We start from the raw sequence: 72,089 nt of genomic DNA on the forward strand, positions 1-72,089 counted from the left end.
AATCCCAAAGGGAGGAAAAACTCCTAGAGTTTTAACACAACAGATCTTAAATGTCACATAAGAGAGGTCCTCATGACAGACTTTATACACGTAATATGAAACGGCAGTAGCAGCTAGCATTAACCACTAGCATAAGGACTTATATTAAAATATTTCATTTTCTCTGTAACATACTTGTCCTAGTTTGAATTAAATAAAACTGTATATAATTGAAGAAGTCTAACAATGAAATATCTTTTCTAGTTCTTTTAATGTCAAATTTGTGACTAAGCTATGGCTGCCCCACCGACGTAAACATCAGCAATGAGCAATGAGTCTCACATTCACACACATTTTACCAGGTTGTCAGGTGGTTTTCACGCTGAAGAGACACAAACACTAAATTATTTAATCAAATTTAATATATTCACAGAGCATGCAGTTACCAGTTAATGCCTGTAATTCTATATGCACTTGGAGCACAGGTGGAACGATTCAGATGGTTGACTGAAAAAGAAGACATGCAGGTAAAAATGGAACAGGAGAGCAGGTTGCTTGACCACCACCCTCAGCTTTACACCTGTTTTCCTTGTTTTTTTTTTTTTTTTTCTTTTTCTTTTTCTTTTTTTCCTATGTGACAAGTTAGCATGGCACACTTGTGTTTCTGGGCTTTATAATCTCCTTAGGTTATAAAAAAAAAATACATTTTTGCTTTCTCTTCTCTCCTTCCTCATTCTCTTATTGTCTCCTGTTGTTCTTTTTCCTATTTTTAAAAATAATCTTACTTCCTTTTTCTGTTAGTTTCCTACCCCCTCCTTTCTTCTTGCTCCTTCTGGTTCCTTCTCCTCCTTCAGGACTGCTGTCATGCTGGCCAGGTGCAGTGATGCGTGTGCTTATGGTGGGCTTCTTAATGGACAGCATGTGTCTGACGGTAGACCCCTGTGTCTCACTGTGCTTCTGCTCTAAATCCTCCGTCCGTAAAACACAAAACTGCTCTTTCAGGAAACAAGGCTTTAACAGCATCCAGGGACATGATAGAACCTCTAGAGGAAGTGGAGAGAGAACATCGGGGGAGAAAAGACAGAGAGGGCAATGCCTGTTAGAGCTTTGTTTTTCTAAAGTAAACTCTAGAGAACTAGTCAGCAGAATACAGAATCTGAATGGGAGTTATTCCTCATGATATGCTCTAAACTGTTAAATATTCAAGTTTTGAGATGCTTTTAGAGGAACTATTGAAAATCAGTGTATTTTTTTTTATATTTGCTATCTGAGTAGATGAAAATGTTATATCCCATGGCACCAAGAAATGCAGGTCTCATATTTCTAATCTTAGAACATTATAACAAGAAGCTTTTTGGTTTACAAATTTATACAAAATAGGGACTAAACACTGTTTAAATTGAACGTATAGCAAGGCCATGGAGTCAATCGCTGCCATAATTGAGATCAGCTGATGTCCCGCAAGTCCTCAGCGGCAGACAGCCAGCTGATTTGCTGTAAGCAGGGTGTTGGCTAATCCACTCAGGCTGCCTTATTTAAACTGCTCTGCCTGGCTACGCTCTGCTGCTTCTCAACCCTCCACCCCAGCTTCTCTTTCTGACTTAAAGGTCACTTATTTTACAAATTTTAGGAGACAAATTTATATTTGGTCTCAGAGGTCCCCAAAACATGCCTGTGAAGTTTGTTGCTGGAAACAACACTCTAGTATTGGATTTTTGCATGTCTAAAAACCCCTGTGTTTCAGCCCTGCTCTGAACGAGCTGTTTTTGTGTCTGTTGCTTTAAATGTTAATGAGCTGTCTGACCCCACCCCTGACCACGCCCCTCTCAGGAAATGGATGTGGCTCTCCAGGAGAAGAGGGCAGAAATTTCTTCCAAGCGTGGAGGGCCTACCAAACCTGGGGGCAGTGCTAACTCCCCACATGAGGGGAAATCTGAGAACGGCTTGTTTCAGCACACAGGCTTTCTTTACCGGCATAGGCATAGAAGGAATGTGTGCTGTTCTCCTTGATGCTTTCCACATAGGCTCATGGAAAGGCAGGGGGATCCAGAATAGCCACATCACCAAACAAATATCAGCATAAGCGCTAATTAATAACTGTTAATAAAGACGTATTTATAGCTGCAAATCTTATCGTGTGTTTCTTGACAAAGTGGCCATGACTGAACTGTATTAATTTTTTAATGTGCATATTACATTTGCATGTTGCGGAAGAGGATTAGGGCCATTTTCAGAGAAGAAAATAATTTTGGACAAGTCGAGACTAAAGTCGAAATGACAAGAATAAACTTAAAATTTTGAGAATAATGTCAAAATTTCGAGAATAAAATCAAAATACACAATCTTGAGATTGAAGTCGAAATGACAAGAAAAAAGTGGAAACTTATTATTAACAGTGGGTCATAGACGCTGTGTGTTTATGTGGCAAAGAGAGAATCTCTTTGTTGTTAAATCCAATAATGAGGTATAATTTCACATTTTCATTGATTGAGTCTTAAGGTATTTTGTAGAGACAGTCATGGTTCTCTGTTATTGTCTTAAATACTCATACATTAACAGGAGCACAGCAGCACTCGTGTCTCTTCCTCTTCCATCTGATCACCTGTAGAGATGCATATAGGTGAGAGACTTAACCTTGTTACGTAATGGGAGAGCGAAGGGAGATTGATCGCTGGTTTATTGATCATAGACAAGTTGCTGTTAATGACAAAATGTTAAAAAGGCAATAAAAGGAACACGTTGTCACGTGTTGTCAATTGAAAAGTAGTTAACAGTACTGTGTATGATACATAAAGAAAATGTTACCTGCAAAACGCCATGTACTCAATACATTACATTTTTGTATGGAATTTAGAAATAAAAATCCCCATGTGTTTTCATTGCTGTTTTAATGCAGCTCCTCCATGCTTCCCTTATGCCTCATATCAATGAAAATGTGAAATTATACCTCATTATTGGATTTAACAACAGAGATTCTCTCTCTTTGCCACATAAACACATAGTGTCTATGATCCGCTGTTAGTAAACAAGTTTCAACATTTTTCTCATCATTGGACTTTAATCTCGAAATTGTGTTTCAACATTATTCTTGAAATTTCGACTTTATTCTCATCATTTCGACATTCGACTTGCCCAAAACTATTTTCTCCATCAAAAATGGCCCTAATCTGCATGTTCGGGCTAAAAGCTTTTTTTTTTTTTTTTAATTACAGTTGATGGTTTATTATCTGGACCATATAGAGAGGCTGTGTTCCAAATAAGATTGAACAGTATATTGTTTACAATTATAAGTACAGCTGACCCTTCACTCAGCCCCTCCCAAAAATAGCCACTGCCCAGTCCTATGGTAGCAACCATCACTATGCATGAGTGGCCTGACAAGCTTTCAGCAGAGGCTAGTAGGCCTATGCCAAAGTGGTGTGCTCAACCTCAGTGATATGGGAGGGCCTTATTGGCCTAGGCCCACACACTTGTCCGTTTGGCCCACCCTAAAAGTTCAAGAGATAACAGACTTTTACTTATATATCACATAGCTATATTAATGCTTATTCAAACCTAAAATACAGTTTTCCCTTTAAAACATGCAAAGTCATGATCATGCAGCTATCAGGTAGGAAGTCATAACCAATGATATCAGGCCAGATAAGCCTGCTGATGCTTGTAGAACTAGCGCAGGTGCACTCGTGCATGCACATGTTTCTCAGATGATCCATGACAGACAGAAAGCGCTACATGTGAAGAGGAGAGACTCAAGTCTCAAAAGGTCTCAGTGTTTTATCACCACCTCTCTTTCATCAGTCTCATCCACAACGACCAATGACTGACACTGCACCTGCTGAGAGTCACATGTGATTTTTCATGACTGGATTCCCACTCTCTCTCTCTTTCTCTCTTTCTACGATTGATAACCAATTAATAGTTTATCTTCATCATCACTTAGACAGAATTTTCCTATATAGGAGTAAAAGAACAGACTTCTGATGATTGATTTATGGGTCTTTCTCATAGCAGAAAATTAACAGAATTATATTTTTGAATTGGGAGATAAAAACTGCATGCTTTACTAACACCATTAAATTAATAAGACTCAGTAGCTGTCACATAAACTAAAGGCTGTCTCGATCATAGACTGAAATGTTATAAACATCTCCAGAATTTTATTAAAAACAGTAGGCTACAGAACATTTTTGTCTCTATGGAAGGGGAACAGAACAAGTTTTTGATATTAATAGGCCCATCCAGAATTACGGCGGTCCATCCCAAGTAAGGATTACAAGTTGTAAATTGAAACAGACCCATCATTTGTTATCTGTATTTAAGTTCACCTTTTTTTGTACACCATGGTCCCAAAACTCTTCATATGTATAGTAATAAATGATATAATGTAACTGTTAGGATCTATCACATTCAGGGGGCCAGTAGTAGTTATGTCCATGCACCCCATGCACAGCAGTTGTTGAGTGGTCAGGCCTGTGGCTCCTTTCCTGCATGCTAATAGGCCAACTCTAAATCCTAAAAAATTAGAATAAAAGAAAAATATTTTAAGTTCAATCAAGAGAATCTAAGTGAACTCCGTAAGTTCACATCAAGGTAACGTACACACTGTAGCACTATATAGATAGGTGTTCAGCTCTAAAACTCCCCTCATTTTAATAAAGAATTAGTACAGTTCATCAAATATGGCTAACCTTGTAAAACTGTTCATCCGTGTTGGGGGAAAAAAAAGATTCAGATTTATGCAAGGGTGGCATGTTCTCTATCCAGGTTAAGAGAGGGAGGGGGGGAGATTATATTTTAAGTGCTACCCTCAGCTCGCTGTGGCAGGTCCTTCACATGCCGCTGGCTGTTGCCGTTCCCTGAACTCGTTCCTGCAGTGTTCTTAAAATGCCTCCATCCTCCTGTGCCGTGTTTTCAGTCGTCTTGATGTCACTGCTCTTGTAAATCCTTGCTGCCTTTTGGCGTCAGAAGTGAAGGAAGTGTTAGAGGGATGAGTGTGACAAGGAGAATGACAGAAACAGCTGAGGCACAAGGGGGAAATTTCTATGGTGTAATATGTGATGGAAGGACAGGAGGAGGAGAGGCTGGGACTTTGTGCAACAATTCTAAAGGGAAGAGAGAAGGTGGAGGAGCTCAAAGGGAGACAAAGTGGAAGTTCTGTTCCTATAGGTTAAGATGTCAGGTTAAAGAGGACAGACTTGGAAAACTGTTGACTGTAGTCTTAAATGGTTTTTGGAAATGTGGGGGTGCACGAATTGTTATTGAAAAAAAAACAAGTTGACTGTATATATTAATCAGCCTGTAAAAGTACAACTGACCTAATTTTATGCATCACATTTGCTTATCTTTAAGTGGTGTTGTATTGCTGTTTTAGGTGTTATACTTGTCAAGCAAATGATAACATTCAATTCAGTAGTAACTGCAACCTCCTTTGACTTTAGAGGCCCAGTGCACACTTTAAAAACATCCATAAAAATCTTTGATTTGAAAAGCAAATTTTATGGAGCCTGTAAAGGGATATGGGAGAATAATGAAAACCTGTTATAGCCAAGAGGAAGCATTGCATGCACATGTAAACTCATCAAGTGACAAAAGACCATAAAACTCATCCAAGAGACAGAATAAATGAAGTTATAGTACACTTCTAATACTTTCTGATAGTGAAACTTTCTCATGCACAGGCACAGTTTTTGAGAGCACACTAGAAACTATCCCGTGAGTGTGAAGGTTTTGCTATCAGAGCAAGTTTTATGTGTGCACCAGAGTTTCTGCCATTCTGTCTCACAGGATGAGCTTAATGGTCTTTTGCTATCTCAGTAAGCCTCAGATATCTCAGAGTTTCACGTGTGCACGCTATACTTACTCGTGCATGAAAAATTTTCTCAAGAGCACATGGAATTTTCTTGTGAGTATGCACGCATTCGTTCCTGGTGCACAACAGAACCTCAAGGAGTTCTGTAATTTTTGGACATCCATAGTTGATGAATTTTCAACTTGCTCAGAGGAAGCTATGCTATGAGCAACAATCTGGTTCTTAGATGGAACATAATTAAACGTTTATGTTAAAATTCTCAGTATACCCACCGAAATGTCTTTAATTTATAAAGGATAAGTCATCAAGACCTGATAAGCACCCTTTACTTATTCTTGATAAGCACTCTTTTATCGCCTCTCAGGAATCAGTGGAAGACCCATTTCCTCTGACACTTGTGGCAAATAGCAGAAAAATGTGGAAAGAAGAGGGGGATGATTTAAAATGTCATGATGCTTTAAATAATTGAAACAGTTTTATGTCACTAAATGATGAAAAGTAAGTGGGGTAATACGTGTTAATCTGACAGGTATATTTGGACGATGATAAAAGGCAGGCTTAAGAAAAATATGACATTTTAAGAAAGTTGGATGTCTCTCTTCAGTATTCACACAGTTTAACATGCAGCATCAGTCTCTGTGGCAGCTCCTGACTTCAACAGTCTAAATACAACCTTTCTTCTTTACTGGCTCTTATTTCTGTTTTCCTCTTCATAGCCTACTGTTGAGTTCTTCCTCTAAAGCAGGTCATCTTTTCTGTTAACAGCAGCTCCATTCTGATGAGAGGTCAAGACAGAAATAAGGGAACAGTACCATTATTGTTATGTGATTATTAGTAGAAAATGATGAGAGTGGTAAAAAGAGAGCAGGGTGATGTGAGATGATTGTCAGTGTAAAAAAGCAACAACAACAACAACAACAACAAAAACTGGTTTAACCCAATAAAAATCCAAGGGTTATTTACAAAATAAGTATAACATATTTTACTGGAGCAGAAAGCTCTGATTCTCAGGTTTTTGATTCCATAAATCCTATCAGGATAAAACAACCACAGCAGCCACAATTATTGCATGTGTCAGGCAATAAACAAACAATAACAAAAGCGTCCACTGTATTTACTGTATAAATGCCCTTTCTCCAGGCTATTATAAGCAATGCTATTTAGAAAAATTTCTGCCAACCTTGATCTTTCTGTCTACAGTTTGAGAAACATGGACTTTTCCTTATTAAAACAGGTGTAAAATCCTCATTTTCTGTTCTATTGTTATCATCTTTGAATCTAAACTAACTACAGCTTCATGTTTTGGTCCAGTTGAGTTTTCCAGCTAACACCTGAAGCTATAGTCTTTTACAGGCTCTGTTTCACAATACAAATTAACGACTATTTTGTTTTATGTCATTTTACTTAGTACCAGAAGCAGCTACATTAAATTGGACAGTTTGGGAAGAAACTTTAGAGTGTTACCTTTCTAAAGTCACCTTGTTTGTACCTGTACTCCAAATGGTCTGAGCACAGCATTCAGTTTAATTTGGGTATTCCTAGGTAGGAGTTTTGACTCATTTCACACAGAATTCTCAGTGATTATTGAAACAGCAGGAAGATCTGTATGGTTAGTTTTGGCTTTGAGGAAACATATTTGTGTCGTAGGTCCCAGTCTGTGCTGTTTTTATTGGAAAAGAACTGTCAGAAACGTCTTTACTGTGGAAAAAGCTACCATGGAGATAATAAAAACACATGCAATTTCACAAAACAGAGTCAATAAGTTTAGGAAATATTTGGTAAAATGAATATCCATGATAAAGATATTTAAAATATGCAGAGAAACAACATGTTCCCAGTGATATTTCTCATATATTATAGCAGCATCTGTGTGAAATCAAATCACAGATGAGCCTAACACATTTTACAGTGTACTATAGCATAGCAGGAAGCCCTGTTCTGCAAACATTTCTCATTGAAATGTTTCTTTTATTGATGCTTTCCTGCATTAAAAGACATAAGCAAAGCTGAGATAGATGCTTTTGATATAGAGCTACAAAATCACAGCACCACTGATGCACAAGAAAAAGCACGAGCGACTTATGTAAAGTCAGGAGCAACATTTGTCATCCTGTGAAAGCTGCAGGAATGCACCCTGGTTTGTGGAATGTTTCTGCTTTATAAGGTCATGTTGCTTTTCCTCAGTGTCCTACCACTGTGCGGTCTTCAAAGAAAAAGCCAGGATGATGAATCTCTAACCTCACTGTGCAGATTAGCCTGTTAAAGTTCAACAATATACACTTTGACCTGCTGTATGTGGAAGCCTGAGGCAAAATCAACTGCAACTGTCCTGAATTTGAAGTTCTTTCATGGTTTGTAGAAAAAATTAAGTATTCTGCTAGCTTTGAAGCTTTGTTGTGAATTACTGTTGTTATTTCAGTTAAGCAACCATGAGCATGAGTCAGAGCCAGCCACAATACTCTGTGTAAATGCAGAGGAGTACTATGCTATCAAACAGGAAAACAAGGGAATGCTTCATGAGTCACCAAAATCAAACACCCCCTCTTCCCAAAAGAAACCTGTCAACAAGCCCCTTTCAGGTGTGTGTGTAATGTTATATTTCAAACATGTACACACACATTCAGAATTTACACTGAGGTACAAACTGCTGCTTTAAATTTCAGTCTAACTTTTGTTCAAGAAGTGTACCAATATGGCTCAGAAGAGTGATCTTTACAGAAACTTTTTATTTTTTATTTTTAGAACAATATAAACCTGATTCCTAGTTTTTACTTCACCATGACAACAGAGGATAGTGTAAAAGCACATTCAAAACATATCAAAGCTGGTAAATCAAGGCTGATAACGCTGCTCTGGTGCTTGAACGTCACAAGTTTTCTGTTTGAACACAACATGAAGGTCCTCAAATCAAAGTTATTCAAGACTGATGTTCTATTCTTTCTTTGAATTTATGAATTCGTCATATAATTTACTACATAATCTAAATGAATCGTTGTGAGAGATTATATTGTAGGTTGATGCCAATACTGCATGACACAGCATCTCGTAAACTGCTACACTCACTGAGGGGCAGTTAGAGATTTGAACCCTTTCCAAAAAAATCTAAGATGACTGATGACCAGAGGAAAGTAATCAGATTTACTGTAAAGACAAAGCAGGGGGAATGTTTTTTGTCTAATCCAGTAAGTTACTGTACCAAGCCTTACAGTCACATGTGTAATTTTTTGGTTGTCGACATCCTTTTGTTTACACGGACATTCATAATAGTTTGAAACATATTAAAAATCTTACTTTTTCAAAGATATGTTGGTTGATGATGAAAAGCATAATTAAAATCAATAATCGTGCACATGATCTTATAACACACATCCATGTTTTCTACACACATGCACACACACACCCACCGCCCGCACACACACAAATTATAAATACACTCACAGCTCAACTGTAGTAGATTTCGGTGTTGGCAGCATGAAAACTGCTCCCCCTTTCTCTCTTTACTTCCCACCTCCCTCACCTCCCTCCTTTCCTCTTGTTCTCTCTCTCTCACTCTCCCTGCTTTCAGTCTCTTGCTGCCTTCCCAAGCAGTTCTTTGCTTTGGGTCTTGTGCTGCCACGAAGCCCTCTTTTATTCTATTTTGTTCTTTTTCATTTGTTAAAGAGGGCGCCTCCTCTTGTAGATTTCCCTTTTTTCTTCCCCCTCCCTCTCCTCTCGCTCTAGGATCAAAACCTCTCACTTTAAGCCACTCTTGCTCCATCTTTCCTATGCATGTCTCTGTGGCTGAGGGGAACAGGGACCGGACTCTCCCCTCTTCCTCTCTTCTTCTTCTTCCTCCTCCTCCTCTTCCACCTCCTCTGCCTCTCCATCCTCCACTTCACCTCTTGTCTGCTCACTTCCTAACGGAGGGATCATGTTCTATTTCCAGCTGGTGATCATGGCTGGGACTGTGCTGCTGGCTTACTACTTTGAGTACACGGACACGTTTCCTGTGCACATCCAAGGCTTCTTCTGCTACGACAAGACCTTCTCTAAGCCGTACCCAGGTCCGGACAACACCAGCAAGATCCCACCTGTGCTCATCTACTCACTTGTCACAGCTGTACCCACCCTCACGGTAAGAGCTTGGTGTGTTTAAAAGTGTGTAAGCCAAAGTCAAGTTCAGACTGGGGTATATGAGGTGCATGAGAGAAGTGTGTAAGTGGATGTGCACTCATTAGATGCTTAAAAGTGAGAATGAAGAACTAAAGCAGTCAAAGTTGAGGTTGTACATTTGGAATGTTTCTTGCATCACAAGAGAGTGCAAGAGAATTTTCCTTTTCTATTTCTATTTATTTTGAGTTTGCTTGTGATGAATCATCTTTGGTGTGTGTGTGCTGCTCCACTGAAAAAGAGAGCAGATTGGCTAGCTGCATGGAGGTAACCTTCTCCTTTGTGACAGGCAGGCACACGCGTGTCCATGTGGATGTGTGTGCCAAGAGAAAAACACAGATTAAATTTAACTCAAGCACACTGAGATGTGATCTGAATGGGCAGACAGGTCATCAGGAGACCACTCATGGATAGGCTGGAAGAAAGCAACACAATGTGACACACCGTGTTTACTGCGAAAGGAGCTAAAGTTGGAGTACAGACAAAACAATAGGTGCAGGAAAATTCTCTTAAAAAACAAAAAAAACTTGAGAGATGATAAGTGTGAAAAAGTCTCTCCAAAAAGGTAATTATGAGAGTGGATTGTATTATTTTTTATCATGTTTTTGCACAAACAAGACTCAGTACAAGACATATAAACATTAAGAGACTAATAAAACTGTACTAAACAAAAACATGACACTACGATAACATAGGATCAAAACAAAAAGCTACAACAAAAAGTCTGACTTGGCAGCAAAATATGCAGCAAAGCTTCAGCCTCCTCAAAGTGTATGGCAAAGGATATCCCAAAATTCATATCACCCAGCTGGAACTACAGTTAAGAAGTGAAAACGTTAAGAGATCTAATAACTGGGCCCCAGACCCTTTCCAAATGTATACCTGACTAATTCTTTAATCCATATAGACAAACAAGGAGCACTGACAGTTTTCCATTCCTTCAGTATGATTCTCTTAGCTACTAACATGCCAAACATAAAAGCCTGTTGCACAGTATATGGGAGTTTCAGAAGAGCTTTGGAGCACCCAAACAAGGCAATCAGTGCATCTGGTTGAACATTTAAATTATAAATTTAGCAAAACCATCTAAAGATGTCCTGCCAAAAGGAGGCAATCTTTGGGCATGACCAGAAAGTGTGACCTAGTGTACCCTTCCCAACATTACATCTGTCACAAGTGTCAAAGATATTAGGAAACATTTTGCTCAGCTTTTCTTTTAAATTGTGTATTCTGTGCATAACTTTAAACTGAATCAGTTGCAGCCTTGCATTGATTGAGCCTTGATGGATTCTTTCCATCCTCTCCCTCCAAACGTCCTCAGAAAATTCAACACCAAGATCAGCCTCCCAGACGGCTTTGATATGCTCATCTGAAACTGGGTTTTGTTTAGAAAATAATAAAAAAAAAATTTGACATGAGATGTTTTGTATCAGCTGGTAACTTCATTAATTCATAAAAGGGATGTTCGTTAGGTAAGCTCTCAAAATTATTAAAACTACCCTTAACAAAATGTTTAACTTGTAAATATCGGAAAAAAATGGGCTTGTGGGAGGGAATAGTTTTCCTTAAGCTCCACAAAGGATGCAAAATGATTTTTCATATACAAGTCTGATTCCTTTTGTGCCCTAGTGAATAAAAACTTGGCCACACTTGGATGAGGCAAACTTGTGATTAAAGCAAATAGGTGAATATATAGAGAATTCAGGTGCATGAACCACACTTTTCATCTGTTTTAAGATTTTGATTGAGTTATACAGGACAAAGTTTTCTTTAAAACTATTTACTGGGTAATCATTTGTTGCAAACATGAGAGCTGCAAGAGAACTGTTTTCCACTGCTTGAGATTCCAGTTATAGCCACTTAGGTGTAGGCTTGTCATTGAAGCCACTTGTTGAGGGGTCATGCCAGTATACTAAGGCCCTGGCATTAGCTGCCCAATAGTAATGTTGGAATACTGGGAGGGATAATCCCCTCATTTTCTTAGATTTTTGTAAATGGGCCTTGGATATTCGATGGTTTTTATACCCCCAAACAAATGGCAATTTTATTGAGTCCAGAGTTTTAAAAAATGACAAGGGGAGCTTAACTGGAATATTCTGAAACAAATACATTAACCTGGGGATAGAAACTATTTTAATAGCATTAACACACCCTATGATCTCCAGAATTCAATATCTTTTTTAAGTTTGTCTAGCTGACTACAGAAGTTGTTGTTAAATAAGAGCTCTGGATTAACAGTAATAGGCAGGCCTAAATATTATAAGATTGTATTATTTTTTTGTGTATATGTAATTGACTATGTGTGTACATAAGGTAGCTGTTGATCCCAAAGTGGGCCAGAAGGCAGTGAGCGTAAAGGAGCACAACACCTGGCACTAGCTTTGAGCACACACACAATCCTCAGCAGCTAAAATCCCCAAAAGACTTTTAAAAGAAAAGCAGAAACACAACAAAAAGACTGAGCCTACAACCACAATACAAAACACACAATAATCCTAACTGGATTACATGCACAGACAAAGCCACAGCCTGCTAAAACAGTAACAACAAGAATATCTCACAATGGCAGCACAAAACAGAGATCCATTTATCTGTTTGGCTGTGTACACTGTCTACCAGCCACAGTAAATGACAGACATTCAAAGAAAAGTTACGTGATGTGCATAGAAAACAAGTGTATGATCAGCATTCAAATTAAGTCGCATTAACGCTAAGGTTGGTTCAAGTTCAAGTTGTGGTTCAAATAAGAGCCCCATCCGCTACACAGCGAAACATGCGCTGAACATTTCAGAGTGGATTTTAAGTCCCAAAGTGTAATTTTAACTCCATTCTGAGTGAAATGGTCTTCAGTGGTGGAGAGTTGACAGTGTAAATGCATTCAGTGTTAATCCAACTCTATAGACAGTCAGTTGATCTAAGCACTGCACACTGCCATTTTAAATCTAGGGGAAGAGTTTTCCCATCATGCCCTTGTGCACAGCGTTATGTTTGATGTGTTCGTCGCCTGTTGTTCAGTGATCACAGTTGAGATTTCTGCTTATTTTTCTGGTGGGTTATTATTGTTTTTGATGTTAGACACTTCTGCACCATGAGTGAAGTTATCAACTGATGTACTGACTTCTCACCTGTGGCATGGAGTGGCCTTCAGGAAATGGCAGAGTGCTGATACTCATCAAAGGTTGTTGCCCAACTCTGTATTTGTTTCTTTGCTCCATGTTCCCATTTTTTTCTAATAACTCCATGAATACAGTATGTGAACCTTACTGTGTTAATATGAGAAAAACACTTTAATAGTCGAAATTAATGATCCCGTCAACTCGTCTGGTTGAGTCTTGTCTGCTCGAAATTGCTGCCCTTTTAAGATAAGTTTTTTCCTCGCCACTCTAACAAGGCTAAACACTTCTAGTGCAGAGCTCATGGTAATAAGTGCTGGTCTTTAAAATAATGGCTTCATCAGAGAGTATGGTCTAAAACCTACCCTCTTTATAAAGTGTCTTGAGATAACTTTGGTTATGAATTGCAGTATACAAACAAAGACTGATGCTTAACTGTTTGACTGATTGACTAGTTGGTAGATATCTTTAAAGAGTATGTTCAAGGCAAGGCAAGTTTATTTTTATAGCACCATTCATACACAATGCAGTTCATAGTGCTTTACAGAGATTAAAAGGAAAAAGCATTTAAAATACAACAAATGGACATTACAATGAAACAATGAACAGAATTAAAATTTGAGTTCATTTAATTAAATATTCAATAAAATGCATAAATGTGTACACTTTTGTGAGTCATGGGGTTACTTTTCTAAATGCCAGGCTTATCAGTGAAGAAGAGGGAAAATATTATTCATATGCATAGTGGTCCACAAATTTTAATTATAAACCTGCTGGGAATCAAAGAGACCAGGAACAGGTCAGGTTAAGGAGAAATAAAGACATAAGAGGAGAACCATGTGTTTATGCAAAATTTTAAAGTTAATGATAAATTTTAGGCTTTTAAAGAATGAAAAGAGCATTATATTTTGTAAATGCATACAAATGCATTCCTATAAACCCGGGATTATGTACCATATTCCAGGTAAATGTTTGTTCCAGAGTGGAAATGCATTAGAAAAAATTGTTTTAGGAACGTTTGGTGTAAGAGTTATTTTATTCTGCTCCTACAACTTTGCAGCAGCAAAAGCTGATACACCAATATAGACTGCCATGCAGAGACACATAAACAGGAATGTCAGTCACCATGCATTACTGCTCAACTTCAGTTTTGGAGAAGTGTGATGCACAGTCTTAAAATGTATCATTATTATGTTAGATAAATTTATTGCTATTAAATACTTGTGCAGAGTCTCATCAGTGAAATCTAAGCAGCAGTTAATTCATATTGAGTTCTCTAGTGATTGTGCAGAGTCCTTAACCCAAAAGGACTGAATATAGTGAGTGAAAATGAATCTGGATTCCTTTTTTTCACCTTTTATTCTGAAAGGTTCAGTTAATTTAATTCCAAAGGTTTCCACTAGGTCTCCAGCTAGTTATCTTCAGTAAGGTGGGTGTTAAATGTCGTTTTAAGCATTAACATTAGGTGAAAACCTTTGACATATACTAAAAGTCCCTGTAATGTGATTTTAAAAAAACATTTTAGATTTGTTGTATGACAGGCCACTGTGTTCCGAATCACTAGGGCAAATTTCAGTCATGAAAAGCATTTCTAAGTTTATCAAATTACATTTCAAAATCATGAAAAACACTGTGGCTGTATGAGCACAAAACAGAGGAGCAAGGGGTAGAGGGGAAAACATTCTCCTAAGAAAGGAGAAACCTCATCATACATAAACAAGATGCTGTTTACACTTGTACCTGTACATACCAAAAAATAAATAAATAAATAAACTCCCATCCCTATTAGCTAAAGATTGAATTTATGAGGAAACACAACCGTCGTATTCTCTATTATCAGTTATAAATGCTGAAAATACTTACATTTAGTATATGTCCCTTCATCGTTCGTTATGCCATTTTGCAAGTGAATATGGTTCATGGTGGGAAATTCCTAGCCCTTGATTTAAAAGAGAATTGGGATACCCCTTAACCTGACGTAAAAAATTCTAAACCAAGGAGAAGGGCTAAGGGGTCAAAATGGGATTGACTCGTATATTCCCTAGCATGACACTAATTAACAAACATACCAATAATCTAATCTAATCTAATTATCCAGCACGACCAAAATTTATCTGAGAGTAAAAGAAGCTGGTCAGCTTTATTTAAAAGGGAATTACTTTGTCTCTGTGGAGGTGGTTTGGCTGCAAAAGGTCAAACTTCTTACAAAACTACAAAACTCTTTTTAAATACATCCTGATATATGTAGTTATTTTGATTCAATTTTAAGACTGTATCCTCGAATGGTGGTTGCCAATTTCCAACCCTGTTTGTGAGATGTAGTAACAAAGTCCCATCTTTTTTCTGCGCTAAATACACAGAGGCAAGACGCTAGCTGATGATTCTTTTCCTGAGGAAAATTTAACTCAGTGTCCCATAAAACTTCAAATTGTACAGTGGAAGCAAACGAATATGAAACCATCGTAATGACTGGTAAAATCAAATGTAAGGCTATTAAAATAACATAAGTACAATGAATAACCCACTACACTGCACACTATTACTGTACACTGGGGTTAGGTATAATTATAGAATGCAGGTCCTTAGGTGACATTATGAACAGAGGAACAAAAAAAAATAAAAAATCAATAAAGACAATGGAAAAGTTTTAGGACAATGGTTTAGGTTAAACAATGTGTCAGTGTATTTATTCACAGTTAAATGGATGATAAAAAAATTATTCAAAATGTAAAAGGATGAAAGTGAATCTTGGAGGGCAGCAGGACAAGAGGAGTGTTTAGTTATTCTAGGTATGGTGAAGAAAGAGGAAGTCCATTTATTTTTAAGTGTAGGACTTTTTTCTCCTTTTTCAGTTTTCAAGTTTAGGAAGAAGGGTTTAATGTCTTAGATAACTTTTAAACTTTAAAGGGCAATTAATTCAAAAAACCTTCTGAAATATTTATATGTTTTAAAAATTGCAATAATTGTGTTTTAAATAATTAGCCCTTCCTTTATTTTAGTTTTCCCACAAGCTAAACACAGCAAATTTGTCACAAAACTTTCAGTGAGAAACACAGAAAGAAGTCATTTTGAGTCTTTAAGCGTTGTCCACTTTGTGACTGGCTTAATAAAAGCACTGGACTTTCACCACTGGACTCACTGTTACTTATTTCTGATGTTTGTCATGAAAGGTGTGATGTGATAACCTTGCAAAGCAGATGGATACGCCCGTTTCCTTGTTTTTCACTGGTGAATCCATCTTGCAAAGCTCCCATCTGAACTGTTTGGGCAAGCAAGTGACAGGACCAATCAGCGACAAGGGGCAGTACTTTCAGGCGCAGCAGAGTCTTGACATTAACAAGCAACAGCAAGAGTTGGTGCAGTTATGAGGAAGAGATTAGCGTGGATGCTGCTAAAGCGCCAGTTTTATTAGAACTTGAAACATTTCTTTGTTAAAAGAAGAACAAAGAACGGCAGTGAGTTGTTTTCTTTTCAAAAATGACAAAAGTCGAGTACTTACATGTCTATAGTCGCCATGTTATGCGTTATTCCTCTCAGTAGCTGCGCACGCGTAGCTTGACAGCGGCTACGTCATGTGTTTTGTTGCTCTAATTGGCCCGTAGAGATGTGACAGACAGAACGTTCATCCAATCACTCTTTGAGTTTTTTTCAAAGCCTCTGCCTTTTCTCAAACGTTTCCTATTGAAGCTTTCCCAGATGGATGTGTGAAACAAATCCATCTGGCATGTCAGGTTAGTGATGTGGTACTGGGGAAAGAATGATCAAAGTGTGAGCTTTATTTTAAAATACAATAAGATTATAAATAAGATGTTAATTCCCAGTCTGGCTCCTTTGTTATTATAAGTGATATACACAATGTAGGTCTGCCTTTTTGAGCACCTTGTGTATACACAAGGTGCTCAAAAGGGCAGACCTACATTGACTTCAAATCCAAAGCCAGCAGACCTTTAATGCTGCTCCAGCTGAGAGTAAATCACTCTGGTCTTTGATCTAGGTCAGAGCACAATACTTACACTGGTGAGTCAGCCTTAACCTGTGCTGACAGAGACTTTGGTGTGTGTATCAAGCAGCAAGGTAGATCACAGCAGTAACTCCTCATGATAGCTCCTGTCTGCTGTAAATGGGCCTTGCCTTTTACCTCTGCTTTGCTGAAGAGTCCAACTTTGTCTCTATAGGACTGAAGAAAAGTATATGTGTATAATAATCTGACTGTTGATAACGGTTTATAAAACTATTAGATCTCACACTGCTGGGCTGGATCTTTGCAGGTATCAGTAACTACAATGTTTGGGTCTATGCCAAAATCTTCCCTCCAAGAAAGAAGGCACTTAAGCTCTCCACCCTCTCCTAAAAGTGTCCCAGTATTTGATTAAAATTATCAATCACCTTTATGAGTTTTCAGTACAAAGAGCTAATCCACTGCTTGGAGACCCACTGCAAGTGTGTGTGGCACAAAGACTGTAGCCATGGACAATGCACCTCTATCCTCTACATATGTACAAAGACAAAACCAAAAAAAACAATGAGACAGCTGCTGAGATAATAAGAATTTGGAGCAATAGTCTGCACAGTACTGCAGTAGAGATGCTGTGTTCTGAATATGTTGTTTTCACTTGAAGAAAAACAGATTTCACTCCTACATTAAAGAGAAAAGCAGATTTTTTTTTCATGTTTTGAACACTTACAGTAATGGAAAGTTCAGTCACTCCTATGTTAGTGTTCCTGTTTATTAACCCTTTACCTACTGAGCCAGCGCCGGCACTGTGTTTTATATGTCTGGAGTATTATTACCGTAACTCTGTCCAAGTTTGTCCGATGAGAAAAATTCCAACGGTGTTGGAAAGCTGAGAATTGTGGGCATGCGCACATATAGGGTTCATTACGGTACTCACAACCATATGATGTGGGCATTCATAGAAAAACACCAGAAGTATCGTGAGACCACTACACGGGTTCTCAACACTGTAACTCCTCGAAAGTTTGCTCAATCTAAAAAATTCCAATGCTGACAGAGAGCTGAGAATCTGTGCTTTCCAGCAATATATGATGTGTGGTATATATTACAGTAATGTCGAACAGCACCGCGAAAATGGCAGCTTTGGCAGAAGACAAGTGAGAAAAGGAGAGTGAAGGAAGAGCGTAAAAGGAGAGTGAGCGAGAGTGGTGTTTTGTTTTCAAAAAATAGCATTAGTTAGTGGCATTTGTGCGTGTCTGTCATGTGCAATAACAATATGTTACTTGAGAATGTTGAGAATGCATTTTTCCACCTGTATTTGCACTAATTGTTGCCTATGTATATAGTTATCTTTTACACTGGTGATTGTTCTAAACATGTATAGGTTTGCATTTCAAATGTCAAATCAAAACTTGATGAGCAATAACAACATTTCTTCTCATATAGCCATGAAAAACAAATCCGTTTTTGTGTTTTTCTTTTTTTAAACTGCTGACAATTCTATATAATGTGCAATAATCATTAACCAGATGTTGAAAAGTCAAGTTCAAGTACTCCTGGGAAAAGGGACCAAAGCTCTCAGACTTAGGGCATTTCCTGACTATTTTACAGCCATAATAACAAAATATGTCCAAATCGCCATTTTTAGACTCAGTAGGTAAAGGGTTTTAAGTGTCCTCTTGACTTTTCTCATCTGCTCTGCTAATATGTTGCACACAGAGCCACAGGAGCCACAATATGAAACAGAGCTATTAGTCATTGCATTTTTTTAACATATGGCGTGTAGTAATCACTGATTAAAAAGAAACGTATTAGGAAAGGAGAATCTGGACACAGTGTCATAATATCTGAGCTCTACAGAAGAATTTAACTTTGTAGAAAAGTCAATTTGGTTTGTTTTTTGTATTTTAACTTATGTCCAATCAGTTAACATGGAGGTGGCACTATACCCTCAGCCACTCATTGGAAGGAAAAATAGCCCTTGGCTTCACTTAAGACAAGTTTTTGCACTGTCCATTTCCATTCTTTTTGCAGTGTATGGTTGACTTACATGTATTTATGCATATGTGCATTTTAATTACTTTGTATGTGACTCTTCATTTTTACCATGACCATAATTCTTCTGGAACAAATATGTTATCCAAAATGCCATCAAGCCTTAAAACCAAACAACAACATTCTGATTTTGAATTTTTAGTGTTGTATGAAAGTTTCTCCAAACACAAAGGACCTGTTAGGCTACAACTCTAATGTTTTCAGTTTCAACAGGTCCAGCTTTCATTGTCAGCTTCATTTGTCTTTTGTGTTGCTTATAGAATCATAAGACTTGCCCACAGTGCTGTTTCAAGGCATGATATTTACACAGTGGTGTTTTGTCTTCACTATGAACATAGGGGAGGAGTAATAACACCCCTCTGTGTTGACTTTGGAGGTAGTAATAGAGGCTTGACAGACGTGATAACAGGATCACCAGAACCAGTGTGGAAGTGGGGATTGTAAATGGACTTCATCTTGTATAGTGCTCGTCCAGTCTGACTACTTAAAGTGCTTTCACACTACAGGTCACACCCTTTCATTTCATATTCACACACTGATAACAGATGGGGCTTTGGAGAGAGCCCATCAGTGTTAGCATTGGCAGCAGAAGGAGCAAATTGGGGTTTCCCAAGGATACCTCCATAAGGTTCTATGCAGGAGCAGGAGCTGGGGATGGAACAAACGACTCTTACCTACTGAGCCACAGTGTGTCTGCATTTACAACCCTGTGTGTGTGTGTATGTGGAGCTGTCGTGCTTTGCTCTCTTGCTGTCATGCAAAGCTGCAATGGAATGTTAATTAAAAGATGGGGATACTGAATATCACACCATCACAGTAAATCATGGTTATGGCAGAACTTCATTACGTTGCTGCTGCGGAAATTCACTGTGAAAACAAGTGTAGTTAGTAGTTAGTACCAGTTTTTGAATGGATGTTGTATTTAGGCTGCATTTGTGGCAGCTACTGCTGCATACTTTTTGTGAAAAGTATTGTGAAAATATTTTTGCTTATACCTTCTAAGGTAATGCTTGGTTGTTGGGGGGGTTGTTGGGGGGGGGGGTTACAAGTCTGCTCAAGGCCTCACTTTGGCCAGGGGTGGCCCTGAGGCCCTGAGCGAAAGCCCCATATAGCATTTCTTGCATTTCTTGGGAGAAGCTCCCATTGTTTGCGCAGACTTCTTTTATTTTGAATGGTTTCCGTCAGGGGGGTGGGGTGGGGGGTTATCTGATGAAAAATGACAGCGCTGTGACAGCAGGAATTTGCAGCCAACATGCAGCAAAAGCCACACTGGCAGAAGCTGGAGCAAACATGCTTGGCCCACACGCACAGCAAAACATGCAGCCAGTCTGAAATGGGCTTCATTCTCTCTTCTTAGCTCCTGCTACCTCTGCATGTAGCACACCTGAGTTCACTCTGCAATCAGAGTGTAGCTTAGGCATTGATGAGAGCAATCCATCTGGGCACTTTGCCCAAAGGATGCCAGTCCCGCCCCTTTCTTGGGGAAAACAGTCCAGAAAAGTGAATGGCAGTAAATCAGAAAAAATGGGTCAATAGGGATTTAAAAGCTTGAAATATGAAAACCGTTAATAAGAGCCAAATCCAATGGCCGGTGAGATAAACTTTATAACATAGGACATTTATTTTTTTCTTAGAAATTATTGTCATTATTGAATCGAAGCCTCTAACTGAATTGCTTGGCTGGCTGGCTAAGGGGAGCCCTGTGTAATTTTTTTTCTGCATATGTGTGTTGAACCTTAACACTTGAATGAAGTTAATAAGCTAGTTTATGTGTGAAAAAGCTGTTAACATGCAGGCAGACTATATCTCCTGCTGTCACAGAGCAATCACTAGCTTAAAGTTATTAAGAACACAGCACTGGTCCAACATTTGCCTGCTTTTAGTCCTCTAGTTTCAGCCTAAAGACACAGAACTCTTCTTTGACACTCTTTTGACCATTTGAGAATAGCAAAACACGCCTTACATTATGGTTTTTTAATTGTTTAAGGCACCAAACAAAATGGCTTTTAATCTCATTGTCAATGTTGTTTTCTAACCTATCATTAGTGTTGTAGTACTCGAGAACAGTCTTGGTCTTGAGACCGGTCTCCAGACCACATTTTGAATGTCTTGGTCTTGTCTCGGACTCGAGAGCATTTTTACTCGGACTTGTCTCGGTCTCGAACTAGCTTGACTCTGGATTTTCCATCAAGACTGGACGAGACCAGCACTTATCTTCTATTCTTTGACTTAATGTGATTATAAGGAGAAGCACTTGCTAAAACAACAAATAGCTATACCTGCAAAAACTCAGACATACAGTTGAAACCAGAAGTTTACATACACTATATAAAAAGGCACATGAACTTTTTTTTCTCACTGTCTAACATTAAATCAGATTAAACTTTTCCTGTTTTTGGTCAATTAGGATTACCAAAATTATTTATATTTGCTAAATGCCAGAATAATGAGAAAAGGATTTTTTTTAGACAATTTTTTTTACGTTCTTTAAAGGTTCAGAAGTTTACATACACTAAGATTACTATGCCTTTAAACAATTTGGGAAAGCCCAGATGATGATGTCATGTCTTTGGAAGCCTCTGATAGGTTTATTGACAACATTTAAGTTAATTAGAGGCACACCTGTGGATGTATTTTAAGGCACACCTGAAACACACTACTTCTTTGTGTCACATCATGGGAAAATCAAAAGAAATCAGCCAAGATATCAGGAAGAGAATTGTGGACTTGCACAAGTCTGGTTCATCCTTGGGTGCAATTTCCAGGTGCCTGAAGGTGCCACGTTCATCTGTTCAAACAATTATACACAAGTATAAACACCATGGGAATGTCCAGCCATCATACCGCTCAGGAAGGAGACAGGTTCTGTGTCCCAGAGATGAACGTGCTTTGGTCCGAAAAGTGCATCTCAACCCAAGAACAAAAGCAAAAGACCTTGTGAAGATGCTGGCTGAAGCTGGTAAGAGTGTGTCATTATCAACAGTCAAACGAGTCCTGTACCGACATGGGCTGAAAGGCCACTCTCCCAGGAAGAAGCCATTACTCCAAAAGAAACATAAAAAGCCAGATTACAGTTTGCAAATGCACACAGGGACAAAGACCTTAATTTTTGGAGACATGTTCTGTGGTCTGACGAAACTAAAATTGAACTTTTTGGCCATAATGACCATTGTTACATTTGGAGAAAAAAGGGGGAAGCTTGCAAGCCTGAGAACACCATCCCAACTGTGAAACATGGGGGTGGCAGCATCATGTTGTGGGGTTGTTTTGCTGCAGGAGGGACTGGTGCACTTCACAAAATAGATGGCATCATGAGGAAAGAACATTATGTGGAAATACTGAAGCATCATCTCAAGACATCAGCCAGGAAGTTAAAGCTTGGGCGCAAATGGGTTTTCCAAATGGACAATGACCCTAAGCATACTGCCAAACTGGTTACAAAGTGGCTTAAGAATAACAAAGTCAATGTTTTGGAGTGGCCATCACAAAGCCCTGATCTCAATCCCATTGAAAATTTATGGGCAGAGCTGAAAAGGCATGTGCGAGCAAGGCGGCCTACAAACTTGGCTCAGTTACACCAGTTCTGCCAGGAGGAATGGGCCAAAATTCCTGCAAACTATTGTGAGAAGCTTGTGGAAGCATATCCAAAATGTTTGACCCAAGTCATACAGTTTAAAAGCAATGCTACCAAATACTAATGAGATGTATGTAAACTTCTGACTCTCAAGGAAATAATAAAAAATTGTCTAAAAAATGATCTCTCTCATTATTCTGGCATTTAGCGAATATAAATAATTTTGGTAATCCTAATTGACCAAATACAGGAAAAAATTTAATTTGATTTCATGTTAGACAGTGAGAAAAAAAAGTTTATGTGCCTTTTTATATAGCGTATGTAAACTTCTGGTTTCAACTGTAAGTCCATCCTTTTTTCTAGTCAGATATACCTCTGAACACTTATTTTAGGCCTCATTCACCTGACAAATCTAGATAAACATCTCATTTTCAGACATTTAAAATAATACAAGACTTGTTAAGATTTAAGATTTTTACATGTTGTGCTTTGAAAGATTTGCAGACCCCTTGTTCTTATCCACCAAATGTATTAAAATAAAAATACAATTAAAGAGAGAACGCTCTTTAACTGTTCAACCTTGTCAAGGTTTTTCAAAATTGATTTTTATGGTCTTGGGCTTGTCTCGGTCTTGACTCGGTCTCGATCCCCCAAAGGCTTGGTCTTGTTTTGGTCTTGATGCACTCTGGTCTCTGACAGTGTGGTCTTGAGTACAACACTACCTACCACCTTTCAATCTGAAGGCTTGTCTTCCCCCAATTTGGGATGTGGTCACATTGGAAAGCAGGAAATTACATTGCAATGCTCTTACCCATAGGGGAACAGGGAGAACATGGCAGTGACACAAACACACACATACACACACACACACACACACATTTAGATATGCTTATTATGGCTTTTACAGCAAAACCTGATGCTCCTTTACCACCACTGAAAACAGCATACACCAGATGTTCTTAAATCCACCGTGGAGAACCATTAGGGCAACCAGGAGAAACTAATGTATTTTTCTTTAAGTTGTATTTTGTGTGTAAAGCACTTTGTGCTGCATTGCATTGTATGAAAAGTGCTATATGATTGACTGATAAAAATAAACATGACAGTGTTTGTCTTAAGAATAACATGGTTAGCTTATATGATATGTATTATGTGTAATATGTCTCAAATTTCTCCTTGGGATTAATTGATCGATCTATCTATATATCTGCATGTACTATAAATGATATCTATGGCAATTGATCTTCTTACATGGCAAAAATCATAAACGACTGTCGACACTAAATTTGCGTCATTGACCAGTACCAATCTTTAAGTGCTTAACTTTGGAGTAACAAAGACGAACAGAGGCAAAACTCAATTTTTATCAGCCACTTCAATGCATAAGAATATTACATTTTGTTTAAAAAAAGCCATGTCATGTTAATTTCCACAATTCCGAAAGCTTTTTAAGCATATAGTTTGTAGGAGAATGTTCCTTGGTACAAAAAGCTGGGGTGTGTAGATAGCATAGTGCAGAGAAAATAAAAAAAAACAAGCTCATATAGTTTTAGACTGTGTAAGTAATGAATCCTTAATTGCCTGTTTTTTTCACTCCATTATTTCTCTCACATGTTCATACCAAATGCTGATTCCAGAAACCTATAGAAATACTTTAACCCATTTTTTGTGCTTGTCCTTTCTTTGACCTAACTGCATATTTTGGATCTACGTCCACGTGTTGTCACAGAGGAGTCCTGACCGCATCCTCACATCCTGAATCCTCAGCCATAATGTCAGCAGACTCACATTAAACATTGCCATGCCTCACCCTGGGGAAACCGTGACCTCACACCCACCTCAAAAGAAAACTTACATTCATGCACAGTTGCACAAACATAGATCAGTGCCTTTCTCTTATTCAAACATTAACTTACATTTTTAATCACTACCCCTTTTCTTTATTTACCTCTGCTTTTAAATACAGACATGCAAACAGTCTAGGCCCGAGTGTCTTGAGCCCAGGTTAATGAGACAGATGGCGGGATGGGCTCAGTGGTGGGAGAGAAGCAACATATGTGCCTTGGTGAAGATTTCTCACTTCTACCCTTGAATGACCCTTGACTTCTGCTCCTAATTACTTGCAATAAAAAGGAAAAGGGGGAAAACATGTAATTAAAGGAGGGATGTTGTTTGTAACAGGTCAAAGTTATTATCAAAAACATCGAGAAAGGAAGAAAATCACAAAGAGAAATGATGAAATTACCTCTTACAGAGAAAAACATGTTTTTTTTTAACCACAAAATATTGGAGCATCTCTATCTGCTCTAAATATCTGAGCTTCTGATATCCACACAGAAGTATAATTTTACTCAGCCTGCAGCATTCCCGCTCTGCATGATCTAATCGTAATAATTCTCTCTACCCAAGATTGCAGCACCAAATCATTTTCATATTTCTAATATCAAAGAATCTTCAAATTTGAAATCTGTTTATCATTTCACTGTAACCTGTTTCTCTATTTCAGTGGTTTAGAATGTACTATTCTGGCCTTATATTGTCTTATGAGCAGAGAAAGAAAGAAATATAAGCCAGCATTTGAATTATTATTTTTCTATTATGTTTAATTTACTGAATTTTATTGTAAATGTCTTTATTGATGTAAAAGAGAAATTAAGTAATTATTTTAAATTTGTTATCACAGTATACTATCTGAAATGTATACTCTATGTGTCATAGAGGTTTATGAATTTGTAGTGTTATATGTTTTATGCATGTTGTGTTTAGTATTTTAATTGTGCTCTTCCCCTTTAAGGAAATTATGAATTATTGAAGAAATCACAATGAGGGGATTTTTGATTATTTTTAGCTTGAGACTGGAATGAATATCTAAGCTTTATATCTCAATAATCTTCCATAATAATCTTTTCCTTTACCTTCTATTAGTTCTCAACAGCACAAAGGCAATATTATTTTAGCAATCAGAACCCTGACTGTAAAATAGGAACTCCTCTTTTCTTCTAGGGTATTTCCTGCAAATGATAAAAAGAACTGTTTTAAAATTCAGTCTTATACTGATAACTGATAAACAGTCTTACAATTTTTTTTTTTTTTTTTGTGAAGAAGTAATACATTGATGTTCTTACTGCTTTGTTTTTTTTTACATCTGTGTGTTGCTTGTGTTCATTCTTAAACTGGAACTTGTTGCTTTCCCACTTGACATTATTTATCATGTTAGTGTGTGGAAATGATTGTTGGCTTAAGTATTCAATCTGCATTTTTGGACACTCAGCTGTTTGAATCCTTTCTTTCTGTGTGAATAGGACATGTGAGTCCAGGTGATGATGATCATTATGCACTGAGACAAGTTCAGTATCTTTTGTATCATCCATTAATCCAAATCACACTTTTTACACAGCATTGCAAAGACTGAGGACACTGTAGATGATGTCAGATAATGGGATGCTAGTGACAGTGTCTGCTTCTCTTTGTTCTTTACACATGAATAACTTCCCCATTCTCGGATGTTCTGGCTGCAGAGCTGTGCTTTAGAGAAATGAGTGTGTGGAGTTATGTGAAATTAAAGAGCTACAGCCTTATTTTTTATTAATAACAGAATACCTTGTGAAAAAATAGCCTCATGGTTGCAATTGATCATCTTTCTTGATAATTACAGTTAGTATTTGATACTTTAACCTCTTGCAAGCAGGGTTAATTTCTCATTATCCATATCTAGTAATACTACATTAACTGTAAAAGTGGCATGTCATACGCTTTAGTTGGGTTGCATAACATAATTGGTGATAGTATTAGCAGTAGCCTCCAATAATTTCTTTTAGCATTGGCCCTTTAAATAGGATGCGCTTGGAGAAGCTAGGCTATGTACATATATATATATATATATATATATATATATATATATATATATATATATACATTTTTTTTTTACATTTTATTTAGTGATTTATCAACAATTACAATTACAGACATAAAAAATGCCAAATACTCAACTGAAAATAAAAAGACAGGTAAAGAGACAACAGAGAAAAACAATTAAAAAGAGGGAAGTAACAAAAGGAAAGGAAGAAAAGGGGGTAACTGGGGCAACATTTGAGATTAACTGTTCATTTTTGCTGCTTGCCAGAAAAAAAAAAGTGTACAAATGGTGTTGCAAAAAAGAGATGAGAGCTGGATTATTCTTTTATATTTTGTAACACTGAATCCCACATCTTCTTAAATTTCTGGGGTGTACCCAAGAGTTCATATCTTATTCTCTCTATATGTAAAACTTCCATTAGTTCCCATAGCCAAACATCAAACCGTAGCGCTGCTTCAGATTTCCACAATTTCAAAAATATTTCTCTTAGCAGTTACCATGCCATACAACAGCACTGTCCGACCATTGTGGTCAAGTTCCTCACAGCTGAAGAGTAACCCAACAGAGCAGTTTCAGGGTCTGGGCTCAGTGTGTTTTTTAAGATGCTTTAGTACCATTGAAATACATTAGACCAGAAATCATACATTTTTCAACAAGTCCAGAAGTAGTGAGCTAAGGTGCCTGTGGCCAGTTCATACCTATCACATAGGTGTGAGAGCTCAGGAAAAAATTTGTGCAGTTTAACCTTAGAGTAGTGTAATCCGTTTAATACCTTGAATTGAATTAACTGGAGTCTAGAATTAACTGAGCATGTTTCTATGTTTTTTTTTAAAAGCGCCCCCTCCCAGACATATTATCAATTTCAATCAATAGGTCTTCTTCCCAAACTTGTGTAATGCTTTCTTGTGATTTGACCAGTCTGTTTGAAAAAATGTTAACAAAATTTGAGATGACATTAATTGCGATGAAAGGTTTTAATCTTTTGACAGCCCGAAGTAAAATGTTTCTAAAATATTCAATATAGTGTACAATTTAGCCAGCATTGGGGTTTTTTTTTTGTTTTGTTTTTTTTTAGCCAATTTTTACCTCAGACTCACAAAAGTACACATAGAAACTATACCCGTGTTTAATGCTTTCATTTTACTTCGGGCTGTCAAAAGATTCGAATCTTTCATCGCAATTAATCTCAGGATTTCTGTAGTTAATCACACCCTTTTATTGCATTTAAAAATTGTACTCTTCTACATTAAAAGTTGTTCTTGTTATTTTGGATTTTGTACTGTCTTAAACTAAGGGTCATTGACTTTCTCTTTGGATACCGATCTGCCTTAATAGGTAGATGGAAGATTATGATATGAACATAACCACTGAAAACGGTTCTTATGGATTGACAAGGAAATACGGGGACATTATTAGAAAGTAAAAAGTTAGATGTTAAATACCATAAGGTGCAGATGACTTCTGACTTATCCATTGAGCTGTCTGTGATTTGTTGGTTTTTTTAAGTAAAATGAGACATTCAGGAGCAGTGGTGGTCTGATTTTACATCACTGTGGCTGCAGGGCAATGCAGATGTGGCTTCACCAGAGTGTGCTGAAAGGGACAAAAAAGCATGAGATTCATTGCCGTTAAAAAAAATTGTGCACTAATTGGGGATTGTAGTTAATCACAATTAGTGCAATTAATCTTGACAACGCTAATTTTATTTTCTCCCAGAAAGCCTCTCTGTGTGGTACTAATATGCATTCTGACTGTTTTGTAACTGTGTGCCAGTAGCTGAAAATTGCAAAATAGTGCTAAACACAGAGGCTTTCTGGGTCAAAATAAGATGCTTTAAAAATTTCCAACACAGTGTGCAATTGAACCAGCATCATTTTATTGACCCATTTTTACTGTAAAGCCACTAAATTGTGTGGAGAAACTATACCCATCTGCTACGCTGTATGGCCCAGCTTTGTGTCCTGTTTGAAGGGGCAATGCTCACTGAAATCAGGAAGTAGGCTAATCATTAGGCTAATCATTAGGCTAATCCCACTATACTATTGCTAAGTACCTTATACAACCCAACTTAAAGAAACACCAAAACACCCTTTTAAGAGTTTAAATATGACCTGAAGCTGTAGTGGGCCATTTTTGTGAAAAAAAACGTTATTTAATTTAATTGAAAGAAACAGATGTCTATAAAGCAGATATGTAGTTACAACCATGATATGAGCTGCTCAGAAGTGGAAACAGCAAAAGCCTATTTTGTCACTATTCATAGTGTGACTCACTTTGACCCATGTAAACCATGTGTCTGTGATTGTAACCATGAAATAGTTTGTCACAAAGTTACAGTGATTCTCCACATAAATACAACAATGGGTTTCACTGTAGTGCTTTCACTTGTTTTTAGTTAGTGCCATGTGCATGCACTGTTTTTTTTTTGTTGTTTTTTTTTGTTTTGTTTTTTTTTAACCTTTGTACAGAGCCTGGCTAGCTATTAATACCTGATTCAAGTCTTTCTGCTAAGCTAAGCTAACATATGTCCTGCAATGGCTTCATTTTTTTAAAGATATGTTACAAAATGAATAAGCATAAAATAGATTTTGAAAAAAACGGTTAATATTGTTTAGTGTGAACATTGCTGGTGTTGTTGTCTGGTTGATGAATTGTTATACTGCAGTCTTAAAATGAAATTTGATTGCCACTAATCTCTGCAACATCAGAAATTTGGGAGTTGAATTCTACTGTTCAAGTAACTGGCAATGGCACAAGAACGCTACATTTAGTTAAAATGCTGTGGATATTTTAGGCTGTAAAAAGATGTATTAACCACAATAAGCAGAGTGTCAAACTTTTTGTGGTCTTGTGGGATTAAGTTCTTTGTAATAATCCAGTTTAGTTCTCTATAAGGCCTTCTTAATCCAGCACCTTTGAGCCACAAGGATTGAATTTTGTCCTTTTTCTTTACTTTTTTTTGCCACCTTTTCATATCACCAACACCAGCAGGACAGAACCTTTTAGTATTTACAAGTGTCAGTATTAACGGGAGCAATCATTATATCACTGCTCCACTAGAGTTATTTTTTTAAGGTTATGATAAATAGAGAGGAACCAGATGCAGTCTTAAGTGTTTACTTGAAATAGGAAAAACTGCAATGCTAAAGCATCTAAGGGAGTTTTATAAGGAGCAGGAATAATCAAAAAACAAAATGTACTTCGTCAAAAAATTCTTGAAAAGTGAGGGGTATAAGTTAGAGGTGAAAAAGATCAAGGGTTTATGACGAAGGAGAAGTTATAATACAGAACACATTGCTTTACCAACAAAGAGTGTAAATTAAAAAATCACCTAGTTCTTAATTTGCCCCTCGGTCACATGTATTTACCGGAATTGGATAAAGCACTTCAGGCTTTTTGTCTGTCAGCATCAGAGAAATTCTAAAGAACAGAAAGTATAGAGCTGGATTTACACATAAACAATCAATGCAATGCAAAAGTGTTCATTTTATTCATGTTTTTCTCTGTCTTGTGTCTGATTTTTGCTCATTTCTTCTCCGTCATCTCCACAAAAATCCTCATTCAGAATACGAGTAAAGCAGCCCTGATAAATGCCTTTTAATAGTCACCCATGAAATGAGGCCAGTCTGACTGCACTTGCACATTCAACTAATGACCACTGACACAAATTGAGATCTGATTACTCACACACACAGAGCATTATCCTCCAGCTTACTTGTGCAGACACAAATGGATTTGCACTCCCGCTGTTATTTTTATACACACAGATGTGTGTATGTATGCATTAATGATTCATTCTTACACTTATTTCTCTTGTTTCACTTTAATCATTCATGTAGAACATGTCCAAACTCACTTTTCTCCTATCTTTAGCTTCATCTTGGTGTTTCTACAAGTCCTCCTGTCCAGGTTAAATTACTTTTGAATTGTCAGATTGTAGACTGGATGATGTAATTTCAAGATATTGTAATGTTACACACAGCAACTATCTTGTCATATTTCATGGTGAGCCTTTGGAGGAACAGTCTGGGGTTAGGGGGTAGGGAGCTGGAGCAAGTCCCGCTGTAGATAATTTAGAAATGTTGGTTGAAATAATGCTTTGCATTATTCACATGAATGCCATCTACGCATGAATAATTCATTCTTATTGTAGCCACAGCCTGAGGTTCCCCATACTGTTCCTCTATTTCCCCCTAAATTTAATTTACTATTGTTTTTCTGTACCCTCAAGCTATCATCTCTCATCCTGAGGGGCTTAAGTTCAGCTTTGAATGTAAACCCTCAATTCCAAAAAGGTTGGGATGCTGTAAAAAGTGTATATAAAAACATAGTGCAACAATTTGCAAATATCATACCCATATGTGATTCCCAATAGAACAACATCCACATCAGGTATTGAACCAAGACATTTGACCATTTCATCAAAAATATAAGCTCATTTTGAGTTTGTTGGCAGCAACACGTCCCAAAAAAGTAGGATCAGGCCACTGTGTACCACTGTGTAGCATTCCCTCTTCTTTTAACAGCAGTCTGTTATGTTAGCGTCTGTGATGTGAGGAGAACAATTGCTCGAGTTTTGGAAAAGAATACTGTCCCATTCTTGTCTTATAAAATACTCAAGGTGCTCAACAGTCCTGCGTCATCCTTGCTAGATTTTTGGTTTCATGATTGTCAGATGTTTTCTAATGGTGAAAGGTTTGACTGCAGGCAGGCCAGTTTAGCACCTGGACTCTGTGGTTTAGCATTCTGTTACTGAAATATTCAAGGCCTTCCCTGAAAAGGAACTGCCAGTCCATTTCATCCTCCTCCTGATGCATCCATAATTGCTATCCATAATCCATGATCCAATCCATATATGTTTCTTGTGTGTTGTTTTCTTCTTTTCCGAGCAAAAGACCTGTTGTAGAGTGGTTGACACTCTCTGACCCGCCCCCTGGATCACCTGTGAACTCGCACACAGTCATGGAGACAGTGATGTCATCAGCATATGATGAGTAATCGGGATCACTAGTTTGGCCAGACTGTCAGCCAAGACAGGTCAAGATTTTAGTTGCATAGCCTGACATGGTGCCTTCATGAACGACCTGTTTGCAACAACAAAGAGTTTACAGTTGGAAAAAAAAAAATTGATATAAAAATAAGCAGTCTTGGGAAGCTCAGCTCAGCCAGACAGAAATTAAACACCTTTAAGAAATCAGCCACGTCTGGCATCCAGCCTCAGCGTTTTATCCATGTCCTCCTCTCTGTCTTTTTCCCCACATTCCGAGTCTCTTTTCTGCTTTCCTATCAATAAAGGCAAAAAGAAACAAAAATACTTCCTTTTAAGGTGAAAAGAGTAGCAATCCTTATTCCCAGGTGATTAAATACCTTGAAAAATAAACATTGTTTTCAATTGCTATAGTCACCCTCAATAATGTATTGCATAATGTAAATTGCACAACTAAGGGTACAAGAATGTAATTCACAAACAAATGGCCATCTCCTCTTCTTCTCTCTGCCTGTGGCTCTGTGTGTTGATATGAAGGTCACATGCATCCTAAAAGGCCAATCATCCATTGCTGATCAGCTTTATCTGAGGCAACATTTAAAGGGCACCTGTTGTCTACTTTTGACAGCACACTGTCAAGTCACAAGTGTGATGCTTATACTTAAACTCTCAAAATCTCTGTGAAAACAGCCCACATACTGCCTTTTAATGTTCCTCTTAAATGGTTGCCCTCAGTCTGATGCTGCCCTCTGATTTTAGGCCAATGATCAAACAGCTTCAACTTTGATTTCAGTGTCTAGAGGGTTGCCATGGAGCACACAGTGGGGCTGTGTTTTAGAAAGCACTTGGCTGGGTATCCTTCACAGCACTGGTGCTCTGATGGACCCATGCATGCTATTAACTCATTTGGCTTAGCTTGACCAGCTTGCAGCTAGCCAGAAGCATGAGACAGAATGAAACATGATCATTTTATCTCTTTATGTCTCTTTCCCCCACTGTCTGTCTCTTTTCTCTCTCTGACTGCCCCTGTTGTTCTCTAGTTGCTTTTTTAACCTCAGTCAGAAGTGTGAATGTTTGGAATGAATGAGGGAGTATGTCAAATATGAAATGAGGAAGAAGTATGTTGATGGGTTTGTGGAACATAATGAGCATTAAAGTGTGTTCTACCACAGAAAAGTGTCAGGATGATTTCCGTTTGAGCATACCCCTGTCATAAAGGGCAGTCTGGTTTTAGTGTATGCTGGCATCTTTGAGTGTTGTACGCTCTCACACAATAAATCTCACTGTTGCAGTCCATTAAAGGATCATCAGTGTGCAGTGTGTGTTCAGACCCACAAGGAGTGAGGCACATACTCCCCTAAACTGATGCCCGTCACAACTCCGACACGCCTCACAAAGAAAACAATAAACCGCAAGCACCAAATAAAGTTGCTATTTTTCATCACAGAGGCGTCCTGAGTTTGTGGTGTGCCTTAAGTCTGGTAAGATTTCATTTCAGCTGGAGGAGAGATCAAGCTGTCATACGATTTCTGATTAGCCATCAACTGCATAGAACTTCATGACGTTTTGCCAGCTACACTGATGTTCCTGAAGCTCCTAACAGAATTCGATGTTGACTTTTGTCCCGTTGTAGACCACGCCAAATATACTTTATAAATCTCTAAACCTAAGTAACCGTTGTCTCCTACTATGACTGGTACATGCTGGGTGAAATCTTACTTAGAAAGTAAATATGGTGTATTATAAGTTGTATCACAAGTGAAAAAAAAACTGTTGTGCTTTTGTTGTTTTTTATGTTTCTATTCAATCATTTTCTCTCTCTAACACTGTGCAACTTCTTAACTTGTTTAAAATAAAATAGACTAGAGGGGATTTTTTTTCCCCACTTCTGGATAACGCACAACCGATGAGCCTCATTCTTCATTTACCTGTTTTATTATTTATAATTAATCCATTTATCTTTAAGCACTCGAGGGTATTTGTTACATTTCTTTAAAAAAATTATTCTAATTAACAACAACAACAAAAAAAAAAAAACAATCCTGTAGAAACTCTGTTTAATATCATTGTTCTTCATACTATTTCTTAAAAGAGCAGAAAACAAATCTTAAGACACCTGTGCAGCATGAACAGTTTGGATCTTCAGTATTTCTGTCAACTCCTCCTGTTAATGTTTTAGCATTAATTTCTTTATCAATGGGTCATGCAGTACATCAAAATTATAAATATCTGATAATTTCTTGGGTTGCTTGGTGACCATGACATTTGACTTACTTGTGTTAGGGTTGTTTACAGTAATGTGGGGTTCAAAAGCAATAAAGGGATTGTATTTTGTTGTCACCTTTTAAGATTACCAAATAACACTTAAACAATAATTTCACTAAACACTACCTGCTCTGTGTTTTCTGTACAACAGATTCTTGTAGGGGAGCTGTGTGCGTTCTTCACAAAGGCAGAGGGAACCCAGGAGAAGACCATTGTCACTGCAGACTGCTGTTACTTCAACCCCCTACTGAGACGCATAATACGCTTTCTTGGTAAATCTCCTTAACCAGCCTCTTCAAAAAACCTGAGGAAGTGCATTTGTACCCAAGTGCATTTTTTTCTCACTGATCGAATAACTTGAAAGAAATATGTTGCCTGCTTCACTTCAGAGGTTTGTTAAACAGAGCTGTTACATGTGGCTGTTAATTGGATGATAAAGTGGGATATAATCTTTGTGATAAGATATTCAGGCTCCAGCAGGAAGACACTTGTGAATATTTAGTAGCTGATATTTTAGCATGTTGAGCTGAATCAGCTTTAGAGTGAGCCTTGTTGCAATTTCACACCTCAGCTGATAATAATGTGTTGGAGCTATTTTGGGATGTTAAAAGTGTTATCGCCTGTTTTATCTGATGGTGCTCACATGTGTGAGTATCTCTTTGTTAAATATGAAATGTAATTTTCTTTCTTATTCTGTTGTATTTTGAATTGTGTTTTGCTGCTATGTTATTTTTGCTCTTGCTTGTATTTGTCTCCAGGTGTCTATACTTTTGGCCTGTTCACTACCACCATTTTTGCCAACGCTGGCCAGGTTGTAACAGGAAACCAGACGCCTCACTTCCTGTCTGCCTGCAGACCAAACTACACAGCACTAGGTTGCCAGTCCACAATGCAGTACATCACAGAGCGCCGTGCCTGTACAGGAAACCCACTTGTTGTCATGTCCGCACGGAAATCCTTCCCATCCAAGGATGCAGCACTCAGTGTCTACTGCGCACTGTACACAGTGGTAGGTTTGACTGATGGTGTGACAGAACCATAGGACAGAATGTTAGACGAGCAGCAAATTAGCTCACACAAGGACATCTTCGAATAACCTGTACAAAAAACTAAAATCAAAAATGTAACTTCTCTCTGAGCAGGAAAAACTGAGAGTCATTTAACTGTGAGATAGATCCCAGTCAGAAATAATGAATAAATTGTTTTCCTAACAGGGAGAGTAAGTTCTTTTCTTGGAGGGCAATAATGCTTACTTGCTCTCCTGCTGAAAGTTAATGCTAGTATGGTCATAGCCTGACAAGATGCATCCAACCTACACTTTTTTGCTAAGTTTAGTGAACAATCCCTAAAACTTGCTATGATTTGATACTTATGTACAGAAATCGACAACTATTTTTTAAAATCCTGCTTTAGGGATTTTGGGAACCTTGAGAATCCTTCTCAAAACATTATCACTGTGACTTTTATGTACACCTATTTAGTAATGGGATATTTCCCATTCAAGTTACCAGGACGCTAAGATCAGTGACAAACATCAAATTTAAGAGTTGTATTCGGATATTATGGGGGAAAATTTCCCACTGTAGTTTTCAGGCAAATTTGATTTCAGTTAGCTGAACTAAGAAGAATTTATTGCAGCCTTCTTTATTATTGTTATTTTTTTAGTACTGTGCACTTTTTTTAGCCTTTCAGAGAAGGAAAATCAGTTTTGTAATGATTGCCTTTATTCTGAAATAAATCTTAGGATTTCAGTGATGTCAGTATATTTTTGGGTGTCTTCCTGTGCTTCGTATGTTTGTTGTACCCTACTGTGCGTGCCCTCCCATGTGCCTCTCTGCAGATGTACGTGACACTGGTGTTTAAGACCAAAGGCACACGGCTGACCAAGCCCACCATCAGCCTGACCCTGCTCTGTTTGGCCATGCTTGTAGGAATTGTCAGAGTGGCTGAGTATCGCAACCACTGGGCTGACGTCCTGGCGGGATTCTTTGCCGGGGGATCCATTGCAGTGTTTTTGGTGAGAGTTTCAAAGAAAGGGTATGAGTGTTCTTCTGATTCAAAGATAAAACCTTTAAAGCTTTACAAAGTCTCAGGGCATGTACTGTACAAATGGCATTTTTAGGCCACCATCTGAAGTTTTAGTGACAGCAGATAAAGTTTCACTACAAAGTCAGCAAAAGCATATTTTCAGATTTTTGTGAATAAATCTGCCATTAGTCAGCTTGAACTGTTCCTGTCAAAAGCAGGTCTAATCAGATGTATATAACTGGCTAGCATAATCTACAGGAATAAATAAAACTGCTGTTAATAAGTTGATTTAAAATTCAGTCTCAAGAGGACTTCTGAACTGCTATAAGCTGATTAATTTTGAATGATAATTATGTAATAGAGTATGAACTAGATGGCTATATGCAATAAGAGGGAAAGAGGATAAAGAGTGTAAAGTTGCAAGTTAGCATCATAAACTCTAGTCTATAGCATACTATCTCTGGTAGGATCAATTATTCAGTCCTGAACAGAACTTTAACAAGAACAACTATTGAAACTACAAAAAAAGAAAAAAAAAAACAGCCTACAGATAAATAGGTCTACCTTTTTTATTGGTTCACAAGTTTTAATTTAAAATATCATCTTTTCAGAATTAGAGAAAGTCAGATCTGCCTGCCAAGATTGCTTGGCTCTCAATGGCTAACCACCACACAGTGGGTGTGGGTCATTGTTCCTTACGAATTCCCTTCCCTTTGCTATTTCCTAACCTCTCCCCTGCTCTTTATCACCAGGTGACTTGTGTGATTAACAACTTTCAGCAGTTGCAGCCAAGCCCTCTTCCTCTGCAACCCCAGCGGCCTGAGTCGATGCTAGGCATGCCGATGGTGACGATGCCATGTGTGGAAAGTCCACTCGAAAAGTTAAGTGGCACTCAGGTAAGGGGCGGGGGTGGGTGTGAGGCACAGCAGCGCTCACAAATGAGGGGCTGAGATACACACCCTTTGTCTCTTACCTGAATCCTTTTTTCCTTAAGAGAAGAAAACTCAAACATGCATGCTCCTAGTCCCTTCCCACACCACCAGTCCTCACAGAAACACCTTATACTCTCAAACAGATGAAAAATTCTAATTTCCTTTAGAAAGAGGAGCCACATAGATCACAGAGTTCAGTGTTACACTTTTAAGTAGGCTATGATGTTTCTGTTTTATGAAGCAATGGTGGATAGCCATACTGTATGTTACCTTGAAATGTACACAGAGGCAGGTTCTCTGGGTGGGGTTATGCCACTATTTAAAAAAAAAATCATAACTCTCATAATGTCAGAAACCTTTCTTTGTAACCTACCTGAATTGATTAGCAAACCTTTTATTTTATTTTCAAAGTTATACCAATTTTGGTATTTTTTGCATGAAATTTTCTTTATTCTGGCAATGCAAATTTATAAACACAACTGCATCATTGCAGTCACTGTCAACTTTCATACTAGGGCTAACTGGCATGCCTTAATAAAGTGGATTTATGGCATTTAATGCCTAATTGTAGAGGAATTCTTAAGATATTTTGATTTTTTTGCATGAGACCCTCGTCAATAATCAGTTCATAATGTAAGAGATGACTCAGCAGTTTGGCTGACTCACTGTTGGTACATTTCAGGAAATAATACAAAGCAGATTGCTGGAGGAAGGCTCTGAATCAAACTGATGCTAAAAAATAAAAACATTTTCTTGAGCTGTTGTCTCAGGGGGGCAAAAGTAGAAATAGGCCTCATCCAAGAATTAATAGTCAACGTCCTCTGTGGTCTGTCACTGTCACTAACCCTCACTTGACTGCCTCTTTTCCTGTCTCCAACTTCTCCTCTCAATCTGCTCCCTTGTTCCTCACTCTCCTCCAGCATCCTGCACTCTCCTCCACCTCCCCACCTTACAATGCCTACGTCCAACCATTCTAAACAACTTTGAATATCTTTTTGCCTGTCTCACTCCTTACCACCCTGTCATTTGTTGCCTTATTTCTGTTTTTGCTCTTTGCATCTGGTTTTTCTTCTCTTCCCCACCCTTCATCCCGTTGCATTGCTCTTGATTATTCCTTTCTTCACTTTTCTCTCTCCCTCGCCTTCTCTGCCCCGTCTTCTCTCTCTCTTTCTCACTCCTCTCTTTCCCCTGCAGACTCCACGGGGATCTCCGTTCACTGAGATCACATGACCATCAGCCCTATCGGTTCCCCATCACCCCCGATGTCATCATACCGTCTCGCTCCATTTCCAGCGAAGTCTAGATCAGTCGGAGCAGCACTCGCCCCACTGTGCGGCCCATCCGGCCGGACGGTACGCAACGCTGCATCGCTCCTATTCCACGCAGGTCTAGACCCCCCTTGATAAACAAACACCCTACCATGTTGCCCTCTATACCCCCGGGGAACCGATAGGCAAACTCTTAAAAAGACTTTCTCTTTGATGGACTCTCCTTAAAGAGCAGGACATTCTTTATGGAGTCAGGTGAAACTCTATCTTTTGTTTTTGTATGTTATAACTGAAGACCTTGGTTGTTCTTTTTTTGTATAAACTCTGATATGGGAACTGTGACCACTGAGAATGTCCAATCTTTTAATTTTACTGTGGTCAAATAAGTTTTCAATGTTTGAAGGAAGCATGTGCTGAAAACTAAAAGTGAGGATAAACTTCCTGTTTGTCCCCTAAGACACTCTATTATTTGGAGTTTATCATGTTGGACCAAAAAGAAAACAGCTAAGAGATCCATGTGCTGCTGAGATTTATTTGTAGAAAGCTCCTTTCAGCAAGCCATATGCACATAGACAAACAAACATGTTTACTTGCGTCAGTTTTTTGGTGTTTACAAAATCTGAGATAAATGGCCAGGGGACTTTTACTAACCCTTACCATATTTTTTGTAGTCTTAACCTAATCCTTACCCTATTCATAATCTTACTCATCACTTAACCAAACTCCTAATTTAAGCACTATTCCAAAATTTTCCTTTTGCTAACTTGGCATACGATTTTTGTCCACAGCTGCTCAATAAACTGATCTTAAGTTTTGTTTCTGTCCCTAAAAGTGATGGAAGTCTTACCCAAAACCTCACACACTTGACAACAGCATAGATGTTGCAGTCTGAGTAGCAGTTCCATTACTGGCTCCACACAGGGTTTATTTTGATTGAAGAATTCCTCTCAGATCTCTCAGTGGACACAGCAAACAGGATGGAAGTACCAACACCTTCACTTGGCTTTCTTCTCCTTGTTTTTTTTTTTTTTTTTTCTTTTCTTTTCTTTTTTCTTTTTTTTTTTGGATCAGGTGGTTGCAGCTTCGCCAAAATCTAATGTGAAATACAAACACTTTTGATAAAACAAAGCCAAGCTCTTGACTGCAGGTGGCAAAACAGTGACACGAATCAAGTGCATCTCAATCAGGAACATTTTTTTGCTGTACTTTTTTGAAATGAGAAGTCGACATGCAAAACACCTCTGTGATTCCAGCAGGCTATTCTTTACTTGCTTTGGTTGTTTTATCACTCCTCAACAGCATTTCCCACTATGAACTGATTTTTTTTTTTTTTTTTTTTTTGAGAATTTTTGGAAGGGTTACAAAAGACTGCCTCAGTCATGTAATTATTGTGATTTGTTTTCAGATTTGTTAATAGATTTATTCTTTGATATATATGTAGAGTGTGGTTGCCATAAGCGCTCAGTTTGGCGTGACAGTTTTGCTGATTTTGATTTGCACATTCCATCAAACACATTTTTTTATTCACCCTCCTCTTCATCTTTTCACACTGTCTGTTTAGCTCCTGTCTCTGTGACATTAGTTTCTTGCCTATAATACCATCATCGTGCTGTGAAATGTTTCCCTCTGCTGGACAACACACAAAAACAGAGACCTGCACATAAAAATAAAGACATTTTTACAATGCACACACCATTCACATGTTTCAAAAGCACACAGTCACACACATACCCCGTGTCCTAGATGTAAAAATGTGTTTGTATGATAATGCAAATAAAACTTTTTTCTATTAAGCTTGTGATGTTTACACAAGCTTCACCAACACTTTATGTAGAGAATGGGGACTATATTGTGCTAATAATGATGAACAGTGTAAATGAAGGTGCTGTATCACTCCTAAACCAACATCAGATTTGTCTGAAAACACCCAGATGGCTCATTCTTCGAGTCAAATGTCTGTTGGACAGCTGTTGGAACTGTTTACTCATGTTTTCTGCTGTATGTTTATTGGAGAATGAACTCAAAGTCCTCTGTGTTTGGAATTCAGATATAAGCATAAAACATGGATTTAAATGACTTGTTCCTCTTTTGTTGTCACATCTACTGAAACATTCATGTTCAAAACGCCAACAAAGCTGGCATAAGGTCGAAAATCACTTGATATTTAGGTAAAGAAGGGCAGCGAAATAACTGTTAGCCAGATATTGCCCTGTACTGCTGATGATATTGGGACTATAGAGCTTCTTATTTTGGTTTTAGAATTCAGAAAATAAGATGGAACAACAAATAGCATTTAGTTAGGGTCTACTTACATCTGGGGCCAATACAACAAGTATAACATATTCAGGGCATTTTTGATGCTCTGATTCCACAAATCCCTACTAATGAGATCACACTAAATAATCACTGCTGGTTATCCATGAGATAAGTCAACCTAAAGTTTCTGAGCACATTCACCTAAAACAGTGATAGGGTATAACATATCACAATCATGAGGAAGTCTTTAGCCTGACTCTGCGGCCCCAACTGTCTGTTGTATGCTCCAATTACAAAACTATGAGCTAATCAAAAATATGAAAACATCACTAAAGCTGTCATTGTGTACATATATTGTTGTCTTATTTGACCACTTGTGATTATATCTTACTTCCCAGTGATTCATTAAAATTGTTACAGAGGCATTTAACCTAATGATGATGCTCTTTGTAAAGGATGTTTAAAATGTATGACCTCTTCCTGAATCTACAACTAGTTCAAAATTGTATTTCTGTGTACAGTTAGCTGCTGGTCGTACAATACAATCATATAAGCTGGGGATGGAAAGTGTTTAACCAATAGTTACCCCCACCAAGGAGGTTATGTGATCGGCAGGGTTTGTTAGTTAGTTAGTTTGTTTGTTAGCAACATAAGTCAAAATGTTATTGAACGATTTTGATGACATTTTCAGGAAATGTCAGAAATGGCAAAAGGAAGAACTGATTAGATTTTGGGAGTGATCCGGATCAATGTCTGGATCCAGGAATTTTTAAAGGATTCTTTACTATTGGGAGATAGGGCTGATGGCAGAGATCTGCGCTATCCAAGTGCTTTTCTAGTTTTATATGGATCACAAATGTATTTGATTAAATTGTGCTGGCAGTTGGTTTGTCTGTCAGTGATAGTTCTAATTGCTGCCCTTGATATTAAATATTTTCCATGACAATGCAGCATTCAAACTGCTTAATGATCACTAACAAGTTCCAGGTCACCTTATAGTGGGATCTTTGAGATTGTACACTATATTGCCAAAAGTATTCACTCATCAATCCAAATAATTGAAATCAGGTGTTCCCATCACTTCCATGGCCACAGGTGTATAAAATCAAGCACCTAGGAATGCAGACTGATTCTACATACATTTATGAAGGAATGGGTCACTCTCAGGAGCTCAGTGAATTCCAGTATGGTACTGTGATAGGATGCCACCTGTGCAACAAGTCCAGTTGTGAAATTTCCTCAAGTGGAGGTGATTGGGAATGACAGCAACTCAGCCACAAGGTGGTAGGCCACGTAAAATGACAGAGCGGGGTCAGCAGATGCTGAGGCGCATATTGGCAGAGGTCACCAACTTTCTGCAGAATCAATCACTACAGACCTCCAGACTTCACGTGGCCTTCAGATTAGTTCAAGAACAGTGCATAGAGAGCTTCATGGAATGGGTTTCCCATTGATGTAGCCATACATCACCAAGTGCAATGCAAAGAGTTCGATGCGGTGGTGTAAAGCACGCCGCCACTGGACTCCAGAGCAGTGGAGACGCATTCTCTGGAGTGAAGAATCATGCTTCTCCATCTGGCAATCTCATAGACGAGTCTGGGTTTGGTGGTTGCCAGGAGGACAGTATTTGTCTGACTGCATTGTGCCAAGTTTAAAGTTTGGTGGAGGGGGCATTATGGTGTGGGGTTGTTTTTCAGGAGCTGGGCTTGGACCCTTAGTTCCAGTGTAAGGAACTCTGAATGCTTCAGCATACCAAGAGATTTTGGAAAATTCCATGCTCCTAACTTGTGGGAACAGTTTGGGGATGGCCCCTTCCTGTTCCAACACGACTGTGCACCAGTGCAAAAAGCAAGGTCCATAAAGACATGGATGAGAGAGTTTGGTGTGGATGAACTTGACTGGCCTGCACAGAGTCCTGACCTCAACCCGATAGAACACCTTTGGGATGAATTAGGGTGGAGACTGAGAGCCAGGCCTTTTCATCCTACATCAGTGTGTGACCGCACAAATACGCTTCTGGAAGAATGGTCAATAAACACACTCCTAAACCTTGTGGAAAGCCTTCCCAGAAGAGTTGAAGCTGTTATAGCTGCAAGGGATCGATTGACCTCACATTAAACCCTATGGATTAAGAATGGGATGTCACTTAAGTTCATATGCGCATCAAGGCAGGTGAGCGAATATTTTTGGCAATACAGTGTCTTCAATGACTTTTCAATTTGTCAATGAACTGTATTTAGTCCAGTTTTTGGACTGCCCACAAGAAATTTGGACCAATCAAGGATGCATGTTATTAACAGAAGTAAAAACAGCATTTGAGTTGTTTTTCTAATCAACTATTTTATCCCTGTGTATGAATTTACAGAAAGCAAATTTCTTCTCAGCTGCCAAATGCTCCGTAGTGTCCACTTACTACTCACTCTGCTTCACTGCTTATCTAGAGTTGTGTACTCCTAATAATAGTATGGTATCTCAAAACTTAAAAGTGAAACCAAAACAAGAACAGTATTTTTAGATGTCATATAGACTTTTTAATGTGTAGGTACCATGAGTTGTCTGGAGGCCACAGACTCAACAGTTAGGAAGCATGGTGTCAACAACATCTCTTGCTATTAGTCTGTTAAGTCCTGGTTACAGATCATAGTGCTGACTGTGATTTAAAATCAAGCATGTCTGTTTGGATGAAATAGATGCTCCTTGGTCTCTGCATAAGCTACACCACACCACTTTATTTTGTCCTTTGCCTCAAAGAGGGCAGAATAATTTTGGTATTGCCAAGACAGAAAGTTCAGGAAGCTCCTATGGTGAGAAAATCTGAATGCAGTGTCAGTAAACCTATGCAATTGTTGGCTATTTGGTGAAACAAAATAAGTGATTTAGCATTTTTGTAACAGTAACTGTGTTACTGAATTGAAAAAGTAATTACTGAAGATACTAAGTGTGCTACTTTTACTTGGTACTAATGATATCAACTAATGTAAGACCAAGGAAGTATCTAGAGATAAAAACATCATTCAAGTGACATTGAGAATTTATTTTTTTTAAACCTGTCCACAAAAATTCTAAAGAATCTTTATCTAGGCCTCCCTATATTTACATATATCTACCAAGCCCTGACCATGTGTGAGTAAGGCAATATGCTAGGAATTTATAATTCAACTCCATTAGACAAAAATCATATTGCAATTACTCTTTTGATTTACTTTTGACTTCTCCATCTTGACTACAGTAACTAAAGAGAGGCATGCATATAAGAAAAAGAGTATTTGTCATTTTAACTGTAGAGACTTGAAATAAAGTAGTCATATTTACTTAGGAAATTACTTTGATCTAATATTTTTTTTAAATAGGAAATTGTTGAAAATTTAGATTAAATCCTTTTGTGAACCTGGCTTCTGAAACATCATCAAGAGTTGAGTGTATCATTATGTGTGTGCAGCAAAGCATCAAACTAATTACTTTTACAAACTTTCACTTACTGCTGCTGATTTGTCATGTGACAACATTGACAAAGAGATTTACTGCATTTTAAGCTTGAAATGCCCTCTGACATTCTGGTGGCTCAAAGGGCCAGGGAACAGTTAAGCACAACTACAAAGTTGCAAACCCTTTTCCAGTCATCATCGTTCTTTATGCCTTAATGTAAACTTAATTAGATAATCATTGATAAAATGAAAAACTATACTTTTAAGTAAGTAAAATCATACAGCATACAGATTTCTTAAATGTTTTTGTGTCTTAATCAGAAAAAGACTTGTATCAACAGGTATACCAAAATCAAAACACCGTTCTGACTGAGATGGAGTTTCTGCAGTAACTTCATTTATCAAAGTACAACCACACTGCAGCTGACTGATGACTGAATAGTTTAGATCTGTTACTGTGGGGGAGGGAGACACACTTCCATTGATCTGAGCACCAAACTCCATTTTGTAATGAGTTGGGCAACAAGAACATTAAATAGATAGACAATGATCTGAGAACGTGTTTGATTTGTTATCTACTTGAGTTTCTGTGTTCCAGCATTTCAATGATGTCTGGTTATCAGGGTATCACTGACTTTGAACTGAGTGAGGTATGAGAAGTGCCCTTTGGCATGAACCATCACAGAAGCTCCACCAAGTCTGTCCAATAATCTGGCACAGTCCAGTCCTCCACTTAAGAAAAAGGCCACTGGTACGCACTTGACATTCCCAAATGTATTTCTTCCACTTTCCAATGTTATGCAGCAATAGTTGTGTTGTGAGATGCCTCACTTAATAATCAGAGGGCATGGTTTACCCTGGTAACTAAACCTTTCAAACCTCACTCAGTATCTCACCATGGGATTTATGGCCCACTTCCAGACTGTTTGCGCCAAAGCCTATTAAACCTTAACCTAGAAAAGGCAACACCACAAACTACTTCCACGGACATGGGATTAAGATGAGCCAACACTAAGCACAGTGTGTGCCATGGCAGGTTCTGTCTTATCTAGACAGTAAAACTAGATAAATGTTTGAGAGGATGCCCAAATGGCAGCAGCACATACAGTATATGACATGCCTTGAGATAGGGCCATAGGGCTGATGTGGTGATCACACCCCAAGTGGAGAGAGCTTGCAACCCTACTCCAGACTCCAGCTCTCATTTGCTAACATTACAGCCTCCATTATACAGTCTGTCAAACATTGATGAGATGGGGCCTTTTCTCTATTAAAAAAGGGCCAAAGATACAAAAAAGCAGACCACTCCCTCCACACCCCCTAGTTATGTCATCCAAACCCTGAGCCAGACATTTGGGATGTGGATAAAAATTCTGCACTTTCCTCTGTGACTGTCAGGCACGAGGGGCAGTGGGACACAACTGCAGACAACAGGTTTCTAAAAGTTATCCTAGAAAGATAACCACTAAATCACAAGCGATAAATGGGAGCGACACAACTACATGGTTTTCCTTATTATTATTGCTCTCAGTGGTACGCTGGCAGTGAACATGTTTGGGTATCTCTAGGCATGCAGAGCTTTCAGACATTCAGGGGAACCTAACTATATGCTGTAACTTAAATAACATGTGGCAAGCACAGGGAGGACACAAAGTGCTGGAAATTCCACATCATCCACTCACTCCTGTAACAGAAAAGCTCAGAACGACACAGAATTTATTTTTAGACTCAAAATAAATGATTCTCTGACAGGGAAGAGCATACTTTTGGCCTGACTGACACTGAAACCAAGCTGGTCAGACATTGTAATAACACACAAGTGCTCTCTCTCTATCTCCTCCTCGCCCCTGGGACAAAGTCGTCTAAAAAGGCAAACACTCTGAGACCCATAGGGCTGAAAGCTACTTTGACACACTCCCGGCACACCCTCAGGGTGGGTGACAGCCCGAATAGCAGAGTGAAATTTGTAGGCTACCCTCTGAAAAGCAGACATCAGAAAAAAATATTGCGTGCTACACAGAACCTTTAATATAGCCTAAACAATTTTATGAAAATAAGCTTTCTGTAGATCTACAGACATTAAATTAAGCAGAATAAGACCTTCGCAATGTAGAATGAGACAAAAGAGTGTCCCTTTTTTGGGATTAAAAAGCCCCATTAAAAGAATCTCTGGTTCATCTCTGCCCCTGGAACAACCTGAACATCCCCTTGCCTTAAAAGGGAAGATATTTTGCTCTCTAAACCCTTAACTGGTGCAACCTCCCAGTTGAACACTGCCCTTCCCTCCAAACAGACCCTATAGGTGTTGGGGGATGGACTGAGAGGCACAAGGAAAACTTGCCCCTGCAAGCAGGAACATAGAGTACTGTCACAAAGTTCTGACTGGGCCTTGGCTTAAATTCTTCCTCTCTGCTTCTCTTCTCTTGGGTGAGGGAGGAAATGACAGATGTTCCTTGGATGACAGGTGAATTGCTGGCTGCTCAGGGCCCTGATGTCTGCGGCCCGTCGTGTTCATGTTACATCCTCCCACTGCCATAGCCACTAAGCCTGGATGGTGGGATGCAGCTTTGGAGGCAGAGGTCAGATGCCTCCCCTTGCTTCTTCCATTGGTTGCTAGGCTGCTTTTTAGAAGTAACCATCTCCTAAAATAAACCTCAAAGCCTGTAATTCTGACCCGTTTGTCATGGTCAGGAGAGATTTTACCACAGTGATTGTGGTCCTAAACTGCTGCTCTTGAAGCACAGAGGATGAGGTCTGTATAAAATGTTTCCTCACAAATGTCTTAAAACAGCTTTGCATGGTAGACTGTTGGTGTAGAACCTCTGGTAAATGTAAGCAACAAAATACTCCAGGTATTGACAGGTGGACTGACACCACCAGGAGGTCAGCTGCCCTCAGAATCTTACGGTGTATTCACACCTGTGGCTTGTTTGCTTTGTTCTGATTCAGGGGCAAAAATGATACATTTGTTTCAGTTGTCACTTGGTTCGTGACTCAAAGATTCTTGCGGTCCAAAGTTGTAAACAAATGCTACGGGCGATCCAATTAATCTCTCATTGGTCAGAAATCTTACCCAGACGGTGGGGGAGTTTCCTTATCTTCATTCATTCATTCAGGTTCTTAACCGCTACAGGGAAAAACAACAGCCATAGAGCATCAGCAACGTGTGTGGATAGTTTTTTTTATAGTGATCATCTGGCAAATGTACCAGTGTTCACTAAATCAACAAAACATGCATTTTTTTCGACAGTCAAGACTGTGTCTGGAAAATAATGTGCTGATGCACTTGTTAAAACGAAGACGTGCCGCCTCACGGAGCCCACGACTCATTTCGCTTAGATAGATCTGTTGTTCTTCCGCCTTCTCTTCTTCCTCTGCTGTTGCTGATTCTTCCAATCCTTCTTCTTCTATTGTTTTAACTGAACGGTTGGGAAACAGGTGAATTACTGCCCCCACGACTACAGTGTGTACTACAGTTATGAGTCAGTTTGCTGGTTTCTGACGTGATTGTGTTCTCACTGCAAAGGAACCGCTACAGGGCTCGAATGGAAGCGAGCCGAGACCACCCTATTTTGGCGGGTGCAATTGCTGTGTTCACATATGTCCAAACGAACCGGACTTTAGGGGGGAGCGCTCACTGTTTTGGAACAACAGCCCTAAACGAGCCAGGTGTGAATACATGCTAAAAGACGGTTTTAAGGGCAGAGTAGCACCCAATAAATCCTTCTCGTCTCCTTTGCCACCCTGAGATGCAGGCCAATCATAGCCAGCTTGTCTGCTGCACACTTGCACACCTGGTACAGATCAACATCGCTGAGCACGGCAAGGGCGGAGTCTCCCCTCTGACTGAACTGTTGGCCTGTGAGACCTGGAGGGGAGGGAGGATGGCCTCCTTATGATTGTCATCCTCAATATCATCTCTAAGGAGATACAAATTAACATCCACCTTCTCCACTCCATGGCTGTGCTCCTCTCCTGTTTGAAGGAGCTGACAAAAGAGAGGCAGAAATTCCTCTAGCATTCCAAGCTGTAGCTGACATATATCTGGGTACAGCCATTGTGTAGGAAACGCCTTTAATGATGCTGACAACAGCAACCTCGGTGTACTCAAGGCCCATACAAGCAAGATGGTGAACCCACAGGCAGCAGGGCAAGGGTGGAATGCAACATCCCTGCCTTTGCCACCATCAGACACAAGTGTAGAATTAGAAAATATAAACATCTCAGAAACAAGAAAACAAATGATAGAATGGATAGAAAGCACAGTTTTGTTTCACAAATAATTAAAACTTACTTCTCAAATTGTAGTTTACTTATTGTGAAAGTTCAAATGAAAAAGTACTCAACCTTCCAGGTGTTGTTACCCTGCTCTGAAGAGATGTTCATAAAAAACATAATGAGATGCTGCCTGTTGCACCAGCTATAACCTCTTTCTTACATTATTGTGTAAAGTCCTCACTAAACTCTACGCAGAAACTAGTTAAGTTAGAACTTAAGTTGTGTCATTGTTCATTTTTTCCACAGAGATGTAGGGTTGATCTTAACTAGTAGAGCTTTACGTCTAAACTAACCAAAGTATTATAACAGATATGACATTTTCGCTTAATTTAAAGGGGACATATTATGCAAAAACGCCTTTTTCAGGCTTTTCTAACAAAAATATGTGCCCCTGGCATGTCCACATTCCCCTCAAGTACCAGAAAAATTAATTCCATCCCCACCACTGTTTCAGAAAATGAGTGCTAAAACAAGCCGTTCTCAGATTTTCGCCTCATGACCTCATGTGGGGAATTAGCACTGCCCCCAGGTTTGGTTGGCCCCTCCTGCTTGGAAGAAAGTCCCACACTCTTCTATTGATCTTCCCCTCAGCTGCCAGCAGAGAGGAGGATCAGGAGAGCCTCATCCATTTAGCCACATCCATTTCATGAGAGGGGCGTGGTCAGGGGCGGAGTCAGACAGCTCATTAACATTTAAAGCCACAGAAACAGCTTGTTCTGAGCAGGTCTAAAACAGAGGGGTTTTTAGACATACAAAAATCCAATACTGGAATGTTTTTTCAGCAATAGACTTTCCAGGCAAATTTTGGGGACCTTTGAGACCAATATAAACTTGTTTTAAAAGGGTAAAATATGTCCCCTTTAGCAAACCAGTGAAAGCATTTTTAGCCCGGTGTTTGTCACAGCGTTGCCTCTTGTGTAGAAATTGTCTTTAATGAGCCTAATGGCTTAAAATCACTTATGCTTACTGCTGCTAATCCTCAACAAAAAATATGACAAATGATTTTGCCTTGGTGATTATTTAGCCTTCAGCCTATACTTAGAGCAAGTATAAAACAACAACACTGACACCAAGTGGTGTAATCTCGACTAACACAAGATAATTTAAGGGTGTTCGGCAGAAATTATCTCTGCTCATGGAAAAAAATAGTGTTAACTTTCATGGATAATACACTGCTGACACAAAATGGCTGGTAATATCTTCTGCTTCTTTTTTTTTTTTAAAGATTTATTTTTGGCCTTTATTTGATAGGACAGTGGATAGAGTTGGAAACAGGGGAGAGAGCGGGGAGAGACATGCAGGAAATAGTGCCTCGGGCTGGATTCGAACCCGGGTTGCCTGTGTATATGGCATGCGCCTTAACCACTCAACTACCAGCGCGCCCTGCTTCTTTTGATCTTCCACATCATCACATCCCTCAGAACTATCACTATGACAGTCATATTTACAGAGGACCTCTACTAGGTAGGTGTAAAATTTAAGTCATAACCTAAGCCTACGTTAAAACTATCTCAGCTAGTGCAACACCTTAAATGTCAGTGGAGCGTAAACTCCTTCAAAAGTAAGAACTTATGTTCAAACTGGGATATGTTTAAACTTATGTACAGCTGTTGCAACCCATAACTGGTGTTTATTACCCAGCGAGATTCTGTTATCACTGTGGTTCTCTTTTTCTATCCTCCACACCTTTTCTTGTCTATGCCTTTTCTTCAACAAAGTTTAAGAAACGTCGAAAGGACTTTTTTTTTTTTCAAACAGACCCTTTGTGTTGAGCTGTATCTTCAGTCCAATCAGAATGAAGTATAACTCACCGGCCTTCAAAAAACAACACTAGTTTTACTCAAATTCAAAGAAACATGTTATTTTGATGATTTGGCTGCTGACAGTTTTTATGTATCAACAGATTAAGGTAAGTGACAGCCTTTTGAAGATGAACTGGTGTGCTATACTTGTATGCCCTGTTTTGCTAAATGTATATCAGTACCAACTTAACAAATATTTTGAGAAATGTGCCATTTTGGAGACACTGTAAATACAGACCTTAGAAAAATGTATTTTGTTTCATCAGTGTCTGTTTTTGTATTTGAGTGAATGGGTGCTCCAAGGATGTGGTGTAGCATTTAAACTGCCAAAATTTGGGTGACTTCAACGAGACTGATGCTGACATCATTAAGATTCTTTTACAGGCATGTCCTTCAGTTATTCTCATTTTATTCATTTGTACTGTCTGAACTGTCTTACAGGCTGACCCTCAATAAAATAACTGTCCTCATCCACTACAAAGTCACACGTTCAACGCTGTTTGACTCCACACTGCCATCATGTGGTTTCTTAGGTTGTCTCCCACAAACTGCTGTAATAAATCTCAATCCTCACAAATTACCCAGCAGACTAGATTATAAAGGGGGGATGCAAATTCCCAGCCACATAATTTAAGATTGCTTGAATGAATATTCAATTTAAATAATCCCATGTCCAATAAAACATTATGATTTCTGCACAAGGAAAAACAAGATTGGATGAAATTAAATTAAACTTGAGCTAAAATAGAAGAAGATAATATATATTTTTATGTTTTATTCCCTAGCAGGGCATTCCCTGGTGTTTACATTCTTTTTAACATGGCAGTGTGAGAATTGTTTGGACATGTTGATGAAGAGATGAGAGATGTTAGAGTGAGGAATTGCTGCACATGAAAGAGCATCCAGTTGGGGGTTTGGTGCTCTGCTTAGAGGCTACTCTGCAGTGCTCAGACAGTGAACGGGAACCTCTGCAGTTCACCAATTTCCACACTTCAATCTGTACTGGGATCTGAACTGGCTGATCCCAATTTAAGTCTAGGCAGACTGAGCTATTGCCACCCAGCAATATTCTTTTTCTGTCTGGTGTATTTTCTACCTGTTACTACAAGGAGTAAAACGCTGAAGAGCCTGTGTATTTGCTGGTGAAAGCCACAAGATGGCAATATACATCACATGTGCTCTATGCACCAATGAGACTACAGAATGAAATCTGAACCAAGTTTTATAGGGATAGCATGTGGAGTTGTCTCAAGTTATGCCTTTCTTTAAAGGAACAGTCACATAGCACTTCATATAGCACTTGTGTACTCTAATAAGACAGAGTGACATCCATTTTCTTAATGTTACAAATAATAAAAGAATAGGTGTCTCTACACCCTATCTTTTTCATGCTTGACTTCAACAGTGAGTGCTTTTTCTCTCATTTTTGGAACTGACTCTCTTTAAACACAGAGAACACTTTCCATGAATTACTGTGAAAAGCTGATCAAAGAATCTTTATAGTGCCACTGACGCTAATTGCAGCCAGCTCAATACTCCAGACTTTAGAGAGATGCACCTGCAGTTCCTAAAAAATCACTGCTTGACTGAATTTAAATGACCACCAAAAATCCTCATCAGACGTTCAAAGGATGACGCTGTTTCCTCGGTGAAATCCCACCTGCAGCAGCAATTTTTTTCCTTGCACATATATGCCTCATTACTGTGGGTATTACAGCTTCCTCTGTTAGTTTGCTGGGAATTTTAATGTGGTTTTCTTCCCATCCTAATTTTAATTTTATGTAATTCTGGCTCATTTCAATTTTAACTTGCATCCTCATTCGATTGTATAGTTTAACCTCATTAGATTTGATTAGCAACAGTTGTTTTACAAAATAAGGATGAAGGTGGAGAAGAAACAGAAAAGCACTGGAGGAAAAAAAGTAAAAAATATCTCCCATCACAGTAAACCATCCCTTATTGGAGTATTTTACCACAAGAAGTGTTGATAAATAAATGAGTTTGAGTCCACATGATAATAAACAATTTATTCCTAATGCCAAATATAATATTTTCAAATTTTATGTATTTACAGAAGCATATAAATTATAGAAGTTGGACACATAAAAGAAAAAAATCAGAAGCTGGTGTACTAGCTACATATTCAAAGCATTTTGAGGTAGAAAAAAATGTTCTTTGTCGAAAAAGTTCCCCCCAAGGGTGTGTGTTTTTTGCCCTTGATCTCAGCTTCTTTTAAATTTGAACTTAGATTTATGGGCATATATCAGTCCAGATTAACATCCAATGTATTTTGGACTGCTGACCATTCTGGATGCTGTATAACAATGGCACTTGAAAGATTTACTACGTGACTTGTAACCTGAAACATAGTGTTATAGAAGCAATCGAACATTGTCATCAGGGCATGGCATCACAGAAAAATAATGAGTCTAACCTTGTCTAAAAAATCTCAAATTAAGAATGCTCTCAACATTATTACAAGTACCTTTGCAGATCTAAAGCTTATAAAGATGTAGATGCTTGGTTGAAATGCATACATAAACTACACAGAGCCTCTTGTGAAGCCATTATTCAGAGCTGGATTCTATAAATGGATTCTATCAAATCATTCAAAAACTGCAAAGGCCTGGGGGCAAATGGATTTGGCATTGAATTTTGAAATTTGTAGAAAAGATCCCCACAATCTCACAAAAGATATTCTCCCACTTAACCAGATGTAAAGGGCTTCCACCAATGCTCTAAAGTGTAAATGTTTCTCTCCTGCTGACACTAGATAGGGAAGAAACCAATTCCACCTTATGTCACCCAATTTCTAGTCTACTTTCTTTTTTTTTTTAAACCAAAACATTTATCAAGTAAATATATAAATTCTGTTTTTCACATAGATCAGGCAGCATTTATCCCAAATTCTTGAATGTTAGGTAAGTGATGCATATTTTGCATTATAACTGCATTAATTCTTCTTAACAGTCCATTCTAGCATTAATGTGTAATGGGCTTTTGAGTGGTGTTGTCTCCTGGAGGTTTGGAAGAGTTTGGTCTGGGTGCATCCTTAATATCTTGGAAACGTTTAATTTATGCCCACTCTATTGCCTCTATTGTAACAAATCAATGGAAATCCCCTCCTTTCCTTCTCAAGAGAGAAAAATTGACGTCCCCTCTCCCGACTCACCTTGACTCTAGCCATTGAGCCCCTATTGAAAAGCATAACGGAAATTTGCTCTTGGGGCCACTATCATTGAGTGTGATGATCATATATTTTTTTATCTACAGTGCCATGAGAAAGTATTTGCACCCTTTCTGATTCCTGATATTTTGCGTATTTATCACACTTAAATGTTTCGAAATATCAAACCAATCTTAATATCTCACAAAGACAACCCAAGTAAATAACAAATGCAGTTTCCAAATGATGATTTTATCTATGGGGGGGGGGGGATCAAACCTATCCGGCCCTATGTGGAAAAGTAATTGCCCTCGGAACATAACTGGTGATGCCACCCTTGGCAGCAATAACTGAAATCAAGCATTTGTGATAACTGTTGATGAGTCTTTCGCATCGCTGTGGAGGAAGTTTGGCCCACTCTTCTTCAAAGAATTGTTTTGACTTAGCCATATTGAAAGGTTTTGGAGCATGAACTTCCCGTTTGAGGTCCCACCACAGCATCACAATTGTATTTAACTCTGGACTTTGACTTGGCCACTCCAAAACCTTAATTTTATAATAATAATAATAATTTTTTTTGAGCCATTCAGAGGTGGACTTGCCGGTATGTTTCAGGCCATTGTCCTGCTGCATAACCCAAGAGCGCTTGAGCTTGAGGGCACGAACTGATGGCCGGATGTTTGCCTTCAGGATATTCTGGTAGACAGCAGAATTCATTGTTCCATCAATCACAGCAAGCGGTCCAGGTCCTAAAGCAGCAAAGCAGCTCTAGACCATCACACTGTCACCACCATGTTTGACTGTTGGCATGATGTTCTTTTTTAAGTGTTGTGTTATTTTTACACCAGATATTACGGGCTGCACACCTTCCAAAAAATTTCAACTTTTTTTCTTGTCAGTCCACAGTTTATTTCACCAAAAGACTAATGGATTATCAAGATGTTTCTTGGCAAATGTTAGACAAGCCTTCTTGTTCTTTTTTGACAGCAGTGGTTTTAGAACTCTCTCATGGATGCCATTTTTGCCCAGTGTCTTTCTTATGGTTCAGTCATGAACTCTGACCTTAACTGAGGCCTGTGAGGCCTGCAGTTCTTTGGATGGCATTCTGGGTTTTTTTGTGACCTCCTGGATGAGTCGCTGTTGCACTCTTGAAGTAATTTTGGTTGGCCGGCCACTCCTGGGAAGGTTCACCACTGTCCCCAGTTTTCTCCATTTGTGGATAATGGCTCTGACTGTGGTTTGCTGGGGTCCCAAAGCCTTGGAAATGGCTTTGTAACCTTTTCCAGACTAGTAGATTTCAATCACTTTGTTTTTCACTTGTTCTTGAAGGTCTTTGAATCGTGGCATGATGCGTTTCGTTTTAAGATCTTGTAGCCTACTTCACTTTGTCTGACAGCTTCTATTTAAGTGATTTCTTGATTCAACAAATCTGGCAGTAATTAGGCCAGGGTGTGGCCAGGGAAATTGAACTCAGCTTTCCAAGAACTGTGGTTAATCACAATTAACTTGTGATTTAACAAGGGGGGCAATTACTTTTCACACAGGGCCGGATAGGTTTGGATTTTTTTCCTTGATAAATAAAATCATCATTTGGAAACTGCATTTTGTATTTACTTGGGTTATCTTTGTGAGATATTAAAATTGGTCTGATGATCCAAATCATTTAAGTGTGATAAATACACACAAAAAAATATCAGGAATCAGAAAGGGGGCAAATACTTTCTCAAGGCACTGTATGTGGATGACATTATCAATTTCTTTTCTGATCCTGAATGTTCATTAAAGTCTCTGGTTGTACTTCTACTTGGCAAAATGTAGCCGCAATTACTTTATTGTCAACATTTCCTTGTTTAATTCAAAACAACCCCATCTTTATCCCCAAGTCCTTCTTTCAGTTAATCACTTAAATCATCAGGCCACATAGAATAGCAAAAACCCTTCCTCAAAGATCAAAAGAAAAAAGAGGCTAAGGGTTACTGTGCTTTTTACATTATTACTAGGAAGTAGTTTGAGAGATATTTCTTATTGACAGCACGCATATGAATAAGGTACCAGACATACACTGCACTGAAAAACTATTGGAACGGTGAGGCCAATTCTTTTCTTGTTGCTTTCAACTGAAAACATTTAGATTTGGCATCAAAACATGAATATGAGACAAGAGATCAACATTCCGCTTTATTTCCAGGTATTTACGTCTGGATCTGACACACAGACTTATAAGATAGCTTTATTTGTAACAAAATCCAATTTTTTGGTGACAAAAGTCAACAGACAGACTTAAACTACATTGAAGTGAAAAAGACTGAATATTAATTTGCAGATCATTTGTTTGCAATAACCGTGTGAAGCCTGTGATCAACTGACGTCACCAAGCTGCCACATTTTTCTTTTGTGATGCTTGTCCAGGCTTTCACCACAGCCTCTTTTGATTTTTTTTGGTGGGGGTTACTTCTTTCAGTCTTCTCTTTAGCAGGTAAAATGCCTGCTCTATAGGGTTAAGGTCTTTAATTTCCCTCTAGGTTAATAAAGTATCCATCCATCCCTCAGTCCATCCATCCATCCATCCATCCATCCATCCATACATCCCTCAGTCCATCCATCCATACATCCATCCATCCATCAATCAATCAAGTCTGGAGATTGACTTGGCCAGTCTAAAACCTGTCAATTCTTGATCTCCCAAACAGTTTGGTGGCATCTTTCTTTAAATTAGCAGACAAAATGTTTCTGTAGACTTCCGAGTTCATTTTGATGCCATCATGAATGACATCATTAGTGATGATTAATGAGATCATCCCAGAAGAAGCCATGCAAGCCAGAGCAATGACAACTATCTAAAAGGAGCTTCATAGACCTTTTGACACCTTTTCTTTCCCAGGCAAACATTTGCAAACCACTTCAAGCAGGTACTTGATCTCCCAGCTGAGATGAAGGATTTTCACAAAAATGGACTTTCTGCCACATTGAGCAATTACAATTAAAATGTTCTCTTCCTACAAATCTTTTTTTTCAGCGTTTAAAATAATGACATTTTGTAAGCAAATCATTTTTACTTTTGAACACCTGCTTGTTGAAACCCATTATTTAAACCACTGCTGACTCCCCTGTAGTCAAGAATCTTCTGCAGTTAAGAAGATCTGCACATTTGAATTGGTGATGATGTGTCTGAAGCACTGAAATAGATTCATTTCAAGGTAAAGCGTGCCTGTAATTGCTCTACTTGGTGATCCCTCAATGGTGTGAAAACAGCCATGATGGTAAGACATTAAAAGCACAGCATTGCCAAGAGATATATTTTGAAACCCTAGAAATCTGAGGCAACTTCTCTGTTTGATGTTTTCCTGTGGGAGCTGGTGGGTATTTTACACATAATTATTGAATGAAAAAGTTATGATAAGTTTTAAAAGTTCTACTTTTATTTCCTAAGTTTGTGTTGGGTGCTGGTTTATATTCTTCTTCTTGTGTAAGTTTTTTCTTTCTTTTTGTAAAGCAGTATGAACATGTAGGTGGCAGGTGAGGAGGAGAGCAAGAAGAGGCACAACAGAAAATCTATAACAACCACCCAATGGGGCTTCCTTCCTCATATCTCAAATTCCATCCTACTCTGTGTTGTCTTCTTTTTGCTGGGATATAGGATGTGCTTCTAAAAGCAGGAGCAGGAGCTGTGTGCTCCAGGGCATCAGTTTCCCCTGACAGGCAGGAGGTGAGGCACAGTCAGCTGAGGCGCTCCATTGAGGAAGCTGCACATGTCATCATTGTGGTTAAGTGGAGGAGAGACAAGCAGGATGAGTCATGACTGGATTTAAAAAGACTGAGGGGAGGTAGGAGACCTTGTCTGTGTGTGTGTGTTTGTGTGTGTGAGTGTGTTGCTTGAATTCAATTTGTATGAAGTGTGAACTACAGAGCAGGGGTAGCGCATCTTTTTATGTTTTTACTCCTTACCACTCTGCCTCTTACTTTCCTCCTCCTAGGTAAAAAATATTGCCCTAAAAGACACACACTTTTAACACACTATCACAACAGGATACCAGATGTCGGCTCAATATTAATTTAGTTAAATTATAATTGTTCAGACAGGACTTCAGGCTGACTCAATGAAATTACACATAACCACAAGATATTGATTTTGTGTTATGTGCACAGGGTGTGAAATAAATTGAAAGTATTACCACCGAATCAAAGTGTGCTGGTGCTGACAGGAACATTATGTATACACTTAAATCGTCCTTCTAACATGACGTGCAATTACATCTACCCATTGAAAAGCAGCGATCTTCAATCAGGCAAAGTTGAGGCTCATATCTAGCAGTGGAGTGGGGTTAATTAGTATTCTTGGCTTTAACCAAGCATGCAGTTTGTTGAAGGGTTGAAGGATAATGTTTGCTTAGAAACACGGTGCAGTATCCACAGATAATGTCTTCATTAACAATTGATGCACTTACACATGCAGGAAGATAGCCTTTATATCTCCTCCAACCTGCATGCCATACTCCCTTTGCCTCTACACCTTTCTCCTTTATCTGAGCATCCGGAAAATCTGGAAATCCCCCACAAATACACACATGGAGGGTGTGTGTATACACACCCTCCATGCCTCACGTTTTTTTTTACACCCTCATTCTCCACCTTGCTCTCTTCTTTCCCCTCCATTTTAACAGTCTTGTATACCTCCATCTCCTCTCTCTCTCTCTCTCTCTCTCTTTTACTTGAATATAAGCACAAGGTACACACTGCCCATCCATCCTCCTTTCCCACCTCCAACTTCAGCCCCCCCCAGCCCTTCACTACTTGCATTATCTTTCCCGGAAATTGCATTTCCAGCACAGCCAGGGCCCCATTATGAAGAGGGAGTGACATGCTGTAACCTTTTTAAAAAGCCATTAGTGATGCACCTGCCCCTCCCCCTACCCCTCTACCCCCCTCCCTCCTTCTCAGCATCTACCCCTTAGACCCCCACCAACCTTCACCCCCATACACCCCCACCCACCCCTGTCTCTCTCGTCTTTCACCCTCACTGACCCCTCCCCACGCAGATTGCAGCTGTAATGTTATTAGGCCTTTTCTACAGCCATTACTTGGCCAGCTCCCCACTCCCCCAGCTGAACATGGAGCAGATGCAGAGGGAGCAGCATAGAGCAATGGGTGCAGTGCTAATACACAGAGGGTCAGATGTAAAGGAGGATTTGTAGAGAGGGGATGGATGGATGCATGGATGGAGTAATAAAATTAAATGCTAGAAAAGATAGGAATGAGAGCAAAGAGGAATAGGGAGTGCAATCGATGACAGTAAACAATGAACTGTCTATCTTGCTATCCCCTGACCGAGCTTCCTCTTTCAGCCCTGTTATCTAAACACAAACAGAAACTGTAAAACTAGACATTGGGAACACGCAAGCAAGCGGTAAATATAAACAGTTGTACACATACGCAGCAATAGCCACTCCATACACAGTGGGTGGTAAACCTGTCTGAGAAGAATTGCTGTTGTTGGACTTTCATGTAGTGTTGTAGATGTGGACCCCACTGTCTGCATTACCATCCAATTAGAATGAAGAAACAAGTGAAGGAGGGCAGTAAAGAGGGAAGTGGAGCGCCATGGACCAGAGCAAAGACAGGCAGAGAGGGTTGAGACAAGCCAGGCACACAAACGGACTCTAAATCCAATTCCATGAGCAGGTTCCAGGAAGCGGATGGTGAGAGATAAAATAGAAGGAGGTGGAGGAGGTGAAGGAAAAGGTCCTTTTTCCCCCTCATGTCCTCTTCAGTATAGCAATGCAGAGCATGCAAGGCTTAATACAGCAACTGTAGCTTTACTGTACAGGCCTACACAATGCAGCGTCGGCACAGCTCAGCCCACTGGCTGACTGTCCATGTGACGGAGGTGCTAGCCTATACCGAGGCACCGGAGGAAAACCCAGAGGACACAAATCCATAAAAACAACCCACTGTATATTTTACGATTCTGCCCACTTCATAAAGTCCAACCATCACACAAGAGAATGTTCATTAAAGTAATTATTGGCAGTATGACAGCACTGCATGGGTTTTTCTGCAAGGAGACTGCAGTGAAGGTTTATATGAATATCTCATAAGTCTGTATGATCATGCTATTAACCCATTAAAGCCTGAAAACACAAATTATGGCCAGAAAATTCTCCTTTTTTGGAAGCGAAATGTTTATTTAACTTTCTACTGAAATCCAAAAAATCAAAATTTCCATAAAATTTAACACATATATTTTTTGTATCTTATTCGATACATTTGGTGTTCTCGGTAACTGATAATCCACTTGAGGCCATTTTTATCATTTATCAGATTTTATTCAGAAGTTTTTTTTTTAGTAATTTATTGATCATATTGATTAGATAGAGGTATCATAAATGTATATATGAAATATGATACAAAAGGCTTTAAGGGGTTAATGTGAATCTGATGCTTAACAACTCAATAGTCTACACTGCATGAAATGATGCAGTGCCACAATCCTTTCCCAATACAAGTCCAATTGTGAGTTTTGACAGGGTTTGATTCCCTTAACAAGATACCACCTCATCTTCATCTTTGTTTGGGAGTTCAGTTCAAAACCAAAGAACAACAGATGACTTAAACTAAAAAAAAAATACAAGAACATTTACAGGAAATGAGCCAAAATTTTAATTCCAAATGAAAGTAAACAGTAAGGACACCAAAGCCACTGTACAGACCAAGATCTTCAGGATCTCTTTAATTCATGCCAAAAGATGGAATAGGCCAACACACAATGGAAAATTACATTTATACTGTAAGTCCCACAACAAGAGCAGTTTCAAAATATTTTGAATACCTTCTTAATTTGTACATTGATATTACTCACTATTTCTGTGAAAAGTGAGGCCACAGCCTGTTTGCAGCTAAGCTGTTTAGGCCCATTTTCATAGTAGCCTAAGCAAGCTAATGGACTGATGGCATTATCTATTTGATAAGCTTGATAGTCTATGAATACTTTCATCAATTTCTTGACAAGGACAAACCAAGCTGAAATTGAATTTAAATTGAATATGTATTAAAAAAAAAACAATTGATTCAATATTCCTGATTACTTGATGTACTGAGTGGTCAGAGTTAAAATTAATAAATGAATAAATACAAACTCTGCTTGTGTTATACATTACAGACCACTTTTAGTTATTCTAGCATAAAGAGCAGAATAAGGAGGAAAGAGAAGTGCATATTTCTTTGTTTAATCCAAACTAAACAGTGCATAAATAATGAAAAATGTTGGTATTGCAAGTTATTTGCTAAAAGTAGGCAGATTTTTACCTTCAGGCAGTGCCAGGCTAACTAATGTATGTATTGTATTTTAAGCATATTGGTTGAGACTTTGAGTTTTATCTACCTGTGTGTCTATCTATCTATCTATCTATCTATCTATCTATCTATCTATCTATCTATCTATCTATCTATCTATCTATCTATCTATCTATCTATCTATCTATCTATCTGTCTGTCTGTCTGTCTGTCTGTCTGTCTGTCTGTCTGTCTATCTATCTATCTATCTATCTTTAAGCCTACCTGCTTTTCTTTGCTTAATTTATCCTTCCCTTACTCCATCAACCCCAGCCTTGTTTCCTCTTTCTTCAGACACTGACACCAAATCCCACAACAGCCTCCCTGCTGATCAATACCATGACATCATCAGGCGTGAACATCATCAGAAGGCTGTAGGCGAGGTGCTGACCTGAAACACACATACACAGACACACACAAATGCATTAGGACTTCAGGGACCGAGCTGATCTGAGCTTCTATCCTATGTAACCCCTGCCTGCCTGCCATCACTGATGCTGCCGTAGTAAATCTGACTGATGACAGGACCAGGACCTCTTTCACACACACATAAACACATGGGCACACTGCGAGCTAACAGACAATAAGGACATTCCCCTTGAGAGAGCAGTTGAGAGGAGGCCAGGCTGCGAGGTGTAAATACAGTCATGACAAAGCACTGCACTCTGAGACTGTTTAACCGCACTGCAGCTGTCATACTTGCACTCCTTCACTCCCTTTATCAGGATAAATGCCTAAACTACAAATAAATCCTAGCTGTCTATGTAGCATGGGATAAAACACTGTTATTTTTTCTCCAAACAAAACCTTTTTATCCACTGACTGACTAAAGTGATGGACAGACATGCCTATTGTCTGGCTAGGCCCGGACAATACCTGTGCATGGACTTTTATCTGAATATAACTTGTATTAAGCTGTCACTGGTTTTACAGGCAGCTTGAAGCCTCCAGTCAGAAGCTGGAAAGCCTGGATTGAAAAGCAGAGGAGGAGTCAATATCCACAAAGCTGAAAACATCAGTGTGCTAAAGACAGCTGCAAATGGGGAAGTCACTCAGTGTTTATGGTTTCAGACTCAGGGGTGCAGTTCAGCCTTTAGACAGACTGACAGAGAGACAGGGAGGAGGGAGGCTGGAGCATAGTAGAGATGAGCTGGGATTTCCAGTAGGAAATCAAAACATTGATAAAATGCTTTTAATATATTTTTCTGTCACTAAGAGTTTCCCACTGCATTTTGATTCAGAGATGTCCTGCTTCTCTTTAAGGATCACAGGGATACAGATGCCATCCAGCTTTCTAGAAAAATATATTGAGAAAAAAATCAGAAATCTTTAATTGACAGCTTGCAAATTACAGTGTGCATATATTTCTAACTACAAAGTGTCAATGGCATATTTAAGTAGTACCAACAAGTGGGGAGAAAGGATGAGGAGCTACAACTGACCCCATTCAAACCTTCTACTAACACAGAATAACATCTATTTTGGGCAGATACCAAAAGGTAATCCTTAATGCTAGACACATCTCAATGCTCCTGAAGAAGATTTGACATTGGGTAGCTCAGACTGCAGATGGAAGTGGCCTGGGATGCCTTTGTCTAGATTGGTATGATAGCATAAACTCTTATGAATAGCTACACGCATTAAAGCCTTAGTTAACTGATGTAGTCTGCTGCTGTCCACCAGCAAGAAAAAAGCATGGTTCATTCATGTGTCCCATTTCACTTAAAGTAATGGCAAATTTTAGAGATCCACATTATTCAGCTCACCTCCGTGACAAAACTGAACAACTGTCTCGGGTTGAGACAGAACCACAAGACCTTTAGTTCTAATCACAATAATCATGTCTTAACAGGAAGCCAAACTTCACATCACACTATTAGTAGAAAAGAACCCTAAACCAAAGATGTTTTTTCTTACATTGTGTTGTTTGACTGTTTTGCCAAGTTTCTTATATTTTACTATCTGACTAATGGCAAAAGAAGACTTTTAAATAAGAGTTATTTTAAATGTAATAGATATTAAATGCAATAAATTAATCTACTCTGCTACTTTTTTACCCTAACAATATTATGTCTTGTTTTTTAATCAACTTTGTTGTTCTGAAATGTTTATTAGTCTTTGCCCTTTCTTAAACAATGTAATGCCACTTGACTGTCTCTGTGTTTGAAACATCATATACCTGCCTTTTCTTAGTTTGAAAAACAAAGAGTTTGTTGATTGACTCTGCACTCTTTACATGATTCGAAATTTTAAGAATTCCCATAATTGGTATCAGTAGAAGTGTATCTTATCTTATCTTATCTTATCTTATCTTATCTTATCTTATCTTATCACCTTTTCCTATCATTTTATCTTATCATATATTAGTTAGGATTTCCAGTTTCTCACAATTACCAGACTCCTTTCTTTTATTGAGTAATGTAGAACAGAACAGTAAAGAGTCAAGGGACATTATATTGAGAGATTGATAAAAACAAGTGTAAAAAAAAAAATTGGGACAACAGAGACAGGAAAAAAACAAATCAGTAATAATAATAATAATAATAATAATAATAATAATAATAATAATACCTCTCCATACTCAAAGATAGGCCAACAGTAACAAATATCAGAACTAAAAAATTATATAGACAGTGCTTAACAAATTTAATAAACCACCACCCAAAGTAAGGTTTATGCCACAGCTGCCCTAAATTAACAGCATTGATAATTACCAAAACCATTTTTTATGTTTCTGCAATAGTTAATTCACTAATATGTAGAAGCTCTTTAAACAAAATGATTTTTTTAATACTAAAATATAATTATTATTGTTATCCATGAATTTTCAAATTTACTGATTTACCAAAAAAATTAAAAAAAAATAGTAAAGCACATTATTATTTCTTGATTAATATGTCAAATTATAGTTATTTACTTGCATTCCTGAACAGAAAAATTAGTTTTAGTGGTTGAATGTTATCCTTGATTAATTTCTGACTTCTCAGAGAAGCCCAGTGAGCCGGCTCAAATTTGGGTATAAAAAGGTGAATTCAGTTTGAAATTCCTCATTCCTGTTCAAAATGGTAAAATGTGGAGAGCTCACTGTAAATGAAAGAGTCTGCATTAAAGCACTTCATGATGCTGGATGGTCTCTGAGACAAATATGACAGGTGGTCTAATAAATTTGTTAAACACTATATATATATATATATATATAGAGAGAGAGAGAGAGAGAGAGAGAGAGAGAGAGAGAGAAATGCAATGCAAACAGGCATTTATACAAGAAAAATAATCTTTAACCTGTACATACTGTATAGTAGTCCACATATGTTGTTGATTTATTGTTACTTAGTTATGTTTTTCTGTTGATGTCTGCCTGATCCTACAATGAAGGGCAGGAAAGTTTCTATTATATATTCTGCACACCACAAAGCATTAGAAATAATTCCAATTTATCTTTTGTATTTACAAATAAAATGTGATTTATTTTTTTCTTTTTTTTTGGTGATATACAAAGAGTTCAAGTCCACTTTATTTTTCAGCCCCTTATACAAATACTTTATTTAATTCACATCCAAACTGCTTAAGCAATCCATTAATATTTGTCCTGTTTTGGATACCTGGAATTTTTTTTCATACTGTTCTCATTATCAGTGTATGATATCACTTAAATCCAATGGACTGATGATTCTTGATTCAGAATTAAAATATCTTAGAGCTCCCCATGCTTTTTATAGCATGCATCTATATAGTGGGAAATATTCAGTCATGCACTGTAGAACACTGCAGAAACACTTTGAATGGTTAAAGGAGAAACAGTCTTGATAAATGTAGATGGAATTAATTTACCTTAAAGGCTATTTTAGTAGGCAGAACAGACAGAGTCTGCTCATTTGAAACAATATTAAAATATGTTGCTGCCAACCAGTAAATGTATTCATTACATGCCTGTGCCCTGCTTATTTCTAAACCCCTTCTTCACATATAATTTTAGATCTCTAAACCAGTTATGTGTGGATTGTATTTTCTGGTTTTGATTGGACGAGTCCCCTTTTGAATCATGCAATCACTGGTCATGTTTGCTGACAGTGTTTGGCTCCAACAGCACCAGACTGACCAGGCTGGACACCAACTGTCACTGTTTGCATTCATAATATTTACAAACTACATGGCCATAAAACTCAACTCTAAATCAAAATTCAGTTATGCAAAATAGTAGCTGAAATTAATTTATATTACAAGACCTTCAGGGGAGTGTAACTAACAAGAAATATGCTGAAATGTCATTTCTTTTCTATTACTTGAGCCAACAGTAAAAACATATCTTATAGGGATAATTGTTCACAGCATTATAATGGAAAAAACTACTAGTGATGTATCAGCAAAATCCTTTCTCATTTTATTGGCAAAATTGTCTCAATTGACCTGTTGCTAACATCAGTGTCACCTGGTCAGATAGACACAGAAACCCACTTGTATATGTGAATGTCTTTCTACATCCCTGTTAGATACACATGTTCCCTCGCCTCCTGAAGAAGGAAAGTACTTAATGGATGGGGAAAGAGCTTTTGATTATTCAGCCTAATCCACTTACAGTTTTCAGTGTAACTTCAAAGAAATTAAAGCAAATTGAAAATTCATCAAGACTAATTTTCATAAATCATTAACCCAAAGAAAAAAAAAGTCTAGCATTAAATTCATTAGCCTGTAGCCAAATCTACAGTAGTCAAACATCGCTACATTCATGAGGCTATCGTGAGTGATACTAAAGAAATAATTTGGCAGATTGCAGGTTTTTTTGTAAATCAAAAATTCAAGTGCAAAGGATTGTTTATATTCTATGAAAAGCTACAGATGTTTTAACATTATAGAAAAGTTTCACGATGAAGACTCTACCTGCAGAGGTTTCTACGTGACAGTCAAAATATATTTCAAGTGACATTATGTGAAGGAGCTACAGGTTCTTTATTAGCTGTCTGACCACTCAAAGAGCTTTTACACATTTGTACCATTTACCAACACCATTGCCTCACTGATGACAGAGGATGTTATAAGCACCCAATAGCCAAAATTTACTTTACCTTAACACTGTATGGCATGACATCCTTTATGATTTTTTAGAAATATATTTCAACCCATTTTTTGGTAGCTTGGGGTCCTTATTGATCATCCATTAACAACCCACCCCACCACCCCCACACCAGATTTTGGTTCATTGACTCAGGGAAACAATGTGCTATAAAGATACCAAAAGGCCATGTTTTTCATATGGACAATGAGAAACAAGCAGTTTATTTAAAAATCATTTTTTATTTTAACAAACAGCCAGAAACAGTACTTGTCTATATCTTTGTTCATCTGCATGGAGGAGTTAGTCTGTATTTGTCGGTGGAAATGGTTCTGTGTGTCTGAATAATGTAGTTGAACATGTTTCAGTTCCAATGAGACTTTGCAACAGTTTTGGTGTAAAACCAAGGAAAGCTGTTGCAGTTGATGTAAATTGACAGTCTCCTATAGAAAACAGTAAACATACACTCACAATATGTCTTCCCAGCCTTCTAAAACCAAGGCCTATGAACACCATCATCTACACAAACAAGGATACACCATAACTAACTCATATACACCAAAGATGTAACTTAACTAATGTCCAGTTCAAAAATATTCCTAACTATATTACCAATCATCAAGGACAATGCTCTGAAAACTCTGGCTGGGTGCCTCTCTGGTCCCTTGGACCCTTTTTCCCACCTGATTTGTCTTCAGGGCCACTGCTTTAGCGTGGTTGCCCCCTTAAAAAAGGGCCACTGCATAATGTTGCTGAGGCAGTGAACCAAAAAATGTATTATCAAAGCATAATCACAAGGTTGTGGGTTTGATCCTTAGTTTCTGCAGTCACATGTTTGATGTGTCCTTGGGCAAAATACTTAACCCCAAGTTGCTCCCAGTGTTTGATGGTGGTGTGTAAATGGCTACGGATGCATTTGAACAAGATTTGCAAATACTGACATGAATTCTGTGTAGCAAAAACCTCTGCCATAAGTGTGTGAATGTGGAAGGAATTGAGTTAAAGGGCGTGAATTGGTAGGTGTGTTGCAGTGTAAAAGGCCTTGAGTTGTCAGATGAGTAGAAAAGCACTGTCCGAGCTCAAGTTAATTTACCACCGTCAGCCACTGATTCAACAAATAAATCTGCTATCAATACAGTCCAACACAAAAGCAATGCAACTCAAATGTGTCCATTGCCTTCATGTTAATCTTGAGAAATTGACCATTAGTGCTGTTTCTTTAAGGCTGTTATTGTGTAACCTTTGTGTGCATATCAAAACCATTATCTAAGATTTTTTTAATAAAAATCCGCCTTTGTCAAAACACTCAAACTTAGTAGGAAAATGGGATTTCAACCAACTTACTGCTAAGCTTTATGAACCAGCTACAGCTGCTCTTTTTATTAAAACTGACAGTTGAGGGCAAGAAATGAAAACACTGCTTTTGTCTAATTCTCTCTAAAGATCAATTACCCATTGTTTTCATAAAATAAACACAAAAGAATGGATAGAAAATCCACCATGGTGTCATTATAGCTTAATCACCTACACCTTGACATGTATAAGTGTCAACAAGCCAATAACAAGCTTTGTCTGCCAATAAGTGGTATAATTTGAGCTCACAGCCTTTGGTTGGAGTGGCCACAGATCTTTTCACAGTATAGTTTTAACACAGCAAAAGCTTATTTGGCATTAGGTCTAAACAAACAGCTTAAGAACTCTTTTGTCCATCATCTTCTATTACTACTTCACTGCCATTCTAGCAAAAAAAATAACTCTGCCCCTTCATTTCAACTCTGTAATCAATGATGAAGCAGAATAATGTCCCCTTTGGAACCAACTGTGTAAAAGGGACTTTTATCTCATGATGTTTAAGTATCTTTTCTGTAATGGTGGGCAAATTATAAAAGTCTATTTGTATAGATAGAAAGTCTATTAGTATAGATTCTAATGGTCAAATATTACTATGTCTTTTCTTACTTGACTTATTATTACTTTTTAAATATACTCAAACACTTTCAAAGGATATTCTATTTTCAATGCAAGGCATGAATGCGCTCAAGACAATGTGGGTGTAAATTCTTGAAATAATATGAATAATGTTTCATTTGAGACCCCGAACATGGGCTTAAGATATAGTTGTGTTTGCTCAGGTGCAAAATGGTCATTTTCCTCTGGCATAGCCATCAATACCCCTGAATAAACTGCCTGAACAGCTAGTGTCTGTTCCATGTTGGCTCTACTTTAAACCATGGAGACTCACATCTTACAGGTATGGCAATGACGCTTAGAAAAAGAACTATTTAAAACGGTTTGATTTCCAGATTGCGTTCTAGAAAAGACAGGAAAATTCAGCAGTTGATTGTAAGAGAAAAGTAGCAAACAATAACAACACTTACAAAATGTAGTGGAGACAAAAGTGCATTATTTGCCTTGTAAATGTAATGGATTAAAATTAAGTTTCCAGAAAGAGTGAAAATGAAAGTAAAGCAACTCAAAAAAAAAAAAAACATCAGTTCTAATGCAAATTTGCTTTGTTACTGATCGCCGCTGCATTTCAGCCTGTCACCCACAGTCTGCTAACAGATCTCACCAGGCAGCAGAAGTGAGTAGAAAGCAGCAGGGTGCATCACACTTCTCCTCTGGCTCAACTGTATGGCCTCCCCATGTGTCCTTCTATGTACAGTAGCATGTAACGCAGGTGTCTTTCTCTTTAATCTCCCCTGTCACTTATGCCTGAGGCAGAATGTAAGTAAAAGGAAGATTTCTGTTTTACATTTGTTTCTTGTACAAGGGTTCTTTACCATTTTCCTGTCCCGTCCCTCCCCCCTGCCATCCAGTATTCATGTCCTGTAGAGAAGATGGTACAGGGGCACGACCCTTGTTACTCCCCTCTCTTACTCAATCATAGCACAGGGAGTGTGGTGCAACACAGCCAAATGGGCCCTGTGAGCTAGGTTGCTCCTCCCTGCATGAATGTGTGCATTTGGACTGAATTGAGCCTGACTTTGAGTCCCCATGACCAATCCCTCCTCCCCACCACCAGCACCTCCTCCTGCTCACCAACCCTCCCCTTCCATAGCAGGTGGCGCCACTGGCAGCAGGGCAGAGAGAGGGCTTTGATTCCTAAGCCAGTGGGCTCAGAGCATACTCAAACTAGGGCCTTTTGTTTGTGTTGCTGCGAGGCCCAAGTCAGACTTGCATGCAGAGAATACAAATCAGACCTTTGACAGGAGCAGTTAACCTGCCGCTAAATATAGCTGCCCTGGGTCTGAAAGAGATGGAGGGAGTGCTGGGAGAGGGAAAGAGATGGAGGGAGCACATAGGGCAGGAGAGATGTAGAGAGTGAACAACGGAAAGAATGAGGCTGGATGAGGAGAGCATGGAACATTTAGAGTAGAGAAATGCAAAGATTCTCTACATTTAGAGTAGAGAAATGCGAAGATTCTTTTTTATATTGCCTTTGATTTGAGGAGAACAGGGTAAAGACGGAGCTAGAAAGTCTATACAGAACAGTCTGCTGAGCAATTGACGCATGATATGTGCATTCGGGGGGGGGTTAAAAAACAGAATCTGGGAGTGGGTAGCATGATGGGGAGAGCGGCAAATGAAAGATAGGGAGAGTCTGTTTAATAAAGCAGCAATCTTGAGGGAGCGAGGGTGAGGGAGAGAAGGAGAGGGAATGAGAAATGTGCTCATACCACAGGGATCTGAGCAGACTGCAAAAGAGGGGGAGAGACAGAGGAAAGACTCAGAGAGAAGAAATTAGAAAATGAGGGAGACAAACAGCCAGGAAACAGGAGTGACACAGGACTTTGGACTGTCCTGTCTGTGTACTTTACTCACTTTTTGATTGTTGTCCTGTCTCAGCTGGGGTCACGCATTATTAATATGACCACAGAATCATTTGAACTCACATGATACCCTTATTGAAGTTTGAAATAGTACAAATTTAAATGTGTCAAAGAAATTCAACCACTGAGTGAATGACAGTCAGCATGCAGCAGTATTATGTAATACTACAGCTGTATAAGCCGCAGAGTGATATATGGTCAGATACAGTGAGTGTGTGAGAGTGTGTGCTCCCTTCTTCAAGCCCCTCTAAGATATGAAGTAAATCCACCTTCAGAGTGAGCCCAGTAAAACCCTGCATCCTGATACTATTTGACAAATAATAAAACCATGATGAATGGTGGTGCAGTCCCACAATATGCCCACCTCGTCAGCTACACTAAACCATTATGCAATAATGGAGCAATACCACCACCAGTAGGCTACTACTAACACAGGAGTATAGCACCTTTAGCTGCTACCCAGGGAGCTGAGCTGTGTAATCCCTGGGTGGATAAATCAAAGTTTGAGGAGATTTTGGGTAGCAGAGATCCTGCTGAATCTTCCAGTCCTCTCACTGTGGAAATTCAACGAGTGGAAATCCCGTGGGATTGGATTAGGATGGATATAGAGCCAGTCACTGAGAAGTTGCTGTTAGGGAGCTACAGTGGGCCACAGTACACACACACACACACACACCCCTGCACAGATTGTGCTGCTGAATGGGCTGGCAGAGAGACTTCCTTTACTTGTGCATCAGGCTGTAATGCACTTACCGTCTGTCCATCAGCTTCAATTATGCGCTGCTACTGCTGGAAAACACCATTTTAAAGAGAAAAGAGAAGAGCTAGATGGGCTTGATTTTATGCGCAATGGTGATTTTTGAAGCAAGGGAGGCGGGGCTCAGCATAACAGAAAATGTCCATCATTCGGCCCAGAATTTAAATGCGGGACCATCTGTAATTTTGAAAAGTTAATTAGCCTAACGCGCCACACGGTCGTGTTCAGGGCAAACGGCTCCAAAGAGGAGCTCTCCAGGCAGCCTGCCACTGCCTAATGAGTGTCTCCTGGTGTGCAGGTTTATCATTTGAACACTTTGGTGAAGGTTACATTTGAATAATTTCCAAGCCTTAGAGACTATTGCTTAATGTGCTTATTGAAGCCTAATGAAATGAAGAGTGGGACAAAAGAGAAAACTGCGGCTAGAAAGAAAACATGAGGCAAAACAACACGTTTTCTTGTAATTCCATGTTGAGTTTTACTTTAGTACTTCATGATTAGAATTACAAGCCTTACACATGGTACATCCTCAAGTATCCGAGTTGTCACCACATCGCGATCAGTGTGTATCACCATCATCGTAATGTGTGAGCCTCAGTCTACGTCTACTCAGAGAAACCTCAATCGTTGAGTCGCCTCCGCCGCGCCCCTTTGACCACGCTTGATTCGCAACAATGGGAGGACAGGAGAGAGGGAGAGGACGAGAGAGGAAGAGAGAGAGGTGAGGGCAGAAGCGAAGCCTGAGATTCCAGGATCTAAAGGGAGGATAAAGGGTGTAGAGTGTCGGCGTCTCGGATCTTCTCTCTTTTTTACTCTGATTTTTCCCTAACGGGCTTTTTTTTTTTGAGAAGGGTGGTGAGATGAAGGGGGAATGAAAGACTTAGAAAGGGGGCGTTTCCCCATCACTGTGTGATTTCCAGATATTACCAATACCATCGAGTTGAGCGCGAGGATAAATTGACAGACTTCCAACAATGGGGTGAGTATGGCATCAATTCTCTTGAGATACTGCTGCTGCCATTCTTCTTAGAATCCGTCAGACTTAAATGCTGTGGTACATAATTATCGCGGAACTGAAAGTCATAATGTGTGTCTAATATGGCTGTGGAGCTGTATGTAAAGCTGTCAGCTCTGTCAGGTGGGCTTTCTTCAAATGTTTGACCAGCGTCCATAAAGACTTGCCTCTCTGTGAAAGCACAGAGAAGGTGGAGGAGGAGAGAAAAGCGCTCTCTGGATCGGAGTCGTATTGAACAGCAGTGTCGTGGCTTGCCTTTCTTACTCTTTTCATTACCTTTTTATTAATAATCTTCCTCCTTTCCAAGTTGTTCAAGAGATTTCCTTTTATTCTCTATCCCCACGTGACCAAAGTGAGATTGAGTTTGGCTCTGCTTGTTGCTTATATTTTCAGTCATTTCCCCTCTTCTTCCCTCCAGAGTAAGCGGCCTGCTCTGTACTGCGGCTGAGTGACTTTATTTTCCTCTCTGAGAGAAATCAAAACACTTTGAAAAGTAGAATAACGAGGATACTATCTGAGATAATGGACAAAATGCAGCGTGTCTCTCCCTTCAAATGATGCCTGTTCTTAACCTTTTTAGTTTTCACTTAATTCTAAACCTGTTTGATATTTTATCAGAATTATATGCTTTCAGATGTTATTAGACTTAACTGATTTTTAGTGGATGTATGTGTACTTCAGGCTCTCAGGCCTTCATCTCACATTCACTTTTATGTTGCACAGCAATCTCATGTTAGTTTTCTGTCAGCATCCATGTGGGCTAAACATTGCACTTTAACAGAGGTGTCAAAAGTATTCACATTCATTACTCAAGTAGAAGTATAGATAGTAGGATTTACAAAGACTTCTGTAGAAGTTGAAGTATCAACTCAAGCCTTTTACTCAAGTAAAAGTGTAAAAGTACTGGTTTCAAAACTACCTAAAGTATGAAAGTAAAAGTAAAGGGGGAAAAATACCATTAAGGGCAAAAGCTTAGGCGCACCACAGGGGCTTACAGTGCACTACCCCACCTCCCCAAAAAACATTTCTCTAAAAGCCATAATGACTATAATGTTATATTAAAATGTTAATGTTTCAGCTGCATTTATGCCCATTGAAAATGAACCCATTTTAGTACAATGCAAATACATTCAAGAACCATATATGTGTACTACTGAGCATTAACATGTGTTTCATGGAGCAGAAGATATGATGACTAGTTGCCTATA

The 72,089-nt window shown here is 38.6% G+C and overlaps 1 protein-coding gene across 3 annotated transcripts; it reads left to right on the plus strand.

The window, feature by feature from the left end:
- Positions 1–9,335: 9,335 nt before the first annotated feature.
- Positions 9,336–40,043, plus strand: plppr2a (phospholipid phosphatase related 2a). 3 transcript variants are annotated; one of them, XM_041778154.1, is made up of 6 exons: positions 9,336–9,902; positions 33,894–34,014; positions 34,501–34,751; positions 35,583–35,759; positions 36,523–36,650; positions 37,897–40,043. In XM_041778154.1, the coding sequence occupies exons 1-6, from the start codon at positions 9,699–9,701 to the stop codon at positions 38,003–38,005; spliced, it is 990 nt and encodes a 329-aa protein (XP_041634088.1). In that variant the 5' UTR covers positions 9,336–9,698; the 3' UTR covers positions 38,006–40,043. The 3 variants fall into 3 exon arrangements, with proteins under 3 accessions (XP_041634088.1, XP_041634089.1, XP_041634090.1); XM_041778155.1 differs by having other exon boundaries at positions 36,523–36,666; positions 37,623–38,020; XM_041778156.1 differs by having other exon boundaries at positions 36,523–36,666; positions 37,897–38,017.
- Positions 40,044–72,089: the final 32,046 nt, after the last annotated feature.

The sequence above is a fragment of the Cheilinus undulatus genome, linkage group 21 (assembly GCF_018320785.1).
Source record: "Cheilinus undulatus linkage group 21, ASM1832078v1, whole genome shotgun sequence".
Classification (NCBI taxonomy): domain Eukaryota; kingdom Metazoa; phylum Chordata; class Actinopteri; order Labriformes; family Labridae; genus Cheilinus; species Cheilinus undulatus.

Excerpts from the sequence above, each read along its gene's own strand:
- plppr2a (XM_041778154.1), top strand. The coding sequence starts at position 9,699 with ATGTTCTATTTCCAGCTGGTGATCATGGCTGGGACTGTGCTGCTGGCT. Across the intron at positions 34,752-35,582 it reads ACTGCGCACTGTACACAGTG|ATGTACGTGACACTGGTGTT; the intron begins GTAGGTTTGACT and ends GCCTCTCTGCAG. Across the intron at positions 36,651-37,896 it reads GTGGAAAGTCCACTCGAAAA|ACTCCACGGGGATCTCCGTT; the intron begins GTTAAGTGGCAC and ends TTTCCCCTGCAG.